Source organism: Trachemys scripta, chromosome 1, assembly GCF_013100865.1.
Source record: "Trachemys scripta elegans isolate TJP31775 chromosome 1, CAS_Tse_1.0, whole genome shotgun sequence".
In the NCBI taxonomy this organism is placed as follows: Eukaryota; Metazoa; Chordata; order Testudines; family Emydidae; genus Trachemys; species Trachemys scripta.
The window spans coordinates 118,315,504-118,387,592 of NC_048298.1; the positions used below are offsets into that span (position 1 = coordinate 118,315,504).

The following is a 72,089-nucleotide window of genomic DNA, read 5'->3' on the forward strand; positions in this document are numbered from 1 at the left end:
TGTGCTAATAACGTAGTTGTAGTGTGGTGATCAGCTTGTGCCTGTTAATTTCACACTCACAAATCAAATCAATCCCCCATGTGCTCAGGCAGCCCCTACCTAGACAATGGTTTCCTGCATATTAATGAAGTTCACACAAGCAGTGATTATGATTACATATGCACAGTTCTCATGTGCACAGCCAGCCCCAGCACAAGCAATCTGCTTCTGCATGTTGGCAGTTCACTACCCCCCTTGATTCCCCCTCTTCTCTGGGCTATATGTGGCATTTAGAAGCTCTGACAATCTGCTCCAAATGTTTTCCATATTTGTTCAGCCTCCTTGATTCAAATACCAGGAACAACTCAGCCAGCACAAAGCGAAGCTTCAGGGGCACACACACACACAAAAAAATCCCCACCTCAACACGCCCATCAGCCAGAAAAAAAAAAAGTTCATCAACATGAGAAAAGAGGAGAAGAAACCTCAGAACAACACGTCCCTTAAAAACCAGAACCAGGCAGGGAAGGCACCTGAAGGGGAGAAAAGCACCGATCCAGCCAAGCAGCAGGAGCCAGCAATGAAGAAGAAAGCCAAGGGGGATCCCAAAACGGGCCAGGAGGAGGAATCCCACACTTGTTGTGGCTGCCGTTTCCCGCTGCTGGTTGCTTTGTTGCAGCTGGTGTTAGGCATCTCTATAACAGTGCTGGGCTTCATTATGGCAGGCATCAGCTCTTCTTTACTAGTCAGAGACACTCCATATTGGGCTGGGATAATTGTAAGCATAAAGTCTGTTTCTACATAAAGTGCATTTGCCAACATTAATGCAATCTGCATGATGCTACACTTACGACTAACCAACTGCATGTCCTACACCATATATGAGCTAAACTAACTATAAATATTCCTGCAATTATATGTCTAATTTACTTTTCCAAGGAAACTGCTGTTGCAGTATAATATAATCCTTCATATTCTTCCCCAAAACACCCCAAAACCTTGAATAAAATACAGGGTTGCTGTGCACCAGATGTATATTATATTACCTATTAACCTGTTTGCTATTAAATGATGGTTAGTAATGCTGAAAAAAATGTTTACTATTTATGTTGATATCCCCCCCAAAAACCAGTCAGGTTTAAGAGGGTGAAAGTATAATTATAAAATTCTAATTCAATGTATTTATAATAGTGTCAGAGAAGAACTGGCTGTTCTTTTAGCTTCCACACTGTGATGAGTTAAAAAAAGACTGTAACTTAACCCCTTTCGTTCCCCCCCACCGCCACATCCCAAATTCTTTTCCATAAAACACACCACATGTGGCTCTTGGGACTAAAGGGTTACTATGAAATGCAAAACAAGTAAGTCTGTAAAGTCTGAAGGGTGTGACACAAGCCAGCTAAAGCAAGGAAATTCAAAGTTCCGAGTGACAGGCTAGCCTTGTCTAATGCAGTTCTGGCACAAAAAACACAGTGGCAGGAGTAAAGGGTGGGGTCCCTGATAAGTCTATTATGATCATGCACATACATGCAATCAGCTTAGAAATATAGCTCCTGTAGATGTCACTAGGAGCTGGGGGCACTCAGCAGCTCTCAGGATTTGGCCTTGTTTTATTTAATAATTTTTAGAGAGACAGTACATGTGGCTATGGTAACATTCCTGTGTTGGGGTGTATATTATATATGTTTTGCTATGCCTATTATTTCCCCCCCAAAGGACCATATTTCAAGTAGATGTACTCTTATGTGTTTGTACTAATTCTAAGCATTATTAAACCAATAGAACATAAAATCTTCCACCAAGTAAATACATATTTAGGCACTTTAACAAAGAAAAGATTCTTGATGAAGTAGACAGTGTATCATGTACCACATAAACATAAATCCTTATTATTTGAGGCTTATTTGACCTGAATTGTTATGGTTTATTGTATTAATCCAGCTGCTGCACAGAACAATTACATCTTTGTGTTAGAGATAATTTGATAAGGATTGCTGAGACCTAAAAGTCAAAGGCCCAATCCTGAAAAAGTTGGAATGATCAGGACCTGAGTTTCTAAACAGATAATGGGTCATTTTAATTAGCCCTTTCCCCTTCTCTTTCTCTTCTTCCAAAATATAGATCTAAAAGTTCAGTTATGTCTTGCAGGGTGCAATACTACCCCCACTTACAGAAGAGAAATTGCCAATAGGACTTGCTCCATTACAAAGGGAGGGTGGAAGGGGAACAACAAACTACAGCATGCAAAATTTCCACTTAATTTTTTTAAGTTAACATGTCCTAAAGTTTCTGCAAACACTGATGGTCAAATTCTCTTCTCAGCTCCACACTATGGATCTCCCAAATTTTGAACAACCTCTTCATTAGAAGGCCAGATAAACACCCACAAAGATTCAGGGCTTGATCTCCAGCTGGAGTAAATTGGCAATGCTCCATTGAAGTCAGTGAGGGCATGCAAGTTTACAGCTGCTGAGCATGCTTCTTGATTTTCCTGTAAGCAGCCAACATTTAAAAAAAAAAAAAAAAAAAAAAAAAGTGTAGATCCAAGAATCAGCACATAAAGCTGTGCTACCCTTCCAGAGGGAGTCCCCAGCCAGGCCAATGCTCACTGAACTTTTGCGACCAACCCGTAACTCAGGTAATATTTGCCACGATTGATGAACTGTTTGCAGGAATTTGGCCTGACATTTGGATGGGTGTGGGCTGGGTATAAATAATGCAAAGCTCAGTTGTTTTGCATGGCTTCAACCTGAAGCCAGGCAAAAATTGGTACATTTACACTTTTGAGTTAACCTAAAATTTCAAAGCAAAACTCAAGTCTGAACTAAAACTGTTGGGTTTCGCACACATCAACCTGTATGACCTTGTGATGGCAGAGCTCCCACAGACCCTGGGGACACAAGATTTTGGCTACATAATTCTTAGGATCTCTTTGATTTGAGCTTTACAATCATTTAACCTTTCCAGATATATAGAAGACCTAAAAATACTAAAGTAATGGGTGCCAATTTAAGAATCTAGCTCAAGTAATAAATAATAATGTGTTGGCTAGACTTGCATCTCTCAGTCTGTGGGTTGTTCCACCATGTTGGGTTACCAGCAGGTTTTGGTGTAGGCACATTCCTTACCAGCACAATTACATGTGCCACTGATTGGGTTTCTGCTCACACTGCCTGGTCTTGGAGTTGAATGGTGTGGTGACCATGAGAATGTTCTCCCTGATACATGTGTTTCAGGGAGAGTGAGAAGTGGAGAGACAAGTGTCTGAGAGCTACTGAGAAAAAACACACCAAATGTGGGGAGGAAAGATACACATGTTTTCCATTCCCAGCAGCCAGGCTCAGGTGGAGTGGGTTGGGGAATGGCACTGGAAGAGAGAGGTGAGATTGAGAAGTTGGATCTGTAACTCCCAGCAGCCAGGAAAGATGATGTTTAAGTGAAGTTCAAGTGATGTCAAGAGTGGTGTGGGAGCTGATGCAAAGGATTTCAAGATATTGGTTCATGAGAGTTTAAAAAATAAAGAGGTAGCTGAGAAGTTATGCCATTATTTGTTTATATATGGTTGCACTGTGATGGATATGCATGCTGCTTGTTGGGACACTGGCTGGGAAAGGTTGAGAACCCGTGAGCCAGAGCGAAGTTTGTCAGTGTAGCTCCCAGGGCCTTTGCCGGTAGTCTGTAGGACAGAATATCCTGAGAACTATGCACTGGAGCATTTGGAGATCCATTGTGTTAGAACACCCTGTGTGCAGATATCCTGCTCACAGTCTTTTTGGTTGGTATTAGGCCAGTGCAGAGATTGGAGATCATGCATATGGGCATGGGATGGAGTGTGTCTCACTCATAAAACAAATATGCTCCTATTCTGTAGCAGAAAGTGCATCTTTCTGGAACTCCTTTATTAACGCAGAAATGAGCAACATTGCCTTTCTTGGCAGCGCAGCAGAACGGAAAGTGGTGGTGTAAAATATCAATGTGTGCTTGTTTTAGTAACATCCCACTCAAGTGCTCTTTTCAAAGGATTTGATTAGTGTTCAGATTCACCAACTGTTTAAGAACTGTAAAATATATTATCAAGACCTTTTTAATGAAGTTAAAGACAGTGGGCTAAATTCACCCCCAGTGTAACTCCATCAGAATTACACCCGGAATGAATGTAACCCCCTAGCTGTTGTTGAAGTATGACAGAAAAATGAAGGAAAACTCCTAATGTGTTAAATAGATCCTGACTGATTTTTTGCTTTATTAGTGGCAAAAGTATTTTCAGTTACGAACAGTGTGACAAAGTGCTTTAGTCCATTAGCATGGATGAAAGGGAACTTGTCTAGTGAAGCAACTAGAGCAAAATGTTCCCAGTGAAAACCAAACCAGGCAAAACTAGTGTGGATTCAGGTTTCATTACAAATTCAAAACTTGGTCTTGGTTTGTTGTGACAAGACTCCAGAAATCTGTTGAATAAACTTGGGCTGTTTTTTTGGTTCTGCGGCTACTGTGACACTCCCCCTCCCATAGGCAATCAGTGTGGACGGAATCTGGGACCCATAGCACCGAAAGCACAGGCTTCTACTGCTGAGCAAAACAAGTAACACTATGGATTAGTAGCAGTAGTAGGCTCTTCCCTCTCTAGCAGCTAGTCCACACAGAAGGTAAGTGATGCACTTAGCCGCATCACACTAAAACTATTTCAACATGAAACCAGGTGAAACTTAGCAGTTTCAGCTAAGTTTCATTTGAAATACAATGGATGCTATTTAGAAACCAAAGGAAATGTTCATGGGAGAAACCACTGAGCTTAATGTAGTTCTAGGCACTATTGGGCTCTGTGCCCAGAGAGCAAAAGCAGAGTTACCAGTCTCAACCTATTCCCTTTAAAACCAGAATGTACCTGTTGTATCCATAGAGCCAGGTAAATCAATTCAGATAAAACAGAAGGTGACTGAAACCTCTGTTCAGAGCTTGGCTCTAACTCAAGCTGAACCCCTTTTTATGCAATTTTTAAAATATTCAGATAAATGTTCTGCCATTGGAAGCAGGGCTCTCAAAGAGAAATGGCACTGAGCCAGGAGTGCTGAATCCTTTGCTAGGTTCTGCCCTGATGTGCTATATTACTTTAGGCAAGTCACTTAGGCCCAGATTCTCAAATGTACATAGGCCTCTAACTCCTATTGAAATCAATGTGAATTAGGCATCTAAATACCTCTGAGGCTCTTGGCCTTAACTTCTCTGTTCTCTCCTCTATAAAATGGGAATAATAATTATCCATCCATCTTTTTGCTTTGATGAAAAAGCACTATAGAAGCACTATGTATTCTTGTTGTTGTTGTTCATTTTCATTTCCTTGTGGCCTCTCCAGTCAGTACTAGAAGCACAAATAGTGAATTTCTTCATGAAAGTCTATTCTCACAATATTTCCACCATAACCGGAAGTAGGGAGTATCAGAAATTTCACAAGCAAGCCTGTTCCCCTGAGATGTTCAGTCCAGTTAAGATATTTCTCCAAACCTCATTGGAACTATCTGGAGTCAGGGATGCTTATCAGAGCTGTCCAACAGTTTTTGAGGTGTCCCCATTTTAATTCTCTTTTAAAAAGCCTATTTTTTAATTATTTGGGGGTTTTAGGACACTTGAAAATCCCAGATACCTAACTACTTCCCAGACTACAGTTCTAGATGAATCTGTTTATAATACACTTTTATCATGTATTATGGTTCAATATTAAGATCTACTTTACAGCGGTCCATAAAAGAACATAGAACAGCTCTTTTCAGCTTCTGCTCTGAAAAACCTGATTTGGCTCTTGTTTATAGTTCCAGTTAATCTGTTTGGACACAGGAGAATTGTCATTAACATTGTTTTTGTTTCTAGCTTGTTAAAGCTCTTGGAATCAAGTCTCCTCTCATTCACACCGGTGTGAATCAGGACTGAATCCACTGGAGTAAATGGAGTTATGCCAGAGTAAAACTGGAGAAGGGTCAGGTCCATTGAGATTCCCAAGCACACTTTCTCATGTGCTGCAGATCTTAAAGGAACTGTAGTCTCATTAGTTCTCAAACCTCATATTAGCTGGCCTTGCCTATCTCCAGATGCTCTAGAGGAGAGAGAAAACTGTGGAATTCACAAAAAAATAAAAACCCTCTTCAGGACACACAAGAAACAGTATGTGTGTTCTGGATGTAAAGCATAAAACCTTCTCCTCTTACTCGCTTATGACCTTTTTTTAAAGTACTCAGCACTTTCAACTGGGGGGGAGATTTATTTTTCCCCCCAAATGGTTGAACTCCCATCTAGCATTTCGATAAGGATCAGATTTTCAAAAGTGCTCAGTGTCCTGAAGCTCCCATTGTGATACTTAATGGGACATATTTTAAGAGCTCAGAACCCAATGAGTTGATCTCTACTGAAAACCTGGCAACTTATTTTGGCCCCTATGTGAGAGCTGAACACTTCTTAAAGACTGGCTCTTAGGCATAATTTCCTTCCTTTCCTTCCCATCTCTGACCTCCAAGTCCACCCTCTCCTCCACCCTATTCTGTGAAAGTGAGGCCTATTCATCTGTAACCTCTCAAACCCAGATTCTCCTGCCCCTGCCTCTTTATTCTTTCATCTCCTCCCCTCCCTTATCTTTAACTTCTTTCTCTGCTCTGCTGACAAATGCACTCTTGTTGGCTGAAAATACTTACCATTGACAACACTCTTAAGCTGCTACCCTTTCTCCCCCATTCTTTTTTTCCTTCAAGATGGTTGACCTTTAACCTTAAACTACCTAAACCAGTCGTTCTTAACCTTTTCCATGGTCTTGTTCCACACCAGGACATGTTTCCCCCCCCCCCATCATCACAGAACTCCACCTCCTTCCCAGAATCTCCCTCATGTTTAGCAATATGGTGGCCATTGACTTATTGATTCCTGTTCATAGCAGCCTGTGAGGGGTCTGGCTTCCATCATCTGAGCTCTATTAATTTTAGGTTGCGGGCTAGTGGAGCAAGACTGATGCAGGTTTTTATGGTGCAAAAGCTAGACAGAGTTTTAATTTCAACGTTCTATGAATGTTATCCATCCTCATTTTTATAGTGCCAGAAATGTATATGGCACTTTATAAAACCTTCAATAGAATGAGACATGTTCTTTGCCTCAGGCAGTTCACAGTCTAGGAGAGACAAAACAAATAAAGACACATCAAAGCATGTGGCAAACAGTTCAGTAAAGGAGGAGTGTGGAAACTGGTTTTGAGATAGGATTTTCAGGAAAGAGAGAGAAGGCACCTTATGGAGAAGAATCAGAAGGCTGTGCAAGTCAAACTAGCCAATTATTGGGTTGGCTGAGGAGCTGGCTCCAGTCCCATTTATGAAAAGACTTTTAAAAAATATCTCCCAGCACTGCATATCCCTCTAAGACTCTGATAATTGGGATGTTTAATTTAATTTAAGTGGTTAAAGCAGGTGACTCTGTCTTTGGACTTGGGATTTTATTCTTGCCTCTGTCACTGATGCTTTCATTGGCCATTCATTGCCAAACTTAGCTGCCTAAATCAATATTTAAGCAACAAAATGGGTGTCCTGATTTGCAAAGGGGTTGAGCACCTGCTGGGCTCAATAGGAATTGAGGTGCTCTGCACCTCTGAAAATCAGGCCACTAACCCTTAATCTGTCTTCAGATTCTTAAAGTTCAATCCTCAGGTGTCCCAAAGAGGACCATGATTCACCTTTGAGCTGGAGGACATAGAGGTGGATGTAGAGTAGTGTCTGTTCCTTGACCCTTTCTAAGGTCACTGCACCACTCCAGCACCCACAGTGCCCAGTGAATGCCATGCAGCTCTAAGGTCAACTTGTGCTTCTGGTATAGGGCAAAGTTTCTTTACAAAGGGGATGAGGAGCAGACCCTCCAGCTTCAAAATTAGTACAATGATACACATTGAACTCGCAGGGGTGTTTTGTGGCTTAATTGTTGGTAAAGTGCTTTGAGATCTTTGGGCAAAAGGGGTCATAAAAGTATAAAATATTGTTGTACTGGAGTGTGCCAGTGAAAAGGATTTTACTGTGCTATAACGCAATGTAAGTTACAAAATGGCCTTAAAATTGTCATGTTGATTGGTTGAGGCTAGCTAGACAGGTGATGTTAATTGTACTACAGTAATATAGACTGGACAGGGCGTACTGCAACTTAACCTGATCATATAACATGAATAATTTCCATCATTCCTCTTATTTAAACTATTTATATCTAAATCATACATTACACCCTTAACAGTTCCCACAGAAGGATCATTATCTGTACAGTCTCACCAGTATAAGAAAATACAAATTCATATGAACAAACCACAGTCATCCCCTCCTGCCTTGGATTTTCCAGGCCACAACACAGGATCCTCCTCATTGCTGTGCATGAATCATCTGCATTGGCTTCTCAGTGATGGGCCTTCCAAATTTCAGGCCACAACTTTGTCCTCATAGAAAAGACAATAATTAAGAAGTACGAGCAGCTTGAGCAGGAAATATTTGATCTCATTCTATACCAATCTGGGGAATGTTGGGTTTGGCCATTTAAATCCACTGAAATTTCTTCCCTTCTCCAAGTATGAGAGAAGAGAGATACTTCCTAGTCAGCTCTGGACCCATGCTGGTTGTTGGGGATGGGTTGGTTGTTGCTGTGGACACCTATTCTATTAGCAGTTGTGGATGTGGCTTTCAGTCATGCTTTACCTACTGTACAACCTGGCTGGGTTTTTAACTTTCACTAGTTATTAGAGAAACCACTTTCAATCTTTAATAAAGGTGACAGTTAAAACTGGCACAGTCAAGGCAGCTAATGGATATCATAGCCATACAGGTATCCATTTTTCTCTTTATACAGGCCATCTTTAATTGGTCATGATGAACATCAAAGATTGGGGGGAAGGGGATTTGCTTCAGATGAATAGCCAGAAATTTGGCTGTTTAAATTAACCTTCTCCAAATCACCTGAACCTCTGGACTGTGCAAAATGGGGCACATTTTGTGAAAGAGGCTCTTTTGGGTTTTCTAGTACTTGCTTATAGTCTGGTCTGGAAATACCTCAAGTGCTGTATTCCTCATAGTACAGTGATGGCCCGACAATACTTACCAGCAGTTACCATGCACTGGTATCTGAGTAACCACGGCATCTGCTTGTATTGTAAATTGGAAATAGCTGCCATGTCTCAATAATAGAGCTGGGAGGGAAAGAAACATTGGGAATTTTTGGTGAAAATGTTACCCTAGTATAAAAATTGAAATTTGACAAAAGTTTCATTATAAAATTTGAATTGGTTTTGAGCATCTCTGCTCAGTACCTTTGTGTGGTAACTGAGAACAGTAAACAGTGACTTAGTGGTGACCACTATGTTTTGACACTCCTGGTCCAGCTGGAACCTGGAAGTGAAATAGAAAATTAAGCAATCTTTGCCAAATCACCCACAGAGTTTCTGATATGGGTTTTGTTTGTGCAAAAATTTCAGTTAGGTTTTTCTTTTATTCACTCTGGTTCACACATCCCTAGTATATACTTTGACAATCCTAGGTATGCTTGCCACACAGTCACAGACTTGGTGCACGTGTATCATGCCACCCCCTATTCGGTTAATTTTTTACATGGTCCTTGAGTGAGCCCCCAGTACGGTTAAAATTTATCACCTGGTGATTCAAGATAAATGTCTGCATCAACATTTATCTTTGTTGGGCAGTGTGAAAAGACTCCAAGCTGTCCCTCAAAACCAGCAACCACAAAGGTCTTCTATAGCAACTCACATTTAAGTTTCTACAGAAGACTTTTGTGGTTGCTGGTTTTAATAGCTACATAATGTTGTGAGCCTATACAATTGACTGTGGAAATTTAATCTTAAATTGGGAGAAATAACAACCTCATTGCTGGTTACAGACCTAATACAACAAAGATCATTACAGAAAAGTGCTCTATAATTTCAATAACTTTTCTCTAGGTGTGGTTTTTTTTTTTTTAACCATACGGTAGAATTTAATAGAAAATTTATATTCCTAGCATAGGGACCTGGATGATGGTGTTTTGTTTTGTTTTTAAACTAGGGCTATCAAATGATTTTAAAAATTAATCACGATTAATTGCAATTTTAATTGCACTGTTAAACAATAACAGAATACCATTTACTAAAATATGTTTTGGATGTTGTCTACATTTTCAGATATATTCATGTTAATTACAACACAGAGTACAAAGCGTACTGTGATCATTTTCTATTATTTTTTATTACAAATATTTGCACTGTAAAAAAGATAAAAGAAATACTATTTTTCAACTCACCTCCAAAAGTACTGTAATTCAATCTTTTTGTTGTGAAAGTGCAATTTTACAAATGTAGACTTTTTTTGTTTTGTTACATAACTGCATTCAAAAACAAAACAATGTAAAACTTTAGTGACTACAAGTCCACTCAGTCCTACTTCTTGTTTGTCTTAGCGATTGGCTGACCAAGTTTGTTTACATTTACGGGAGATAATGCTGCCCACTTCTTATTTACAATGTTACATAACGTGAGAACAGGCATTCGCATGGCACTGTTGTAGCCAGTGTTACAAGGTATTTACATGCCAGATATGCTAAACGTTTGTATGCCCCTTCATGCTTTGACCACCGTTCTAGAGGACATGCGTCCATGCTGATGACAGGGTCTGCTCAATAACAATCCAAAGCAGTGTGGACTGATGCACATTCATTTTCATCATCTGAGTCAGATGCCACCAACAGAAAGTTGATTTTATTTTTTGGTGATTTGGGTTCTGTAGTTTCTGAATCAGAGTGTTTGCTCTTCTAAGACTTCTGACAGCATGTTCCACACCTCGTCCTGCTCAGATTTTGGAAGGCACTTCAGATTCTTAAATCTTGGGTTGAGTGCTGTAGCTATCTTTAGAAATCTTTTATTGGTACCTTCTTTGCGTTTTGTCAAATTTGCAGTGAAAGTGTTCTTAAATTGAACAACAGACATTGGGTCGTCATCCGAGACTGCCATGGCATGAAGCTAAGTATCCCCTCTCTGATAGTGGCGAGTAACAGATACTTCAAAGAAAGATGTCCTATCTAAGATAGTGAGAGGTGACTTGTAGTGGGTAATTACAGAATAACTTGCTCAGAAGGAAAGTTTCTTCCTAACTTCATCTATTCGTGGTTGGCTTGTTCCCTGAAGCATGAGGGTTTTTATTCCTCTTTAAAAAGGTCATTCTATTTAATGTAACTCTGGATATTCTCATTATCCATAAAAATGTGTAATCCTCTTGGCCGCAGTGATATCCTGTGTCAATGAGTTCCACAGGTTACAAATGTGTTGCTTTTCACTCTGTTTGCTCTTTTGATTACAAGGGTTATTTTCTAAAATTCCTGCTACCCAGACCATATAATAAAGCAGATGAGTAAAATTAGTCACCTGCATAAGTGTTTCCAGATATGTCTTGGGTTAGGGCCCAATATGCTCATTTGAACCAGATTTTCCTCTTTCTCAATCTCTTTTCAGACATTTTCAGTTCTCCTGCCTCTCCCAAATCAGCACCATATGTTTTCCAAAATCTGTAGGAAATTCTTGGAAGGCAAATATACATCATTTGACTGAGAGGCCTACCTGTTTTTAGGGCCACCTTTTGGCTGAAATTGCAGCAGCAGCAACAACAACAACAACAACAAAAAAACCCTCATAATGTACTAGGTAGAAAAAAGAGCAGATTAGCGCAATCCATGGTTTGGACAGCTGTAGGAATAAAGCAAACCACGTTAATATATTAGTGTGACAATAACTAATGCAAACCACAACTGCAATTTATTTCTGACATGTTCATATTTCCCCCAATTAGGTATATTACATCAACATCTTAATCATTACCAGACTGTATTCTGCTATCTATCTATTCTCCATCTTTCTGTTGAGACCTTGTGTGATTAAAGTATGAGAAAGTTACAAGCAACTTAAAATAAGGGTGAGTGGATAGGGAGGGCAAATCTGGTGGGCCTTACTTGGGAAAAACTCCAATGAGTTCCATGGGAATTCGGTCAAAATAAAATCCTCTGGATTTGGCCGATAAGGAATAAGTGGATTGTGCATTAATTTTTTTTTTTTTTGCTTTTGCAGACCATATTTTTCTCACCCTTCGTTGCCATGGTTAGTTCAATGAGTGTAATAGGTCTGAGGGATGACAATTAGTCATGTAAAGCAGGAGGATGTTTGTGCTTCTATTGCCGCCAGCCTGGCTATGCTTTTTGGAAAACAATCAACCTTTGTCCTTTGAAGACCGGTGTGGATGTTCAGCCTGTGCCTTTATTTTGGCAGTGAGAAATGAAGTTGGTGTTGCTGGCTTTTTGCTGCAGCAGGTTGGAGGAAAGACTACTCTTTCACTGCTTTCGTTCCACTTTTTAGATGACTAAGCTACGTAAAGAGTGGCATCTTGCATACTTTGATGGAATCTACTCTGCATACAGAAAGTGGGTATTCGTAGTTTGTCAGTCACCATAGTATTATTATCACCACTTAATATTTGTTTTGTGGTATTGCCTGGAGTTCCCAATCAGGGACAAGTTCTCCAGTGCTAGGCACTGGGCACAATGAAAAGACAGTTTCTGTCCCAAATATCTTACAAGCTATGGGCTATCCTGGAAAGGAATCATTGCAAGTAATTGTATTTAGGTCCCAGTATAGGGGCTGGTTCTGTTCCCATTGAAATCAACAAGAATTAAGTTGTTCACTTCAATGACGACAGGATCTATCCCTGTTTTCGGTAAACAGACAATTTCAATAACCATTCTAATAGTAGTTTTGTTTTAAAACTTTGATTAAAAACACAATAAAAACAATTAAAATGGATCTATTTAGAAACCTGCTAGATGAAAAGAATGTTGATATTTTCCACAAATATTTTTTTTTTAATTTTTCAACCAGCTCTAATAAATATTTATTTTCAGTGGTGTGTGAAATGTTTTGGTATGTGAGAGGATGTAGTAACCAAAATTAAACCTGTAACCTTTGTAAGTACATCTGTATCGCATCCAAGTATTTTTCTAGGCAGTGCTTTTTGAAATTTAAACTCCTTCTGTTTTAAATTTTAAATTTAAATTCCTTTCAGGCAGCTATCTGTTCAATGAGGGGTGTGTTAGCTCACACGGAAAATTCTGAAATAGGAACTTGAAATAAACTCGGACTGAAATTTGCACAGGGTTGAAGTGCTTATTCCTAGTTAGTCAGATAATTAGATCAGCTCTTATAACTCCTAAATACTATTCCATAATTCTTACGGAATCTGTTTTATTTGTGTAACAAATGCATATTGATTGATGATAACCCAGTGCTAAGGCTAGTGCATCTTACATCATATATTTAGTCAATAAGGCATGGGACATCTGTTTCATGCTGGGATATTGCAATGGCTATTGAACCTTAGAATGTCGGATTTCCTTATGCTATTTTATAATCAACATTGGCAGCATCCATAACACACCCCTGCTAGAACATACTCACTTAAGGAGTCTTTAAGAATATTTACCAAAATACGTTTGTTCTATTGCACTTCATCGGCATAATTCAAAACTGATCTTTTAATAACACACAAAGAGAAACATGTAAACGGTTTTCTCTCTAACTGTTCCGTACTCAAGTTTGCTTCAAAGAGACAGTCTACCTTTTCAAAACTTAAATGTAAACTAGATATTTGTAGTAATCCCCAATAATCTAAGATTTGGGCAGGAGTTATTCTGTTTACCAATCAACATCAGGTCCTTGCCAGCTCCCTCTTCTTAATATCTTTGGTTAACAGAAAGAATGTACTATTGTTGTTTAAAAAAAAAAAAAAAAAAAAATAATAATAATAATAATAATACTTAAGCCTTCTAAAATATCCTGTTCAAACCTTGCCTGAATCCTGACTTGATGTAATCCTTTATAAATGCCCATTAACTGTGTTCTCCAACTATCCTTTAGTATATTATTTAGATCCCAGAGGAATCCTACAAAGTGTATGCAGGATGGAAATTCTTTTGAATGATACTTCTTCGTATTGAACGATTTCTGAAGATGGGCCAGATCCTGCTGCTGTTCAAGTCAGTAGGTGTTTTGCCACTGACCTAATGGGATTTGGATCAGCTCCTATTTCTTTAGGACTTGATTTACTGTAAAAGAATCCTAACTTATCATAGATATCATGTTAAATAGAACCAGAGCCTCGTTCTGCTCTCAGTTGCACTAGTTTCAAACTGATGTAATCCTATTGGCTTGTACTAAGCTGTGTCAAATTTACACTCGCATAAGTGAGCGCAGATCAGGACCATTGTGTCAAGAAAGGTTCTTCTCCCCCGCCCCCCGGACAACCCTGTTAATTACTGCTGTCAGCAATAAAAAGAAAACAAATAAATTGGAGACTGTGTGCAAGTCATAGGACCAGAACATAAATACGCATGACATGCAAAGGAGTAAATAACACTGATGCTTTCTTTAGAAATGTTCTCAGGCAATACTGCTTAACCATGTCTTACAGAAATGACATGAAATACAATTTTACGGGTAAGTCTGCTACTTCACATACGTTCTGGAGGGACACTGCTGTGTGTTCAGAGATACTGTCCTCCTAAAGGGAAATTGATGGAAGAACAGTTGGTAGTATTTGTTTTCCCATTAAAGCATAAACAGGAATGTTTTCATTCAAGACCATTTTACAAATTTTTGGATTTGTATTTTTTTCCAATTCAGATGACCCCCTGCAATGCTGGGAAGTCAAACACAATAGCATTGTGATAGTGTGTGGAAAATCAGGTTGTGAAACTACTAACGGAAGTCTGGCTCCACAGCTGGTGTAGGCCAATGCAGTTCCATTGACTTTCCTGGAGTGATGCCAACTTACATGAGCTGAGGATCTGGTCCAGAAGAAGCAAAACCCACCAGTCTAGTTTCACTGGGAAAGCAGAGAGAATTCCCCCCAAAATAAACACATAGGATTAAAGAGAAACAAGTACCTTAGAGCCAAATCGTGTTCCCATTATAGTCAATGAAGATTTTCCCATTGATTTTAGTGGGGGGAGGAGTAATGGTCCTGGTCTTGTATACCATCCATCCTACGGTCATACAGACCTGATGTAATATCATCCAAGGAGCTCTGGCTGTCCTACTGCTTGCTCACCAGTGACCTTGGCTTCTCTTCTCTCCCACCTCCCCATATGATTCTTGATCAAAACAAACAAAAACAAGGATACATAAAGAACTTGCAGTAGGCCCCATCAAACCAAATGAGACTTTGAATGAGAAGATTAAAGGAAGTCACAAGATGGGATCACAGATTCACATCTGACAAGGGCTAACCTAAGACGTGGGAATTTCATAAACAAACATAGAACACTGCCATTCAAAGGTTTCAGAATCAGATTATTTTAAACATTTATTTAGAAGTTAGGAGAAAAACTTGACCGGTTGAAATCATTCAGTCTGTTGGGACCTGATCCAAAGCCCATGGAAATCAATTAAAAGAATCCTATTTAGTTCAATAGACCTTGGGTCAGGCTCTTAAAAATATAATTACAAAAGATGTAGGTTCTCTAGAACTAAAAGGTGAGTTACTACAATTGAGATCATACTGAGTGTGTGAGGTGCTGCAGATATTACTTTTGGAGGACTTTTGTTGTTTTTAATTTAACAAACAAAAATGTTAATCCCACGGTTACGGGTGACTACTCCGTCCTCTGTGCCTAGGCCCAAAATCGTGGGATTTGAATGTTGCCATGCCAAAGAATGCCATTGTATTCTTCTTGAGTACAGAGGCTGCAACGAACATCAGAGGTAAAAGGGTTAACTTTGGGACATCAAAACTCCAATAAGCATGTACCAAGAACACGCGGCAGCATCGGGAGTGCATTTTTCATGGTGTGTTTAGTCTGTTAGGCAGCAGTAAAGTTTTTAAAAATGTCTTATCTTTCCCCCTGCTTTCATTTACTGATATGATGAAAGTGTGAGTATTGTGGTTCTCAACCAGGGGTACGTGTATCCCTGGGGGTTCTTAGAGGTCTTCCAGGCGGTACATCAGCTCATTTAGATATTTGCCTAGTTCTACAACAGGTGATATAAAGCACTAGTGAAGTCAGTACAAACTAAAATTTCATACAGACAATGACTTGTTTGTACTGCTCTATATACTATACACTGAAATGTAAGTATAATATTTATATTCCAATTTACTTATTTTATAATTATATGGTAAAAATGAGAAAGTAAGCAATTTTTCGGTAATAGTGTGCTGGGACACTTTGTATTTATATGTCTGACTTTTTTTTTTTTTAATAAGCAAGTGATTTTTAGGTGAAGTGAAAATTGGGGGTACGCAAGACAAATCGAACTCTTGAAAGGGGCACAGTAGTCTGGAAAGTCTGAAAGCCACTGCTATAGGTTCTATAGCGTACAAGCTGGAGGTCCATGGAGAGCTGGTCACAGGGTTCTAGCTTTCCATCCTGCAGGATTAGGGTTAGGTGAGCTTTCTGGTGAGGTGCTAAGTTCTCTCACTGAAGTAACATTGAAGTTGAGGATTTTAATCACCTCACAGGAATGCTGAATAACTCATAGGGCTGAGCCCACCCTGAAGAGCAAAAGCAGACAGTGTAATTAATTTCATTTAAAAAAAAGAATACTTGTTGCACTAGATTCTGAGTTCAGAGCAGGTACTGTCCTTTGTAAATGACTGAAAAGTGCCTAGCATGTAGTAAGTGCTACTGCAAATAAATAATACTGCTAATAAGGACCGTGACAGTACATAAATACTTTCCTATTACTGTTCTGCATAAGCAATTACCGTCCTTGCCACTGGGCTGAAATGCAATCACAAACAGATAGAGGTGTGCTGTTTGTTAAGATGTAGTCCGCAGTATGAAAAGTTTGAAAGCCTCTGCTCTTAACCCATGCTATTCAGGCATACAGGAAATGTTGCCGACTACTGTTAAACTCTGCAGCCTTTGCTAATGACATAAAAAAACCAGCCGACGTCTTGTAACATAGAGGATAGGTGGTATTTAGATTCAGGATCCTATCCCTACAAGCCTAAACCATCCTTTTTGAGAGACGACAGTGGTTACTTACGATATAAATAGAAACTCACCTTGAGATCACTGATCAAATTCTATCCGCACTTGGGGCCCACTGAAATCAGTTGGAATTGCAGGTGGTCAACACATCTCAGGATCTGGCCTGCAAATATTGTCCAAGATTCTTAAAATTAGTTTTCTCCAGTATTGTTAGAAACCCAAACACAACACAATGGCTCATGCAGGAGAAACAGAAAATAAAATGCTATCACAAATCAGAGGGGAGGCTTAGAGGTTACACCTCTACCCCAAGATAATGCTGTCCTCAGGATCCAAAAAATCTAACTGCGTTATATTGAACTTGCTTTGATCCACCGGAGCGTGCAGCCCCACTCCCCCGGAGCGCTCCTTTACTGTGTTATATCCAAATTCATGTTCTATTGGGCCGCGTTATATCGGGGTAGAGGTGTATTTATATGCAAAGCAACACTGACTTAACTAAAGTTAGTTAAAGTGGTGCAAACTAAAGAATTGTCATGTTCATGTCAAGGTGGTTTTGAGGATGAGCTCTCACTCCCTAGGAAATGCCTCACGTGGCCAGTGTGGTATATTTGCCTTCTCATGGTGGAGATGTTCTTAACTGAAGACGTGGGTTGAAAGGCTGGTGTCTGGCGCCTTATAACTAGGTTGCTCCAAACAGATGGAGCTCATTAGCTGTAGTAGGCATTCCACCTATGAGAAGGGAGTCCAATTTCAAAGTGAGAACATCGGGCCCAGCCAGCTAGTTTGTAGAAGTTGTGCCACGCACACATGCTCTATGGTCTTCATCTTCAGGGAGTATATCGGTACAATGCTAGAGCATCCTCCAGAAGTGATATGAGACTGCTCTGCTCGACAGCTGTGGAAAATGGGAAAAGATTACCATGTTCTGGATGCATGTGGCTAAAGAAATGAGCTAAAGAACTATGTGTGGTTCTCCTGAATGTGGGAACAGTGACTGGCAAATCTAGAGAAGTTGCTGAGATCTTGAAAAGAAAGAGTGCATATTGTCTGTATACAAGAGACCAAATGGAAGGGGTTGGAATCCATGAACATCAGGAGGGTTACAACATATGGCTCAGAATCATGGCTCAATAGCAAGTAGGAATAATCAAAGCAGAAATATTACAGGATAAGGCAGTGCAAAGAAAGAGTGACCGGCTAATGAAAGTTAGAATGGCATTGAACAGAAAACAAATATTTCATGTTACATGCAGATACGTACGCAAGTCGTACAATTGAAGAAAAGGAGGAATTCCAGATAGCGCTGGACCAAGTGACAAATGAAGTACCACAAGCTGAGTACTTGATTATCAGAGCAGATCTCAACGGACATGTGGGAGAACACAGTGAGGGCTATGACGATTGTCACAGACGATAAGGCTTTGGAACCAGAAATGAAGTTGGTAGAAAATCTTAAGAGTTAGCTAGAGCCCATGGCCTGTTTGTTGCCAATACATGCTTTGTAAAGAAGGGGAAGCACTTAATTATGTACAAGAGCTGTTCCAATAGGTCCCAGATCAATTTCTTCCTGACAAGAGGAAGAGATCTCAAACACACGAGAGGCTGTATAGTGATCCCAGGACAGCAGATTGGGGAGCAACATAGATTTCCTTCTAATGGACTTCTGAGTGAAAAGGTTAGTGGGAGACAAAAGACGAGTTGTGGAAGAAAGAATAAAGTGGTGGAGGCTCACAGATAGGGAAGTTAGAGATGTAAGGATGAGGTTCTACAGAGATTGGACATGACCAAACTGATGAGGTCCAAACATATCACAGAACGTTCACAAGCTGCCCATGGCCAGATGAAAAAAGGGAAACTTCTTGGCAAGGAGCTGTGGTAGTGGTCCAACAATGTGCAGATATAAGTGATGGCAGAAAATAAGAATGGTGAAAGGTTCTGAGAAATACAAGCTGGTAAAGAAAATGCCAAAAACAGCAGCTGGAGAAGCTAAAGGCCAGGCATTTAAAGTGTTATACGCACGACTACTAATGAAGGAAGGGGAAAAAAGGAATATATATAGATTAGCCAAGATCAGGCAAAGAAGAGCAGAGAACTTGGGAGCTGTGAAGTCTGCCAGAGATTAAAATGAAAGAGTGCTGGTGGAAGATAAGTACCACAACATGTAAAAACCTTTGAGGGAAGTATGCTCAAGCAACAACCTCATAAGATCTATCCCCAGGGTGGAGACTCAGACAGTGCTAATGATGATGAAAGTGGGGAAGACAGTGGGATCAGACAGTGTACCAGTTGAGGCATTTAAAGCATTAGGCCATGAGGGAGTGATGGTGAACTTTTTCTGCTTAATTCTCCATCTTGGAAAAATGCCTGATGAATGGAGGAAGAGCACATTGGTCCCTATCTTCAAGCGTAAAGGAGATGTGCCAGAATGTAGTAATTACTGACTCATCAAGTTAATGAGTCACATGATGAAATGGCTGGAGAGAATCATTGAGAAAAGACATCAGGAGGAGCTGGAGCATCAAGTAATCAACAACAATTTCAGGTTTATGCCAGGAAGGTCAACAATGTATGCAAGCTTTGTAGCCTGAATATGGCAGGAGAAACTCAAGGAATTGAGTGTTGTGGATTTGAAGGTTTATGACTGAGTTCCTAGGCAATTGTTATGGTGGTACCTTCTGTCACGCAATCTGCCAGAGACATATGTTCAGACTATCATGGACACGTACAAGGATAGCACAACAGTAGTGAGAAGCAGCTGTGTCTACAGTAAGCCTTTCACTGTAAGGATAAGTCTACATCAAGTAACAACCTTTACCCCATTCCTATTTGTGATTGTAATGGACCCCTTGATGCAGAAGGCTAGGGGAGAGATTCCATGCACCGTGCTTTTTGCCAATGATAGTTTTATGCCATGAAGATAAATACAAACTGAAAAAGGGCCTCAAACTATGGAGGGCTGCATTAGAAGACAATGGCTTATGAATCAGGTGACAAGACTGAATACATACATTTCAATAAGGGGGACAACAAGAAGCCAATTAACTCTATATCATCTAGCTTTAAGTCTGTGCAACAATTTAAATACCTCAGTTCAGTGTTGTGTCATGATGGGAATTTGGTTGTGGATGTTAGAAGCCATCTGAAGTACATTTTGGTATAAATGGAGGGAATTCTCTGTGATAAGAATATGCCAAGTAAACTAAAGAACAAAGTGTATAAGATCATGATTAAGCCAGCCATGATATACAGTCTGAACGTTGGCCCATGAGGAAGAGAGAAGAACAATTACTTCACACTGCCAAAATGAGTGCTCCGGTGGAATCTGGATAAGACGAGAACTGATAGGTTACACAACTGAACAGTACTAGCCATGATGCACATAGTCCCTATTGCTGAAAAGCTGAGAGAGTATCAGCTGAGATGGCTGGGTCATGTGAGACTACAGGATGTAGGATATGTTGGCCAGAGAGTACATGAGATATAGTCTCAGGACAAAGATCACAAGGAGAACCTAGAGAAAGGTGGTTTGAGATACTGAAGGAGGGCAAGAAGAAGGCTGGTTTGGAAAATACACTTGGAGATGAAGACTTGATGGGACAAGGTGAAGAAGAAGAAGAGTTTAACTTTTGCAAATCCATCTTAAATCCATCTACACTGGGCTTATATCAAATTAAGTTTACATTGATTAGGACAGGTTTTAAGCTAAGCCAAAATAAGCTTCTTTTAAACTAAAATAAGTGAGTCCAAACAAGGTTGTTGGGTGTGGTTTTTTTTTTTTTTTGGTTTAACCAAATTTGGTTTAAAAAAATGGAAACCTGGTGAAACTTCTGTGCATAGACAAGCCCCTAAACAAAAGATTACATTCTGGTATGTCTCCTGGGAAGAGTGCTGGAAAAGGGAGTGGAGCAGAGCAACTAGCTGAAGGTTTTTCTGAACCTTTCTGCCTGTGAAGGGCAAATAAGGCATAGTGGCCCATGGGACGTCAGGGAGCGCACTAAGCAATGGATGCTTCAAAAACAAGCTGCTTCTGCTCATCTGCACCTGCTAGTAGCAGATGTTCAAGGAGCATGGCAAGTTGGCTATGCCCCAACTTTCCTGTCTACCCCAGATATATCTGTGGAATGTCATTGGACACACTAGCTGGCTGACATGGAATTTTAGGAGTAATAGGGGCAAAATTTTGCCTGGATCCTGTGTGTTCTCTACCTACACAGGACTATCCAGAATTCGATCCCAAAAGTTAGTATCCCTCTATCTGAGCACTTTCCATGTAAAACCAATAGCCAAGCCCATGGTAGGCTTGATGAAATCTCTGGCATTTCTCCCTTTTTGAGTTATAACTGTTGTGTTGAGTTAAATTTTTGACAAATAAATAAACTGTCTAGTTTTGCTACATTAGCTGAATGAAGTCCAAAATGTAAACAACAAGCATAAATGGAGCCATGTAAACTAAGGCCAAGGTTTCCAAATCTGAGCGCCTAAAGTTAGGCCCTAAATGTTTAGCCCTGACTAAATAAGAATCCTGACTTTCAAAAATGGTGAGCCAAGCAGCTTCCATTGACTCCAGTTGGAGTGGTGAGTGCTCAACACCTCTGACAACCAGGCCATTAATTTAGATGCCTTAATATGGATTGAGGGAGACTAACTTTAAGATTTCAAATTTGAAAGCTTTCAGCTAAATTTGAAGAAGACGTATGTCCCAGTAGTTAGAGTTCTAACCTTGGACTTGTGAGACCTGCTCATTCACAGACTTCCTCTGTGATCTTAAGTAAGTCACTTAGCCTATCTGTGCCTCAGTTCCCATATGTAAAATGGACATAACAGCACTGCCCTACCTCACAGGAGTGTAGTGAGGATAAACATTCCTCAGAGGGGTGTTGTAGGATTGTGAGGCACTCAGGTGCTATGGGGCCATATAAGTACCACAATGAGGTTATTACATTTTAAAACTTATTTTATTTTAAGGTGCTGCTAATACAGACAGGACATTTTTGTTTGGAAAAATAAGATCTTTATCTTGACATTGTCCCTTTAAATCTACACCTTTGCAGGTCTGTGTGGTGGCCTTAGTGGGAATGGTGATGCTTTGTGTTTCATATCAGCCTGAGGAGAAGACATGTTTCCAGTTTGCCATAAAGGTACAGTATAATTTTTTTTAATCTTGATATATATAAAATCACAAGCTGCTGTACTGGATAATTTCCCCATATAAAAGAAAGCCAGATTGTGCTTGAAATTTGCAAAAATGTAACCCTTAGACTGGCAGTCTAGAAAATGCCAACAATCAAACAAATGCTTAGGAGGATTTATACTATACCCTGCATATCTGCAGCCTGTGTAAAAGAGGAATTCTAGGTCAAGATGATAAATACTTTATTTTCAGGTAAGAGCCTATTTTATCTGCAACATTTTGGGGAATATCAAGGACACTTGGATAAATGGGCTCAAGGGTTCAAAAACTGAGGGGGTTACTGGGTAAGGGGAAACATCACAGTTATCAGGATAAGCGAGAATTTCATATTAAAGGCATTCAGATAAATAGGGATTTACTGTATCTATTTCTGACATTTTATGATGGATTTCAAGTCCCGCCTGGTGTGCAGTTTCCCTCTTACCATAAAATTAGATGCTGACTGCACGTGCATGCGTAAGTTAAAAGGCTTGGGGGAAGACCCCTACTTGCCCACCCACATACCAAAGATATATAGTAAACCCATCTAAACTATGTAGCCGTTCTTCATATTGTGTCAGGTATCACAGATATTTAATCAGTGTTCCAAGGATGAAATCCACCCCTATGCATAGGAGCAACACAAGGACTATGCACCACTGATGTCCCATTTAAGTTCTCAAAACAGCACTTGCGTGGTATTTATGGCATCCATTGGCCTCATATTGACCCTCTGCATGAAGATGAATTTCACTCTGAGGCACACCAAATTTTTTCTTCCAGTGGGAGTGTTGTAGCAGCTTTTCTCCAGATTACTTTTATTTCGAAGGCTCTTGTTATTGTGCTGGTGTGAAATAATAAGTGGAAAGAATTAAATGGAAAAGGAAAAGGAATAAAAGTCCAAGGGGAAGATTTGAAAAGACACAGGAGGCAGAGCTACCTGCACCAGATAGCACGTACACGGGTATAAAGTGCGGCTCTGATATCCTTTAGCCCTTCTTCATGGGCTTATAGTTCAAGCTGCTCTAACTCTTAGAAAGGGCTCTCTATTAACTTCTGCAGGGGTTTGGAGTACTTTCTATGGAATCTGACTGGTTTAATCCTTAAGAGTACAGGACTTTCCCATGCAGGACACAATGCATCTTAACTGAGTTGTCGTTTATTTCCCTGACGTGTAACAAAAATATAATTTTCTTATCAGTAAATATTCTAAAACCTTTCCTTCTTTGGGTTCATCATATAGGAAAATGTATGTGACCTACCATTCACTGTACCTAATCACGGTATGTCACTTCCCCCATTCCTTCCTTTCTCCTTCTATTTAGATAGCAATCAGAGGGCCTGTATATCTCTCAAGCGGTGAAAAACATTTTTCCGGGGACAAATTCCAGCTCCTTGGCAGAACTCCCTAAGCAGTTGTATTTGTTGTTTTGGAGTTGCCTCTGGGTCTGTCATGTGATTAGCCTGCTGATGGGATCTGTGCACTCACTGCCTTGTGCTCCTTCCCAGGCAGCACTTTCTTTAGACTCACCTTTGATATTTAGAAATGTGTTCATTTTCATCTGTTTGCGAAGGAAATTCCTCTGCAAACACCACGTGAGGATAATAGCTATTTGTCAATTGCCTAATGCCCCCATATGACTCTGTGCATCTTAGCTGATTGCTACAGGGGCTGCCTGGAGATTTTTGCATTTGAAAGGAAACCTCAGATTTCTTTCATGTATGGCATCATTTTAATTAATGTATTTATTTTGGTGCATAACATACAAATACATGTGACCATACCAGAAGTACTGTCTAGATTATTTATTGATTTGATGCCATTTTCCATTCACTTTTTGTAGGTATTGATATCTGCGTGCAGTGCAAATCAATGCAGAATCAGAGCTGTGGTACAGACAGGCTTAAAAATTCATGTAATGAGGTCATATTCTACTCTCCATTCCATTCAGTGGGGTTGCCACAGATTTACATCAGGATAATCGATCAAAATTGGTTCCCTCATGAATATCAACATTACTGCAATTATCTGTTGCCAGCATGCTTTTCCCTTTAAAAATGTTTACGTCATCTTTTGAAATATTATCACATGCTCATAAATTACCATATATCTTCGTGTAGAGACTGCCCTCAATTAATAGCTGCCCCCTTTACCATGCAGTTTTTAATAGGAGCTGTCCTCATTTTGTAAATTCACTTTTACTGTGGGCCTTTTACCATGAAAGCTTCAGGGGGAATGTAATTAAATTTAATAAAAGCCACCTTCATTTAGAAATTGCCCTAAGTTTAAGGCTGCAGGGAGAGTCATTAAACTTAATAGAAGCCATGGCGTCTAAATGAAGATCTAAATATCTTGAATTCAGTTATTTTGGGGACAGAAGGAATATATTGCTTTGATATCTCCTATAGCCCTACTATATTTTCCCCCAAACTGACACATGTATGGGAAGATAGATCTACAGGGTGAATCAAAGACAAATATACCCAGAGAGTGGATTTTATCAAAACATACATCCCTAGAGCTTCACGGCAATAAAAAATGCTTATGTATTGATAGTTTGCTTATGGTGCAGAGGTTTAATAAAAATAAAAAATAAAAAAAAAGCCTCTTTATTTAAAATAACAAATTCCCAACCAGGCCATGTTGCTGACAGATAGGTAAGAAGTCAAGAAAAATAAATGTCTCCATCCTGCTCAGCAGAACCAGAAATGATATTGGCACCATGCACAGTTATATTTGAATATATATATTCCCAAAAAGTAGTGTGAGGGCAATACAAAAATTGCCAGATCCAGAACTCAAATGTCAGGGAATTCCATACCATATAATAATCAAAGCTCCACTCCTGCAACCTGAAGTGATTGGGGCTCTGAATGATCTCACAGTGATATCAGAATTCCATCCACATGGAGCAGATTTCAGGACCAGGCCCCAAATAATTACATTTCCCTCTGGGACTAAAGAAGGACTCTATCCTTGTTATTCCATGCAAGTGGCAGCCTTAGAGAGTAATGGCAACTTAACTTCCTTCCGTGCCTTTGAAATCTTCTCTTTTACCTTCCTGGGCCAGAATTCCAAAGGGGCCTCTGTGTGAGGCACAAATTTACTCTTATAAGTTTGTGTACCTGTTTTGTAGTAATCATTATTTTCCGCATGGAACCTCAGATGAGTTCAAGCAAAGTGCCCTTGCAGTCCCCACTCAGGTTATTAGACACCTAGCTACCCAATATGCCTGCACGAGTCCGATTCTTTTCTGTGTGCAAAACATAGCCATGAGTAGATGTATGCACAAAGTCGTTCCTGTAATTTTAAGAGACCCTTTATGTCAGTGGCATAATGACAGCACTTTTGTAAGCACCACCGCTTGCCATTAAATATTTGAGGCTAGCGCCTCAGCTGGTGTAAATCGCTGGGGCTCCATTGACTTCAGCAGAGCAACACCAAGTTACCTTACCTGAATATGTGGCTGTTGCAACTCTAGTCAAAGCGGCATGAACAATACCATAAAAGTGCACCCTGCTCCATTAAGCATGCAGCTTTGTAAAAAGTTAGACTCCTTGATATTATTTTTAACAGGTCTGTTCTAAAAATTATATTCCAACCCTCATATGAAGTAAGTAAAATATGCCTTTGGAGGGCTGATGTACTTGCAACTGCTTTTAGCACCCACAGGTCGGCATCAACCCAGAATTACATATTTATTGCAACTAATGAGCTTGAAATGTATAAACCGTCCGTCAAATGCACACTTTCACTGGAAAGATCGGTGCATGTGTTGGTTATATGCCCCGTTCTCTGTGTAGCTGGAAAAGAATGTTTTTCTTTTTTGCTTTATTTCAGCTGATGTACTTTCTACTGAGCACCCTGAGTCTGATTACCTGTGTTCTGGCAGTGGCTTTTGTTGCACATCATCATTCACAGATTACACAGTTTACCTGTGATGCCGTCCTCGACTCTTGCCAGTGCAAACTGGACACTTCAGATCCCCTCAGTAGGACCTTCGTTTACCAGGATGTATCTGATTGTACCAGTGTCACTAGCACTTTCAATCTGTATCTGCTACTGCAGATGGTTCTTAATCTGATCACAGCCATTGTGTGTTTGTTGGCATGCTTTGTGATGTGGAAACACAGATATCAGGTCTTTTTTGTGGGCGTTCGGTTACACTCATTAACTGGTACTGAAATCCAACAACAGAAAGTATAGGGGGGTGGTTTTGGTTTGTTTTATAGAGAGTGAATAACAAATGTCAGGCTATTACCACCGTAGAAACTGCAAATAGATCAGTGTTTAAAGATTTTTTGACAAAGACGACCATTCACACATTTTTAATGAATATATTTATATTTTTCAGTCATTTGAAGAGCAATTTTTACGGCCGCTATTGCCAAGGGCCCTTGTGGGAAGAGCTAGATGTATCACAAAAATTCTAAAGATGTGGCTGTACAAATAGTCTCCGAAAAGCATCTTTAATAGGCATAGACAAAAGCAGTTTTGATCATTACTGGGATTCCTCTGCTGAGCTATATATGGTAACAAACCATGAGCCAGATTCTTGGTTGGTGTCAATCTGTCTGTTCCATTGACTTCAATGGCGCTATGCTGATTTACACCAGCTGAGGATGGATCTGGTCCAGACTGTTTAAGTGAAATTATTCCAGTCATGCTTAGGGAGTTGTGCTCTTGGATATCCCACATTATCATTACTGGGATTTACTGTATATGTGTGAGCAGCGAGGGAAGGTTGAGACCCTTCCAAATGCAAACTAAGACCAGCAACAAATGAGAATCTATTGCTGGTAACAGTATAAACTCTAGTCAAGGTTTTCAAAAGGGCCTAATGAGATCCCTTAAATGGGCCTGATTTTCCAGGAGTGATGCTCAGCATTTTCTGAAAATCAAACCAATGTAAGGTCCCTCAAGCTGGACACCTAACACTGAAGCTCCCGAATAGTTAGTGGCTTTTGGAAAGCCTGTATCAACATGATTGTAATAGCACTGCATACAAAAAGGATGTTTACCTATTACTCCAGTTCTACTTTCCTCCAAGTGCAGCAGGCCAAATACCTTCTTGGCGTACTTCCTGTGAAGACAATAGAGTTGCACCAGGGATGGATTTGGCCCAAAAACTCTGAAAGAGATATCACTGCATAAATAGAAAGCCCTCCCTTCTTTCCCCCCCCCCCCCCCCGAGAAGGTATTGCCAGTGTCCTACGAGTACAAGAGCACAATGATTTCCTAATGAGTGGTGGTGAAGATAATCAATCATTCATTGCAAACTGCATTTAAATAGTGGTTTGTATCCCAAAGGTTAGGATCCAAAAGTGCTTTACAGTTTATGGGCCTGATTCTCTACTGTTTGGCTCCTTGTATAGTCATTTGCGCCTCTGTAAAGTGGATACAAAACTTCTGAGAGTGAACAAAGACTTCTGATTTGGTAGTACTTTGCACACATTCATTTGCACAGATGCACAAAGGGCAAGGGCCAAGGCAATGGACAATCTTGCCCTGTATATCTAGAGATCCCTCATCCCGACTGAAGTGACTCCACCATTTGCGTGCAATAAAGCCATCATTGTGTATCAGCAAAACTGTATAACAGCTTCTGTAGGAAGGGGAGGGAGAATAACTTAAGAGGTAGCATTTTCAAAAGTGCCTACATGACTTATGTGCTTCAGTCCCAATTTCAAAAGTGATTTAGGCTCTTAGGAGCATAAGTCCCCTTGACTTGCAACGAGACTTAAGCTTCCTAGGTGCTTATGTCACTTTTGAAAATGTGACTAAGGCTCCTAAGTCACATAGGCTGAGACCTGCAAAGGTATTTGGACACTTACCACCCATTGAAGTCAGTGGGAATTAGGTGCCTAAATGCCTTTGGGCATCTGGGTCTTAACCACTTATGAAAAATGTTAACTCCAAAAGTGTAATTTTTTTGAGACCAGCCTCAACCTGGCCTCCCTTTTTGTGCCCACAAACCTACAGGCACAAGTTCTTGGGGGTACAATTTTGCATCAGCATTAACTGTGCAGGTAAACTGGTGCACTCTAAACAGCAAATCTGACTCCCAAACGGTCTTCAATAAAGCTGTGGTAATGCCAACCTTGGGAAGAAGCCAAGTACAGTGGAATTCAATCAAAAGAATTGATTCGGGGTCCACCATCACCACCATTTGGGGACTGATCCATCTCTCCTTGATGTTAGTGGAAAGTATCTTATTGATGTCAGTGGGAGTTGCTTGATCCATACATCTGAATAGCCATTGCATGTGGCTCCATGGAATATTTAGCATCCCAAAGGAGATGCGTATGTGGAAGTAACCTTTCCTCTTTTCCAGCACAGTCCAGAGACAGAAAAGAGGGCAGGGTTCACCCCTCAAAATGGGGGGCCCCTGGAGATCCAGAGGATGGGGTCCCACAGCAGTCCTGACAGCTCGCTCTCAGGGCTGCTCCGTTCCAGCTGTGGGGTAACATTTTTCAAAAGGGACTTAGGCACTCAGGAATCTCAGTCTTGTTCATTTGGGCACTTTTGAAAATGCTACCTACAATTTTTGGTGGGAAATACAAGCATTTTACTCCCATTGTTCAAAAGATGCCTTTATCCAGGCTGGTGTCTTACCAAATGTCCATGGGATTTTATTGGCCAGGGAAGAAGTAGTGGGGGTGAGAATAACTGAATTATTTTAGTTTTGTGAAAAGGGTTTTGTTAAACTGTTTTAAAGGGGATCGCTCAAAGAGTGAGAGCTGCTACCACTAAAGCCAGCACCCTTTGGTATCTCTAGCACTCTCAGTGGCAAGGCCAAGGACTGAATAGACATGGAGACTGACCAACCCTCTCACTTCACACGAGGCTGAGTGGGAAGGATGGGAAGTTTGATCTGCTGCTGCCTGTGCCGTATTTCCACTATGGCTAAATGGTCATTCTCCAACTCTGTCAGTTTTAATCCTTTGACCTTCATCCCAATCCCTTGTTTTCATTTTTTGTTCACTGCAATCTCTTAGGTCCTGCGCCTCCTCCCTTATGTGAAGGGCGGAGGGGGAGGCGACCTGCTGCATAGAGGGCTCCAGCCACAATCCAATGATTTAAATAGGTTGGCACCCTTCAGCACCACTGAATCCATCAGAATGATGAGGGACAACACACATTTGCTGTGAAAGATCTGAGGGTGGCTACAGAAAATACAATGAATGTATTGGAAAAAATGCCTGTTCCCTAGAACTCTGTGTATTCTAATAGCAGCCCACCTATATTTTTAAACTCCATAGTAAAATTCAGTATGTTAAACAGTGCATTGCAGCTTAACCCTTTGCTCTAAAAGGGGGGAAAAAACAATATTGATCATGTATATTATTAAAATATTTACTGCTTAATAGCTATTTTGAACTAGCAAATTATAACTTCTATCTATCAAACATCCAGAACATAGAGGTCATACCAGGAAACAGCCACAGGAGCTATTTTGAACCAGCTGTCTCCTGGCCGTGGTTTTACAATATGCATTTTGTTCCAGACATGAAATCCTGAGAACTTTGATAGAGCAAAAATAAGAAGTTCTTTATCTAGAGTCTTCTGCAAGTGGCAGATCCTGCTCCAGTGAAAGCGAATAGGAAGCAAAAATTCACCTGGACTTCGATGGGGGGATGATTGGGACCTAAAGCTCTTGCAAACTATCAAAGAGGTGTGAAGGGAAAAAAAAATCAGTCCTGGTAATGAATCCTCTGGAAAAGCCCACTAAAACTGGATAGTGATTAAATCAATATGTATCAGAGGAGTAGCCGTGTTAGTCTGAATCTGTAAAAAGCAACAGAGTGTCCTGTGGCACCTTTGAGACTGAGTTTGATCTGCTGCATAGAGATCAAAGGTGCCATAGGACCCTCTGTTGCTTTAAACCAATATGATTGCACAGGAATTGAGAGAGGTTTATATAGTCTACTCTCAAAATGTAGACCTGATTCTCATTTATACTATCACCACTTTCCATTGTTCTGTCAGTATAAACGGGCCTTAAAGAGAGCATAAATTATGTTTGTGGTTACTTTATGGCCCCTTTATACTGCTAATGGGCCCTTACTGTACATGAAAATTTCATGGAGAATGAGATCTTTCTATAGCCTGTTTCAGACCATTTTACAGAACTATAGCAGTGGGGTATAATTCTCCATTGCATTCTATTGCCAAACTTAAGATCTTCATTCTCTATTAAATTCAGTTGGACTTTTCCATAAGGCTGGGGCCTGGTTCTTTAATCCCTTAGTCATGCAAGCAGTCCCCAGAACACATGTAAGCAGAGATGTTGCATGCATAACATATAAAAAAGCATCAGCTTTGCTCTGGGTTTGAGGTATTTTGATGTTGTATTATGCAAATACTGGAGTTATAATAAGGACAACAAAAAAGGAACTGAGATACATAGCATAATACTTAGCAAAATGTCACATTCTAAAACTGACCATGAACCAAGGCAGTGACTGTTTCTTATAAGCCATAAAACGCTGAGATTTGCACAATCCTCCTCCACTAGTACTAAAATGAAACTAGACTTTGGAGGAAGGGGAACTGCCACGATTTGGCTTTACGTGACAGATGAGGAACATAGCAGCCGAAACATACAGACATTGTAAGCAAGCCCACTATCTGACTGTGCCTTCACGTGATCACCATCTGAGCCTTGCCAGCTCCATTTAGCTCTGTGAGGGCAGCTTCTTGGAGCTTTGCCTAAAACAGAGAGCTACACAAGAGCTCTGGAAACTGTAGTTAAGTACTAGGACTAACTTTTTCACCTACTGTGTCTGCTAAATTGTATAATGTTGCCTTGGGGCTTCTAAAATCAGAAACCATTATGTTTGTGTGTTAGAAGCCGCTATGCATATATTCTATATTTAAGCCTGGGATGTCAGGTCCCCTTGAAATTTTCATACACTCCCTCCATACACCCACACATGCTTATGTCTGGAAAATGTTTTTAGATATTAGTAAAGTGTGTGGGTAGGGGGGTATTCAAGGGAGACACTGAGGAACAACAGTAATGCGCTATGTACATTGTGGCTTTCTATAATACTTTATATATATATATATATATATATATATATAATCTATGAGAGAGAGAGAGAAATCTAATGTGTGGACCAGATCATCAATTAGGGTAAATCAGCATAACTCTGGTGAACTCAACAATCTGGCCCTGCATCTTCCTGTATCATAAATCATGAAAGAACTCCATGTTTTTACTCTGCTAATCAAAGATCTCTGACCAGTTATAACAGGTTGGAACTGTATCTTTAGCTAACTTTTGCTGACATTTTTACAAAGCTGTATCTGTTACTAACATGTGCTTACCTTAGCTTGCTACAGGTGCTATAGTTATCTGGAATTATTAATTGTGATGCCTTCTTATGTCAAGTCTACAGTTATTACCATAGCATTTTTCCCCCCTACAATACCCAGTGATCACTAATGTTTATCCACTTGTACAATTCAAATCTGTAGTTTGAAAGTTCAGTCTATACAAATATATACAAATATAAACAAAGCTTTGTATTGATTGGGGGGGTATTGGTGTGTGTAATGTTATGCCTTTGTCTGAAGAAACAGTTAAAAGATTCATTTAAATGTATTTTGGGTTGGTTTTATTTAAAAGGAGATATGTATAATGCATATTTCATGTGTTAACATAATGCTTCCATATTCCGTGAAGCTGTCTACATTTGAGCACAGCTATTAAAGTGTGCTTAAAGTGACTGACTGTAGATGCATCAAAACTCACAAATTAGTGTCTACTTCAAAAACTGGATTCTCAGCTGACAGGAGTTAATGCTCATTTGCGCTCCGATATTCCTGCCACTGTCTCCAGGTTAGCACATTGCATAAATGTTAGAAGGTTGGGTTGCTAATGTGCAGACAAATGGGAACAGAAAGTGAGCTGGGGGAATAATCTGCAGAAGGTGACTTGAATACACACACATCCTTCAGTCAGATCTATTATGAATGACAAGCACTGTGCTGACCTCAAGTTACTGGATGTATGGAGAATGACACGGATTAAGGCAGAGCTCAGCAGCATTGAGGGCCCTGGTTATATTAGAAATGGAATATTTTAGCAAGCCAGTTTTCATCTGAGCTTCACTCAGTTGTGCAAAGAGAATCTTCTCTGAAAAATTCCAAAGTTAATAGAATATGGATATAACACAGGATTTCTCCTTTGCCAAAACTGTACCTAAAAGAAATATATACTGAATATTTTCCCTATACTCAGCTGCTCCTGGTGGATACAGCTAGAATGGGCTCAGTAGTGAGCTCTCCCTTAAAGAAGCCTGTCAGTTTGGGATCCAGTTTTGCCTGGCATGCATCTGCATGGCTCCCATAGATTTCACTGGGAGCTTTGAGGGGAAGAGAGTTTCCATCTCTTCCTTCCTGGTCATGTAAGTGATGATGCTCTGCAGCGTGCTGCAAATCCTCATAGAAAAATAGCCCTGATTCTAACACAGGGCCGTCGTCAGCCCATAAAGATGTGTATGCAACTCGTGTGGACTTAAATTGGAGTTACACATATGTATAGAAAGGATCTCCAGGTGTTTTCTGGCACGTTATGTTAAACTCAACAGAAGGCAAAATTAAAAGGGCAGTGCCATGTACTTTTTACCCCAGATTTAGACTGTGTTAAACAATTGGGGATGGGGAAGGTTGAATGGGGGGAAGAGTTACAAAACTTGATGAGCCTTCAGTGAGCGTTGCAGATGCTTAACACTTCTTGCGTATATGGCCCAATGATTGTGTAAAGGCCAGATCCTCAACTGGTGTGACTCAGTCTAGCTCCATTGACTTCAACAGAGCAACACGTTTACTCCAGCTGAGGATCTGGCCCTAATGAAATGTTTCTAAAAATGCTGCAATGAAAATATTTTTTAAATAATTTGAACATTCTGCGCCCCCCGCCCCAGTGATGTGAATCCAAATGCAAGAGCACTGGGCCAGCATAAAAGAACCAGCAACTGAAACAGACTGGAGAGTGAAACTGTCCGGTCTACTTTCACTGTCCAAGTCTAGTTGTTTAAAAAAAAAAAAAAAAAAAAAAAAAACAAAAAACATGGTAAAAAGAAGAATTAGTTTTTAAAATAACTCATCCAGTTTCATTTACCTAAAGTGTTACTAATAGCAGGGGGTCAGGAATTTTAACAAACTTACACTGGGCCAGATTCTCAGCTGGGTAACTCTGTGCAGCGCTGGTAAAGCTACACCAGCCGAGGAGCTGGCCGATCCATTTTATTTAGCAATATCCTTTGATATTTTAACTGAAATTAAGCTTTATAATCTAATTTTGGTTGTTTGTGTCACATTCATATGTATTCTATTTGTTAAGATAGCTGTTTCCAGATTTAGGTTCTTGTGTGCAAAAAATAAATACAAAATTATGACTTCTGATAGTAAAAAGCTATGCCTCTGATTTAAAAAGACTTTTATCTTTACTGCATTTCTAATAAAATCTTTTCATTTGCTCCAATTTGGCTTCTGCATTTTTTTTCCTTTATCTGTTTCCCAAGGCAAGTGGACTTTTCTTTTGCATAACACCCCGTGGTCTATTTCAACAAATTCTGCAATAAGTTTTAAAGAAAATTAGGAGACTATTGACTTTGTATGGGCAGCTACACTTATAGCTGGAAGAGTTGCAGGATAGTAAAATCTCCCAAGAGAATCCCCTATCCTAAGAATCTGCTTAAATTTATGATTACACTATTGTTTATAGTGAATTGTCAAACAGAAGAGGAAACCAGCGCTTGAAGATTACACTGGCCTGTAGGCTAATTATACAGTATGAGTGCATTTCATTTATTGAAGCAGAATGTGAAGCTCTGTGTGTGTATATATACCTCGAAGAACAAGAAGGACCTGAACTGCAATCCTGACTCAGACAACCCTCCCATTAAAGTCAGTGGAAGTTTTACCTGGAGTAAGAAGGAATGTAGACCTAAGCCTGGAATATTTAGGGAGTGTTGCCGCAGAAGTGATGGTGTTATTGAACTCCTTTGGCAAAGGTCGTGAGGCACCATGTTAGGTAGGTATGTTACAGTGAGTTCAGGAAGGAAGAATTCATGCAGAATGCACACTCCCACCACTGCCAGGTCCCATGAGCGTTACTGGTGACCAATCACTATGGCATCAAGGCTGACTAAGTTCTGCAAGACCTCATGGCTTCTGCATTCATTACACACAAAGTAACCACGGATACTTGCTTTGCTCTCTGGTCATGTTAGTCAATATGTCGGCAAATAAGAATGAAAAAAAACCCAAACTGTTTACATTGAAATCATCAAAATGTTGACATAGTGAGGTGATAACAAGCATTTCCTTTATTTTTTTTTTAAAAAGATTTACCCAGCGTACCTCAGCATTAGTAGTTTTCACCGAGCTCCTGCTGTTCCACCCCCCTGCCCCAAAAATGACAAATGTGGTAGCAAGTGTCATGCGCAGGGTCACGCACTGAAGTTTGGCTCCATTGGGGATTAGAAACTAGCAGCTTCCTAGCGCACAGTCTTAAATAACACAGACTAACCTGTTGGCATCAATATGTGTTAACTGAATCAGAAGCACGGGGCTGATCCAAAGCCGATTGAAATCATTGGAAAGACTCTCAGTGATTTCAACGGAGTTTGGGTGGGGCCCCACTGGAAATGGCATGAGTTAAAAGAGAGACGTTTCAGTTAAATACACTGCCCTGGCTGGTATTTGTTTTGGGAAAATGAACGGTTCTGAGGAAAGACATTAGCAGCGGCAAACACGTGTTGGGCTGCATATAAACTATCTTGGTTGCAGCGAATAAGCATGATTTAAAATAAAAATAAATTGGCTCAAGGAATATCTACTGGTCAGGAGGAAGCTGTGCAGTTTCCCAGGGAACTTGCTTAACCTCTGTCGGTTTTAGAGAATACACTTTAGGGAATGATTTCAAGAGGAATGAAGAGGATGACATCAAGAACCAGAAGCCTCATTTTTAACAGGCCTCAAACATATTAATAAAAAATGTGAGAGAAAATAGTGTGTGGCTTGAGGTCCAGGCGAGAAGCACTTGGTGCAAGTCAGGAGGTGGGAGGGTGCAGTGTAATGGGGAAGGTTGGTTTTAAGCCATGTTTGTGCTGCCTTCTCCTCGCCCCATGCTTGAGTTCTCTGGGCACTGGTCTGGGCCACAGCTTACATTACAGCAGCCAGAATGTGTATAGAAAAGTTTTCATAATCCAAAAAGCAAATAAACGAAATAAGATGGGTGGTTGTTGTTTTTTTCCTGGAGGAGAGGGAGGAGGAAAGTGAAATTTAAATATTTCCCTATTGCGTAGGAATCCCATCTTGACTAGAAACAGAGGGCCAGCTGCTCGGCTGGTGCAAACTGGCAGAGCTCCTTTGACAACAATGGAATCATACCGTTCCACACCAGCTGAGAGCTTCCCCAGAGAGTTCAAGCAGCCATCTTATTTCCAGAGCCCGAGAAGTAAGAAACATTAGTGATGGGGAAATGCAAGTTCGAGATTGTGGTGTGGTTATCGGATTCCTGGTCCTTCACAATTACCGGACAGGACCAGGATGTGTTGTAAAGAGAGTTTAATAAAAAGAGGGATTTCTTGCTCAAGGCAGTTCTAGATACTGCTTAAGGCATGGCTCGATCCTACAGTCTGATGGACGGAACCAGTGAAGGAGAATTAGGTTTCAAGAGCAGGAGCGGTGCCAGGGTTTTTGGCGCCCTACGTGGGGGTCCTTCCGCGCTCCCGGTCTTCGGGGCACTTCGGCGGTGGGTCCCGGAGCGAGTGAAGGACCCGCCTCAGAATTGCTGCCGAAGACCCAGAGCGCGGAAGGACCCCCGCTGCCGAATTGCCGCCCCCCCAAATCCTGGTGCCCTAGGCGACCACCTAGGTCGCCTAAATGGAAGCGCTGGCCCTGTTCAAGAGGGACCTAGACTGGCCAGGGACCAAAGGCTTGAAATTCAAGTGTGGGACTGGCTGCTCCTAGACAAACAATGGAACCTCAGTATATAACACTGGCCTCTCTGAGCTCTGTCTCCTACAGTTGCATGCTTGCAGCATCACTTACTGCTTTACTCATAGGAGTAGCCTCATTGGAGTCAACAGGATTACGCACGTGAGAAAAGTTGTGTACATGTGTAAGTGTTTGCAGGCTCAAAGTCCTGGTGTGGCTGCAGAGGAACTCTTGTGAGAGCAACCATTTTACAAAAGAAATGAAATGAAATAAACAGGAATGATCAGCCAGTTAAAATCAAAGCACAGGCAGCCAAGCGACTAGCGTAACATAGAAAACAAGGTGTCTGAGACATTAACATTCTGCTGCTCTGGTTTTGTCATAGCTATTATGTAACAGCATGAGAAAACTGCCCCTGACTGGCCCATTCTCTTTGTAATCCCCCAACTGGAACTGTTATGTGGTTTTTCTTGGGCAGGCTGCTTGGCACTGGGAGGCTGCCACTTCACTTGAGCTGGCACATCTAGCTAGCAGCTCCCACCTAGCGCAGCTGAGCAAGAGATAACATCACAGGCATGTGGGAGTTTATTATTACTAGCAGTGCCTGGCAACGAGGTGAAGAATGAGCTGTTCAGTAGCACCAGCTGGGCAGTGATTCCCTCAGAGACCGCACCCTCTTAGTAAGTTCCTAGTGGGCCTGTTCCCTATTGATAGGGCTTGTAGCTGGGGGTGGGGGAGGCGTAACTTCATTCCTGGCAGCAGGGGATTCCTGGGAAGTTTTCAGTCTCGTTTTGAAGCAGCAGCTGCAGAGCTCCTCCTTATGTAATGTTGAGGTTTGCAGCCCACGCCGGGGTGTGGTGGCCTTCAGATGGTGAGCTGAATAATTAGTCACTGCCAGACTTGGCCCATTGAAATAGCACGTTCAGCCCTGCGAAGATTCTCACTGAAGAAGCCATGAGTGAAAGCAGAAATAAAGGGTCTGTCTACACAGCATTTGGGAGCCAGCCTCCCAGATGGGGTTGGCAGGCGGCCGCTAGCCCTCTCAACATAACCGTGTAAATAGTCAGGGTTGGCCTGGAGCCTGGGCTCTGAAGCCGGGGAGCTGGGTGGGCTTCAGAGCCTGAGCCCCAGCTCCAAAGCACTGTCTATGCAGCAAATTTTTTTGAGCACTAGCATGAGCCCCAGTAGCCCAAGTCTATCAAGCGGGGCTGGGCAGCTCTCTCCTGCTTGCTCCAAAATGCTGCGTAGACATACCCAAATCGGTCCTATCTATGAAAATTTTCAAAAAAATTTGCACTGAGGTAAGAAGTATTGTCCACTCTGAGCATTCAAAAAATCATGACTCGGCCCTCCCCAAAAAAACCATGAAATTGGCTTCAAAATCATAAGATTTTAAAAAGAATTATTATTTGGGGGATTTGCCTTCTGTTTTTTGTTTTTGTTTTTAAATCGCTAGGGTTCATTTTCTCAAGCTTTTCTATATAACCATGAAAGCTAGCTCCTTTTTATTATTATTATTTTCAAGGAAAGCTGAGATTTTCCTGCAATCCCATGACTCCGGGAGCTTGGGCTTTAAGAAAACATCAAATATTGCAAGACTTGATAGTCAGTTAAACTATGTAAGCCCTACTTTCCACCAGTGCAACATATCTTCAGTTTTCACCAGTGCACGTTTCACTAATGTAGACAGGGCCTTAGAAACAAAACCCCAGATCTAAGCACCTTATTGTTTGAAATCCAGACCTTGATCTGGGCCTGAATTTCATAGCTTCTGTTTCTACAATGGCCTGAATGAAACCCATGGATCCTAACACTCCTGAACTTTGGGGCATTTGAAATCCAAATTCAAATGTGCACTGCAGGCCCATTTCTGAAAAAAAGGGGTGTTTATTAGAGCTGTGCTATATGTGTGTGCAATGAAGGATATGGTACCAGCCTTTACCTTTTTTCTAAACATACCAAATTGAAATTGACACCTCTTCCCTCTAGCTGTCCCTGGTAGGGTGACCAGACAGCAAATGTGAAAAATCAGGATGGGGGTGGGAGGCATATAGGCTCCTATTAAGAAAAAGACCCAAAAATTGGAACTGTCCCTATAAAATTGGGACATCTGGACACCCGAGTCCCTGGTTGGCATTACAGCAGGTTAGTACTGAGACTTCCTCTGAACTGTGTTTCATATAAGAAACCAAACAATTTAGGAACAATTACAAACATTCCATTCTTCTTTATGAAGTTCTATAGACTCGATGGTCTAATATGGTCCCTTCTGGCCTTAAAGTCTATGAATCTATGTACAGTCTCCATCAACTACAAAAATGGAAGCTGCCTAACCAGGTAGGTAGGGATTAGGGATAGATGGATAGATTTGGCTTCTAATGTTTTTGTTTCTGTATATAAGGAGCATGTAATGTGTAGTCAGTGCCCAGGAAACAGAATCATAGCTACCTGTACACACCTAAAGGAGAGATGCACCTGAACCAAATACTCAGCTCCAAACAATGCCCCAGATTTGGATCCAGCTCTTGATCTGAATTTCATGTCTCAGGTTCACCACTCTTGTGAAGCCTTTTCAAAATTGATGTCACATAAGGGTGGCTGGGCGGTCCCATGGATCTCAGGCACCAGTGATCTGAGAGTCAGTAGACCTGGGGTACATCTACACTGCAAAAAAAGACCCACAGCAGTGAATTTTCAAGCCTCGGTCAATTGACTTAATCTTGTGGGGCTCACACTACAGGGCTAAAAAAAGAGCAGTGGGGCAGGAGACCAGCCTCTGAAGCCCACCTGTGGTGGGAATATCTATGCCACTATTTTTAGCCCTGTAGTGTGAGCCTCGCAAACTCGAATCAGTTGATCTGGGCTCTGAGACTTGCTGCCGGATTTTTTTTGTTTTTTTGCAGTGTAAGTGTATAGGGCTCTGTTCCCAGCTCTGTCCTGCTGGCCTTGGCCAAGGTTCTTCACCTTCGAGTGCTTTTGTTTCTCCTCCCATCAGTTGTCTAGTTAGACAGTAAACTCTTTGGAGCAGGGACTCATGTGTTTGTACAGTGCAATGGGTTCCCAGCCCTGACTGGCGCCTTTGGAACACTATTTTAATTCAAATAATAAATAATACTAATAACTAAATATTCTGGTCTGTTTCAACCACAAGAGTGTATTTTTTAATCTATTTCATGGGCCAGAAACTCAGCTGGTGTAAATTGACAAAGCTCCACTCAAAAGAGCTTTGCTGATTTACGCCAGCTGAGGATTTGCCCTGGGTTTGAAAAGAAAAAGTTATGTTGTATAGCACCCCAAGCAACTTGGCAAAGAGGGAAGCAGGGCGCATACTTTATTCATACAGTTGCTATGATTGATTAGCTGTTAGCTAACATGCAAAACACAGGAGAGAGCTATTGAGCAACTGCTCTACCCATCTTATCCAAGATTTAAGTTTAGCATACAAGAAGAAAAGGAGTATGATTTGTGGTTCATTTGGTGTAACTGCCTGTCCCTTTCAGACACATGAAATATTAGACATTCTGCAAAGAAAGACCCCGATCCTGCAGGTGGAGCTATTCGGACAGACCCCAATGAAGCTCCATATGGGTGGAGGGTTCCACCGATACAAACCCAGTTGAAGGATTGGGACCATAGAAAAATAGTGGTTACACTGGGTTGGACGGGGAGACAAGAAAAAACGGTGATGATCGCTTACACTGTAACTGCAGACAAACAGAAAGCTTAAAAGAAACATTAAGAATAGAATTCATCTCTATACAGAAGGCCTGCACAAGGCCCTTTGCACCAGTTAAGTCCCATTCAGGCCCTGTATTTAAGGCTGAAATTATATGCAGGGCCTTACACAGATGTGCATTTCCCCTTAAAAGTAAGAAAAAATCTCTCCTATATTCCAGAGGGTTATTTTCACCCCTACGCCTGTCGAATCCCATGCCAGTGAAGTGAATGCTCCTGAGCAAGGTGCATTTCTCAGTGTTTACCTTGCGTATTCTGGGAGGAATCCATCCTTCTGCAGAGGGTGGGTGCAATACCCTCCAGATCACTTCCACTTTGCATTAAGAGCTTCAGTGGGGCTTATCTCGGGGTTGAGGAGGGTCTGCTGCAAACTCACTGAACTAGCGTGGGATTTCCCAACCATTAACGATTGCTATTTAGTGACCCCCTTGAAATGAATTGCTGCTCTCAGCTCTGTTCCTAGTGTTCAGGCAGTTACATTACCAAAATTGCTGTTAAAACTGAATCTTTTGTGGGGGGCCTCAGTGGAAAGACCTTGGCCTGATTGACCCTGGGGACTGAACTATCCTCTCAGCTAATTTATTATTAACTACTTGTGTGACATTAGACGTGTGGGATCCCAGTTCAGGATCGTGGCCCCACTGCTCTGGATGCTGTACAAATGGGTGAGAAGATGGTGGTCCCTGAGTAAAGCAGAGCTCACAGTGTAGAGTTATGGCAGAATGCAACAGATGGAGGGAACAGATGGAAGGGAGATAGGACAGGTTACCAGTAAAATGAGCACATTTGTTATACAAGGTATTCATCTAGTGTTGCATAGGAGAAAAACCAGGGCTGCTAATGTGGGCTGAGAAAGAGAGAGATCTCTGTAGGGCTGGACACATCAGGGAGAGGTCAGGTGTGGCAAACCAGCAGGTAGAAATGGATTTTAAGGAGTGATGTGAAGGTGGAGAGGGAGGGTGCTTTGTGGGACAGAGGGGGTTTCAGACAGCATGAAGAGAAGACACAAGGGAGCAAATGTTAGGACAGAAAGGAAGCATCAACGTGAGAAGAGTTGGTGAAGTCTGGGATGCAGGTAGAAACAAAGACCAAGGTGTGGCAGCTCTGATGTGGAGACTGCACTCAATGCTGACATTTAAAGTGAGCCAGTGAAGGCCTTTGAGCGTGGATGACAGGACCAAAGCAGGAGTGTTGCCAGCACAGAGTGCCCGAGGCAAAGCAACAGCGGGGTTCGTTGCCCGGTGTGCTTCGCGCCAATAAACACACCAGGGGGAGAAGCAAACAAAGTTTATTTGGGATCCCAAAGCGGTGCAAGGAGACTGGCAAGTCTCAAATCAAGCACATTAACAGGAACAGTTTTTCTTCTTTTATACATTTTGCAGTTAAGCCTCACCCCCCACTTTCCGCTCTAGCCCTCCCTTTCTCCCCTCCATTCCTACCTCTACCCCTCCCGTCCCTGGTAATAGTTAAGTCATGCTTGGCAGCTATAAGCCTAGCTTGTTAGTAACTTCTTTAAACCGTTATCTTGTCCTTCTTCCCTTCAGCCAGAAACATGCAGGCCTCATTATTACTGCTTGAGCAGGGGGTTGCACACAGATAACTGGTTGCTTACATATTCCAATTGCACCTGGCTTTTGAGGTTGATTAGAGTTTAAACATGGAAGGATAGAGTTTGGTTCACTAAGGCCTAGTGCAGGAAGGCTTCATTGACACTTAGTGGCCTTCCACCTTCCTGAGTTACCTAGGGTTATGCCTAGTGACGTCAACAGGAGGAAAAGAAAATAATCACCATGGGAGGTGGTCACTGAAGCCCAGGACTTGTGGGGCGGTGTGGAGGAGTCAGGCTGTGAATAGATAACTCTTTGGTTTCTGGCCACTATCGATCTACTACTTCTCATTGTCATTTAATTCACTGAAAACATTTTTTTTTAAATAAAGCAAAAGACTCTTTTTTGTTAATCACCTCCAAGTGATGTATAAGTGCTCCGACAGATAATTATCTGCAATATTGATTCTAACTAGGGCAGAAAACCAACAGGTAAGTGTGAAATAGAAAGTTATTTATAAAGATGAAATTGAAATCTATCCCCAAATCTTGAAAGTGTAAAGAAAAAATAGCAACATCATCATGTCTTTGCTGATAACGGGCAGCTGCCTTAAGGACTGGAAAGACAGATTTATTTAAAGGTCTCATATTCCAGGGATTGAAATGGTCCAAGAATCAGTGGCTCTGAGTGGTTCTTACAGTCTCTACTCCTGCGGATTCATCCCTTACAGTACCCTCCCTGGTTAAGCTCCTGGCTGCCCATATTTTAGAAACTGCACTAGAGGGAAAACATTTAGTGTGTATACTCCAGGATAGATCTCATTCTCTGTGCAATTGGCCAGACCATGTTTCAGGCTAGTACCTCATGTGAGTTGTCAGGATTGAGGACTTGCAGCTGTGCCTGCCCAGTCTCCAGGCAACCTATGAGCACACCTGAGCCGCAGCAGGGCTGCCTGATTGACTACTCTGCCTGATTCACTGAAGAAGTCAGCAAGCCTGTCCTGAAGCCCAACAGCAACAACTGAGGGCTGGCTGCTCAAGGTTTATACCTGAAGTTATAATGGTCCCAGCTCTAGTCCTGCTTCCCTACTAGATTGGGTTCCTGACTGTGGCCCTGATCCCTTAGCTCTGGTTATTGGCTCCCTGATTCTAACCCCTGGCTTCAGTTCCTGGCTCTGGTTCCGGCTCCAACCCCTTGGCTCTGGTAACTGGCTTCCTGGCTCCTGCTCTGACCACTACACCTGGCTGCCCACATCTCAGTGTGTGATGTGAGTAGTCCCGTTGGCTTCCGTGGGGTTACTTGTGTGTGTAAAATTAAGCATGTAAGTGTTTGCAGAACTGGTGCCATAACTTGTATTAGATCTCCAGTATAAAGGTAGCTACTTTCACGTTCTGATCTTCTTTCAAAAGGGGTATTTACTGATTTAACTTCCACCCTTATTTTCTAAATGTTCCTGGTGGAATATGTTGAATGTCATGCTAATCTCTCATCAAAGTTCTCCTTATAGTCTCCTTCCTCAGTTAATAACAATTTCCACTGCTTGTTCTTTATCCAGGCCCCATTTGTGCTTGGTGCTGTACAGACATAGAATACAAAATGAGAGTCCTCTATAATCTACATTGCAACAGGTGGACAAAACACACAAACGGGGTGAGGCTGGCTTGGGGGACTGAAATAATGGTAAAATTAACAGCGTTTAGTAGAAAAAAGTTACAGACATGATCCTTTTTAAGGATGGACCTGATTGATTTTTTTTTTTTTTTAATGGATTCATGGGCAGAGATTCCTGATTTTTAGTTTTAAAAGACTGTCCCTTTGGGGCTGACCTAGGCTGAAATAAAGTGTGGTGTTTGGGGAGAACTGAATGTGGGTATGAAAAGCGGACAGATGGCAGCATCTTCAGGGCCAGGTCACAGCAGCCGCTCGCTAGTAAAACACTCTTTAAAATGGAAACAAAGTTCTTATTATTTTACATGTGGCTAGTGGAATTTCTTGTGGTAGCTGTGACATAGGTGGTCCCACAGGAAACTGCCAAACCAGCAGTTCATCCCAGGAGACAAGAAATTCAGGCACAACTTGCCCTTTCCCAAGGAAAGGACAGAGGCTTTCAGGCTCCAACCTCCGCAGTGATTTGGAAAAGGAACATAACCATCCATGTTGAGACCCTTGGTAAAGACCCTGGAGGCCCCTGCCTTTCTCCTTGGCCGCTTCATTTGTCCCACACAAGCAGGAACACAGCCATGAGAAAAGCATGTGGGTGGCTATGGTGTTTCTGGGGGATAGTAATTATGCACTAAACTATTTTAGTGGGTAGCTTAGGGAATTGGGCAATGGATATAAAGCCCTTTTGTCTTTAACCCGCTGGTTTAAATCCAATTAAGGCAATAGAATCTGAAACTTGTTACGGCTGTTGGTATGTGAAATGAGTCAGGGGTCTCAATTCTGTTCCCAGTGGGTAGATATTGGCATAGAAACTACTATCATTAGCTCCTAGTAGCAAGTCTTAAAGATGCCAAGACTGGAGGGGAACAGAGATCCTCTCATCTCCCACCCCATTTCCCCGCGTGCAGTGGCAATGTAAATGCATGCTCTTCCCCTGCCTGTGTTGTAGCTGTCCTGGGACTAAAGAACACTCTGGCCACCTCTGGGGATCTGTTTTTCATGAGCATTTAAAAATAAAACAAGAATGTGGTTTCTGTGTCATTCTGCCTGTGTTCTGCTGTGCAGACACCAGCTTGGGAGGAATTTTTTTTTTTTTTAAACTATAGCCTTGCTACAGTGCAGTTTTCCCTTGTAAGTAAGCATTTTCCAAAACAATGGGCAGGCATGTATAGCTTCTGTACGAGAGCTCTTTCAGATGAGAGTGGTTGGTTTTCTCTCTCTCTCCATGTTCTCTACTTGAAACACCATCACTTTGTCATGTTTTTGTGGCTTTTATGTGGAACAACATTAGCTCATCCAAGTTTGTGGTTTATTTGAAAACGAAATTCCGGTAAGCTTTTGTACCATCTGGCAGTGTCCAGTTGGACCAGATTCAGAAACAAACCACTGCACACATGCACCCAACAAAGAACCCTGTGATCAGAAATCGCAGTGAATCTAACACCTTCCGAATCCGGGAGGGAAAAGTAAATGCCAAAATGAGACCTAAGCCATCGCTTTTCTGTGGTGCTTTGGCTTCTTCAGCAGAGGGCAGTTTTCAAGCCTCCACCTATTCTGTTTCTATCCTCTCTGTGCAAACGCATTGGAGACAAATTTCCAAACACATCCAGATGCAATTCAAGAAGAACAAGAAGAGCCAGATTCTCAGCTGGTGCCAACTGGCATAACTCCATTGGCTTCGAAGGAGCTCTGCTCACTTACAGCAGCTGAGGCTCTGACCTGTATTTGTTTAAACGAGTGACTGAAATATTCAGGATAATTTCATGGGCTAAACTGTGGCTCTCTGGTCACCGCTTGGCACTGTGGATGAGGAGGAAAGTCTTTCCCACTCAGTGGGGAAATCTTGGTGCAGTGTTTCTGAGAGTATATATCTGGGAAGCATGGGTCACAGCAATTTCTGCTACATCCTTTAAAATAATACTACAGGTGCTCACCTATTTCCCTATTCCCACCCTCTTCCTCTTAGAGTCTAATGCCACCCTTCTGTTCTACTCAATATGGGTTCTTATGCTGCACACATCACCATCATATCAGAGTGCCTTCTAGTAATGCATTAAGCAACTGACTAACATCTGTCACGTGTGGTTTGTTCTCTATCTCTCTCATCCTCTCCTGAGTAGAAATAGCTTTGAGCAATGCTTGCTGTTTGAGGGGCTCTCTCTCTCTCTCTGGCATGCTTGACTAGTCACAAACTTATTTTAAATGTAGTTAATGAATAGAGCTGAGGGCAAATAATGAAATGGAATCATTTGCCAGCAGTTTATTTGAATCATATGACAAATATGTGCATGGGGCAGAATCCAAAGCCTATATGAGTCCGGGAAAAGATTTCCATTGACTTCAATGGTCAATGGGCTCATATACTTGAAATAACCATCCAGCCTTATAAATTTGGGCAAATAATCAGAAAAAGCTTATCTTTGCTTATAATTTATGCTACAAATATATTTTGAAATTGATTTTGATTGTTATAACTTGACTGTCTCTATGCATGAGCTAGTTCCACCTGAATACTTCAGTCAATGAAACCTTTCCATGACTTTTTAGGAGTGATGGTATAGATAGTATATTCTGAAGTGGGTTTGGAGCTAGGCTCTACAATCATATGGATTGGGCTTTTGGGTAAAATTAGCTAGGAAAAACTGAAAGATGATCTGAAGGTTCAAAGAAATCAATTATTCCTTCACTTGGGTGAAGCCCTGCATGTTAAACTCTGTCAAACACATTTAAATCCAGCAGATGCTGCATAAACATAGAAGTGATCTTCCCATGATAGAATTAAGAGAACATTATTTAAAAATACATGATCCCAGAGATAGCGGGAGGCCAGAACCTAGTAAAGGAAGCCAGGAAGTCTTCATCAATAATCCTAGTTCTGAAAACAATCTCTTCTGTGGCTTTTGGCAAATGGGTTAACCCCTGCCTCAGTTTCCCTATCTGTACAACAAAGAGTCTGACCCATTAAAGTCAGTGAAAAGACTTCCATTCATTTTTAGTGGACACTAGATCAGGCCCTTAAGTACCTCACAGAGGTTCCTGAGGATTAATTGATAGTTGCAGTGTGCTTTGAAGATGAAATTAAGTATTCCTTTACACCAGGACTTTGGTTCCATGTTTAATTACCACTATGCTGCTGGTTTTGGGGGAAAATATACCAGGCTCTCTCCATTCCAAAGTGTTTCACCAGAGACTTTACAGACAAGGTGGATTCAATAAATTTGCTTTAACTAATTAGTTTGTGAGAGAGAAGCTTACAACTAGGTGATAAACCTGCTCTGGTTCTTTGCTTTACATGGATGTATTTTAGTTTTGCCTTTGGCACATGCTGTACTAGCACACCAATTCATAAAGTACTGGGTCTCTCGCATATATAGATGAGTGCCAGCACCTAGGAGCTGCATCTGTTATATAAACATGATTGATAGTCCTTTGGTGGTTACCACATGCCTCCTACAAATATTGCTACTGCATCCAAAGTTGTAATTCTCGCTATAACAAAAAGTATTTGAAAGGAATATTTAAACTCCATGCTTCAGGGCACCAGTCACGCTCTAGCTAATGGAGGTTAGGAAGTTTACCCTGTGGGTAGATTAATGCACATCTGCCTACTACTGGCTTCCTACACCTTTTTCTGAAGCAGCATATGCTGGCCACTGGCAAAGGCATGGTACCAGATTAGATGGACGATGTTGCCATTCAGTACAGCACTTCCTATGCCGACCTGTGTGAGGTGCTGAAGTAGAAGAAGGGAGTTAGTCTGCATTAAACTAAAAACATCATTAGAAATTAATATCCTAGGTGAAACAGAGCATGCAGCCCAGTCCCACACTCATTGATGACAAAGACTAAACTCTCATTGACTTCAGTGGAGGCAGGATCAAGCCCTAAATCTTCACTCTGGTGAAGCGCTGATTGAAATGAATGGGAACTTTGCATAAGTACAAAGACCGGGTCTGCATGGTGCTGAGTGCCTCCTGTGAGATATTGATCTCCTCAACTGCCAGTGATTTTAATGGGAGAGGAAGTTGCTCAGCATCTTGCAAGATCGGACCCCGACAAAGGCACAGGTTTTGGCCTAAAAAATATGGTAGACAGGATGGTCTTATGTTTATGGCAAGGGACTGTGACTCCTAGGACTATGGGATTAATTCTTGGCTCTGCCATAGACTTCCTACGTGACCTTGAGCAAGTCACGTAAGTCCAGAACCTCAAAAGTATTCAGGTGCCTAACTCCTATTGTCCTATTGATTTAAGTGGGAATTAGGCACCTAACTACCTTTAAGGCTCTCTTCCATAATCTCTCTGGGCCTCAGCTCCCCATTTGTAACATGGGAGAAAGAAATACTTCGATCTCCACCCTCTGTTTGCTTTGGCTTGTTAGGGGTGTAAACAGTGCTTAGCACAACGGGGCCTTGGTCTAGTCTGGGGTCCAGGTGCTACTGTAATACTTGTAAGCAAGAACAATATGACAAACTGTAAAGTGTAGGCTTAATGGCATTTCACAAGGGTTTAGACTCTATTGTATATAAAAACAAAGGATAAAAATTGTTTCATAATGATGTATATTATAATGAGCAGCTTAATTATTTCCCTTAGCAAGAAATGGCCAATTATGTATTAGGAAGCTAAACCTGGCATTGTGCTAACCTTGATATTAAGACTCAAAAATCCCCTGCACTTTACAGGGAATATCTCCTCTGCATGCAAATGCTTTTGAATAACTTAGGTTTTCGTAAACCTAAAATATACCATAGGAAAAGATTACTATTCAACAGACATCCTTTATCTAAATAAACACATAGTTTCTAAAGCTATATTAAGAGTTCTTATTAATCCCCTTAATGGGACAGCCTCCATCCCTGCTTTTGTGCATCAGGCTTGTTTCTTTCTTTTTATTTATTTGCCAAGAAAGCTTTGCATGTATAGAGCTTAAAATATTTGAACATAGGAAGGAAATTAGTGGATGTTCCCATAACAATTACTCTCAAAAAGGCTACATTTTTAGCAATCTGGGAAACGACTTCACATGTAGACATCAGTGCATGAATTTAATTAAAGTCAGTTTAATACACACAAAGGGGAAGGGCAAGAGAAAACAAAAATTTGATTTTACATGAATGCAATCTGGAAGCAGCTGTTGTATCAGACTTTAATGATCCACATAGGAAACTCTTGCATTAATTTGTGGATCCATTGAAATATAAAAGAGCTGAACCCCAATTTCAGACCCAAGTATTAGAAAGATATATTTCCATCTTTGTATCTACCTATAATGAAATGGATACCAACAATGGTTAGATACAGATTTTTAAAGTCAGCTCTGATGTTGCTGACCCTAACCTCAGGCAAGCGTCTGATTATGGGAAACTGGAAGCAACCAGCGCAAACTAGGAGTGAATAAGGGTGGGCCTGAACCACCACCTTTGGATCCAGGTTCAAACTTTTCCAACCTCTGGGAGTGTTTGGATCAGGGTTGGTTTGTCCAGCTCATTATATAGACGTCTTCAATGCGAAAGCTGAGACTGTGCAAAGCAAAAGGCAACAATTTTCACATGAATTTCTACAGATTTTGTTTTTTAAATGTGTACAACTCCAGTAGTGACCGGCTTCCCAGATGCTCAGTGGCCTATGTGAAATTAGTGCCACTAATAGGGATGAATGGTGTTTAAATACCTAGATAGTTGCAGGCCACTCACCAGTCCCACTTAAGTGTAAGGTTTTAAGACCTTAGGGTCAAGGTGAGTAAATGACCGATCTTGGTCTCTTGCTTGCATTTATTTTTAACATTAATTTTGGACCATTAAAGAGTCACTAATTGACCCACTTCCTTTTAATTAAGATAGGTAAGTCCAAAGCTGATAGTGAAGACTTACAAAGAGTCACTAAAATGGGTGACTGGGCAAGAAAATGGCAGATAAAATTCAGTGTTAAGTGCAAAATAATGCACATTGGAAGAAATAATCCCAACTATACATATAAAATGATAGGGTCTAAATTAGCTGCCCGCTCAAGAAAGATCTTGGAATCATCTTGTTTTTGGTTTGGTGTGTTTTCCTCCCAAAAACAAAACAAAACAAAAAAACCACCTGCTTAATGTGCGGCAGCAGTCAAAAAATGCTAACAATATTAAGAACCATTAGGAGAGGGATAAATAACATTTTCCCCCCCACACACTACATAAATCCATGGTACACTCACATCTTGAATACTGCATGCAGTTCTGGTTGCTGCCTCTCAAAAAAGGTATCAGAGTTAGAAAAGGTAGAGAGAAGGGAAACAAAAATGATTAAGGGTATGGAACAGCTTCCATATGAGGCGAGAGAGTAATAAGACTGGGGCTGGTAATCTTAGAAAAGAGATGACAAAGGGGATTATGATAGAGGCTTATAAAATCATGAATGATGTGGAGAAAATGAATAAGGAAGTGTCATCATATACCCCTTCACCTAACACAAGACCTAGGGGCCACCCAATAAAATTAATAGGCATCAGGTTTAAAACAGTCAACCTTTTTAACTCATTGCCATTAGATGTTATGAATGTCGAAAGTACAACGAAAAAAAAAATAGAGGAGTTCATGGAGGATAGGTGCATCAAGGCTATTAGCCCACATGGTGAAGGATACAACCCCATGCTTCGAGCGTTCCTAGTCTCCAACTGCCAGAAGCTGGATGATCTGCCTGAATTGATTTTGATGGTCTCAGTCCAGTTCTCTGAAGGCATCACTAAAACCCACCACAAATAACAACTTTCTTGGCAGTTTCAGCAGAGAGACCCATGCCCTGCTTCAGCTTGGGGGTGAGAGGGTAGCTCTGTTCCCTGGAGATGGTAAGAATGGCCCCTGTAGATCAAGGTTGAGACATGGGCAAAGCCTAGGGCCTTCATTATATGAGGATGGGTGGCAGGAGATATTAATCACAAATGTCTGAAGTCTCGGCACTGCTATGTGTGGAGGAAAGGTATGAGTACAGAGTGCAGCTTTTTGCTAAACATACTTTGAAGAAGGCCAGACCTCAGATAATTGTAGCTGTTTGTTTACTTGGACTCTCTCTTTTTTTCAGTCTGTCTCTTATGTTCTTGTGGATAAACCTTTTAGAAGCAAGAGTATTAAGATGGACGAGGCGATGGTGGTCAGACACCCCTGAATGGATTTTACCTCAGCTAGGTAAAATCTAGGACGCTTGCACACTCATCCACCTCAGGACTGCAGGGGCTGTAGCTTCCTCACTGGGGCTCAAACTTGGCTCTTGTATCAAACACATGCTGGCTGGCATACTTTGATCCAGAGAATCCAATTATCGTCAAGGATTCTTACGTCCCTCACAACCACCTTTGCAGTATGAGGCTATATCCTGAAAACCTGCTCCCCTGATTTTTGGGATAATTTCTCCCTTCAGAGAGGTGTGTGCGCAGGAAGCTATCACTGGCTTCAATAGGAGCTGTGCCTGTGTTTCTGAGAGGAGACTCTGGACCTTGATTAGTAGCTATGTTATGAGCTGCAACTCAGCTGCCGCTGCCTTTATAACTGGGATACTCTGGTTTAGCACATCCCATTAGAGAGAGCAACAAATCTCTGCCTCCTTAAAGACCATAATATCTTTATTCAAGGAACAGACTCTCCAGGTAAGAGCTGTAAACTGTACTAGCCAGCTGCTTCAAGTTCTGAATAAGCAGACTAGTTCTTGTTTTCTTTTCTTTGTGGTACCATCACTTATGATCCAGGCCTGGTTGCCTCTTCATGCAATAACAATACTACTCACCATCATCTGAGAATCTCCATGCAGTGACAAAGGTGGGGCAATATAATTTTCCCTGTTTCATAGAGGGGGGAGGTGAAGTGACTGTCTCAAGGTCACACAGCCAGTAGTTGAGTAGGGAATGGGACTTGTGCCGTGCTCTAACCATTAGGAAATGTCTATGTATCTAGATCCTTATGAGCCAAATTACTGCAATATCTGATTGTGTAGGCCATATATTGTAAATATGGAAGACATTTTATTCCTCCCCATCACAATTTATGTAACTTGGAGATAAGTCTCCAAAATCAAACTCATTGGAAAGGACACAGGAGCTCTGCCAGGTGATCTGTTGAATTGAGAGGCTCTGGTTCTGAACCTTTAGTTAAAAGCGAGTTCTCAATCCGATAAAAATGTGCAGAGTGCCAGGGATCTCGATATGTGGTGGTTTGCCACACCATAATGCTTAAGTAGGTACAGCACCTGGACTGGAACTTTGTTTGAACCAAACCTGAATTTAGCTAGGGATGTGGTAGATTCTTTATCACTCAGTCTTTAAATCAACCCTGGATGTCTTTGGAAACCTAGGCTATAACTCAAACAAATGTTATGGACTTGATGCAGAAATAACCAGGTGAAGTTCTTTGGCCTCTGATATATAGGAGATCAGACTAAATAATCATAATGGTCCCTATTGAATCTATTTATTTATTTCAAGTTTAAAACAAGTTTGATTAGGTTTTGCTTTAGTTTCTCTTTTTCCATTCTCAGGCATTCCTCCACCTCCTGCTTTGAGCTAAGCCCGGAAGCAGAAGTATCATATTAACATGAGAGGCTAGTCTTGTCATATTTCCAACCCATCCTGAGCCAGGAACCACAGACAATTTTGCAAGATCACTTGTACTCTGTAAATTTCCAGATCAGTTTGTAGTTTTCCTTATTTAGATTGGCTGTCACTACATAAAAGAGCACTCATCCCAAATGAGGCACCCTGGACAAACTTTTAAAAATACAGTTAATAGATTTTGAGACCATGATAACCATCTAGTCTGACCTCCTGCATAATGCAGGCCATAGAACTTCTCCCAGTAACTTCTGCACCAAGCCCAAGCTTCTGGTTGCTGTAGATCCTCTTTTCTAGAAAGACGTCCATAAATAGTCCATTGGCTACTGATAACACTACATAAAAATGTATTAAACTCCACCAATGCAACCACTATCTGAGTTGCTCATCTCACCATCTTCCAACTCTGGGGGGTGGGGGGGGGAGAAGAAGAGAAGATGGGCTTTGCCCTAAAGATAAGAATCCCACTGTCCATTCTTTCCCTCCTTGCAGTATTTCCTCATTCTTAATAATAATTTCTACTTCTATAGCACCTTGCATCTAAGCTCTCAAAGCTCTTGACAAATATTCATCAATTAAGCTCTTGTAAACCCTTGGTAAGAAGCATTGTTATCCCTACCCCAGGGTAGCTAACCCCTGCAAGCAGAAGTGATCCACTTCTGCTGTGTCAGAGCAGTTGTGGCCAGTGAAGCTGATCAAAGGGGATGGAACTGCAAAGGCCTGTCAGAGCAGGGCTGGCTCCAGGCACCAGCTGAGCAAGCTGGTGCTTGGGGCGGCAGATTGTTCGAGGCGGCATTCCGCCCAATCCTAGGGCAGCACGGCCGCTTTTTTTTGTTGTTGTTCCACTCCAGCCACCCTGTAGGGGGCGGCGGCGTGGAGAACCAGAGCGCCCTGCAGGGCAGTCCTCTTCCTTCCCTCCCCGCCGACTGGAGCGGAGCCCTGGCGGCGGAGGCGGCGCAGTGGGAGGGGCCGCGTGGCAGGGCCCCTGTTGTAGCCCTGGCCGCCCCCTTCTCTCTCTCCTGCCCCTCCCCCCCAAGCCAGTCCCCCTGCACCCGTGCTCTGACTGTGTCGCAGGTGGTTTTTGTTTTTTTGCTTGGGGTGGCCAAAAAGCCAGAGCCGGCCCTGTGTCAGAGGACAGGAAGAAAGGGAGTTATTGGGACAAGCTCTGCCTGGGACCATTGAAGAATGGAACTAACACACGACAGGTCCCTGGAGCAAGGGACCAGATGCTTAGGAAGGTTGCCCTGGAGCAGCTGTTCCAGAAGAGTGACAGAGCTGGCTGAATAAGGATTGGCTGGGATTGCAAGGCTGACAGAAGCAGGATCACCAGAGACCCTTGGGAGAGGAGGCCGTGAAACCCTAGGATTAAGGGTGAGCTGAGGGACGGTCTTTTTTTTGTCTGTTTGCTTATTTATGGATAACAAACCTACTTAAAGGAGACTGGGTGTGGCAGTGTATGATTGGAGGCTGGGAAGAAGTCCTTTTATGTCACATGATGGAGAATGTGAGCAACTGAATCAGCCCCTGATACTAGAGGGAGTGAGGTGGACCTTTGCTGCCCAGTGAAAAGAAAGTTGAACTCGTAATAGTGCCTGACCCGCACCACATTTGGGTGGCTAAGGGGGAAATGGAGGAAGTGATCTGCCTGTTAGTAACAAGATAGCAATAGACAATACAGTGGCAACAAGAACAGGAGCAGCAGACCAAGGCTTTGATCATGCAATTGATGAAGATCCTGAAGAAACAGTAGGAGGCACAAATTGCTGCTCAGCAGAGGTGGCAAGAGGCCCACTTCCAACAAGGGTGGTTACAAAAGCAGTTGGGCCAAGGGATGTCGGGCAACTTTCTTTATAATGGGACCTTGGGCCAGCTGATCCCAGGCCTGGTGAAATTGGGAGGACAACCCCAAACCTTTCTCTGGACATCGGAGAGTGGCAAGTGCTGTGGGATGGGAAGAATTGACCTGGGTAGACTGCATAGCACCGTTCCTGACAGGCGAGGCTCAAAACACTTACCAACAGTAAGCAATGAACAGACGAGCTCCTAGCCAGTGGTGAAGGCGGTCATGCTGGACTGACTGGGACTGATTCTAGAGGCATATAGACACTGACTGTGTGAAATGGTTTCTGTGAGGGGTTCTCAGACATTACAGTACTTGTGGATTGGTGGCTCTGCCCCAAGGCCAGCTTTCTGGATAGTATCCAGGGCCAAACTGTCCTGGAGTAGTTCCTAAAGATTCTACTCCTGGGAACCCAAAGCTGGGTCAGGCACTTTCAGGCAGCCTCAGTAGGGGAAGCTGTTGAATGGGCAGAGGCCTTTTTGGATGCTGGAGGAAGACAAGCAGCCTACACGACATGGTAAATTTACAGCGGCTCAACGGGGGGTGGCCCAGAGAAGCTCTCAAGAGGGATACACCAGAATCTGGGGGGATACACGAGCTACTGCGGGCCTAGGTAGTCCTCTAATCTAGTGGCAACACTTGTGGGGATGGTCAGGGGAGCCCACAGGTGTGCCTCAGGAGTAGCCAGCCTGAGCATATTAGATCAGGATGTCCAGTCACGGTGCATGATTATCTAGCCTATTACCACAGCCGCAAAAGGGTCTGGGAATCCACTTGGAAAGTTATGGGGTCTCAGCTGTACGTGGAACCAGTTAGGTTGGGAGAAGCGATGGTCAAGGGACTGGTGAAGTCAGGTTATGGGTACACCCTTGTCTGGGAAGTTGGGGCAAGGGTGAACAAAGTAAACCAAAATCTTCTGGTATGTGCAAGAGTCACATCTACCCCATGGAAGAAGTTGGAGCTGGGGTTCCAGGGCTGGGGAGGTCAGGTATGCACCAGGGTGGTCAACTACACCTCTATCCCCATATAATGTGACCTGATATAACATGAATTTGGATATAACACGGTAAAGCAGTCCTCGGGGGGGGGGGGGGGGGGGGGCGGGCGGCTGCACGCTCCAGCTGATCAAAGCAAGTTCAATATAACGCGGTTTCACCTATAACACGGTAAGATTTTTTTGGCTCCCGAGGATAGCGTTATATCTGGGTACAGGTGTCTCTGCCCTGGCCAATAATTCTGGAGTGAGACTGGGTGGTTTTCACTCCTCATGCAGCAGAAAATAGAACAGCCCAGGACAGGGAGATCACGTGGGAAAGGAATTAAGGGCTGGAAGCTTGAGTAACGAGAGCGGAGGAGGGCAGAGAGAAAGTTCTTGACCAGCCCCAAAGCTGATGGGAGCAGCTTGAAAAGTGCCAACAAGAATTGCAGGAGGTCAGCACCTCATGGAAGAAAAATATTTATCAGTTGATTGGGCTGCAGCAAGAACTGGCCTGGCTCCAGGTAGAGAGACGAGCCAGGGAATGGAGGCTAATGATGATCCAAATAGATCTTTAAGCTCAGCAGGTTGCTGAGGAGAAAGGAAGCTCTGGAGGAAGGGGAACTCCCAGCAAGCCTGAATTAGGCAGAAGTGGCATCCCTAAGGCAGAGAGAGAGAGAGAGAAGGGATTACAGAACTTCCTAGGCAAGGAGGCCTCGGAGAGACCCTGCGCTTACATGGGAAAGACTGTAGGGCTCTCCAGGCAGCAGAGAAGCCTGAGACGTTACAGCAGAAGGAGCTGCTGGAATCTAGAGACACTTGTGTTGGGACTTTTCCATTTTATCTGTGCTCCAAAGTAAGAGTCTTTAAACGATCCTATAAGTGCTCCTTTCGGGAGGCTTTACTAAAGGGAGAGATACTGCTGTAGAGTGTTTGGCTTCTCCTTGACTGGGCTGTTAAAATTGCCTCACTGAGGGGATAAGTGAGGCCAGGTCACTGCAGAGACACATTCCACTGCTTGGGAGGCAGTGGTGCCCCTTTTCCTATCCCCATTTCACAGCTGAGTGACCCGAGGCAGGGAGAGATGACTTGCCTAAAGTCACACAGTTCAGAAATAGAACCTGAATCTCATGCTTCCTCTCCATCTGTTTAGGTCTGACCTGTATGACCTGTGGGGTGTCAGAATTTGGAATACCGAAGGCTGCCCTCCTTCATAATCACCACCTCTAAATCTGTGCTTTCAGTTCTGTATGTGAATGTTCTAGAATGTGCATACAGAGTGCAATCGTTTGTGCCGATCAAGTAAAATCACCAAAATCTGATTCTCTCAATTTTTATTTTATTATTATTATTTTTTTTAGAGACACCAAGAAATTGGACCCCTCTAGCAGATCGTGAGTAAAAGTTTAGAAGTCAAGTTCAGGCCACTTCTTTAAAACTTGTCCTTTTAGGGTATGTTGTCTAACTAAACAAATAACTATATCAGGACCTGAACCAAATCCCAATATCCTCAAATATGAAAATACAAACCAGAAGCCAAATGTTGTGGTTTGAGCCCAGATTAGGATTGAAAATACTTCATTTAAGAGTTGCTCTGGATTCAGTGTCCTGAACCTCTCAGTGTAGCTGTAGGTCACTGTAACTTTGCCCAAATGAACAAAATTAAGGGCTACTTGATGCCATGGCACTTATCTTTAAACCTTTTGTAATTGACTGGAATTTCATAATCTCCATTTTAAGAGCATTCAATGTACAGCTATTTAAATCAATTACACACAGGGCCGGTGCAACCCATTAGGCGACCTAGGCAGTCGCCCAGGGCACTAGCATTTGTGGGGCGGTATTTCGGGTCCTTCCGCGGCGGCCGGATCTTCGGCCACCCTGGTCGGCGGGGGCATTTAGGCAGAGGGAGCTGGGGCAGGGGGGCGCGGGGAGGGCCGCCTGCAGCAAGTAAGGGGGGGGGGGCGGCACGCAGGGGAACTCCCCACTCTGCCGCCGCCCCGCTCTGCTTCTCTCCCTCCCAGGCTTGCGGCGCCAAACAGCTGATTGGCGCCGCTAGCCTGGGAGGCGGCAGAAGTGGAGCGGCGATAGCGTGCTCGGGGAGGAGGTGGAGCAGAGGTGAGCTGGGGTGGGGCGCTGCCGCACGACTCCCTGGGCCGGGGGGAGCTTCCGCGGAGGTGGGTGCCTCAGGGCGGAGGGGGGGAGCTGCTGCAGGGGGGGGCACCTCGGGGTGGGGAGCGGCCGTGGGGGGGATCTCTGGGGGGGGGGGGGGCTGCCACTGGGCTCAGGGAGGGGGGGGACGCAAGGTGGAAGTTTCACCTAGGGTGCAAAACATCCTTGCACCCGCCCTGATTACACAAAGTTATGACAGCCTGCCTGAGACCACAGTTTTCCTCTGCGAATCTAGCCCCAAGTGTAATGTAGGTGTGGGGACACTGAGCATTGCCACACTTAACCCCCAGGTGCCTAGAAAACCACTAGGATTCACAAAGCCTGAGTTTGGCACCTTTTGTCTAGGAAGGAATGGAGGGAGATGGGTGACTTAGGGGTCACAAAAGCCAACAGGCGAGGTGGCTCCCTGCGTAAGCTCGCCAAGGAGAGGGCTGTGTCCTAAGCTTTGCTGCTTTTGTGGCAATAGATGCTTAAATCTGAGCTGCAGAGGGACACCTCCCTCTGCTTGGGATTCTCTGCTGCAAACCCTCCCTTGGAGTTAGGTTGTTTGTTTTTGTTTTGCAAGGGGCAGGGAGGACAATCTCCCTCAGTCCCCCAACTCAGGGTATAGGAGACTCACTTGTGGGAGACTCCCAGTTTAGATCCTTTTTTTTCCTCAGGGGGGATTTGAACAGAGATATGCACTTCTCAGATGAGTATCCTCATCACTGAGCTATGGGATAGTCTCATGTGGGGCTCAGTCAGTCTCTTCTGTTGAAGCTGTTCTGCTGTGGCTACATAAAGTATCGCTGGAGCAGGTGAACTCAATTCTGGGTCACCCACCTCCTGGCTGAGTGCTCTAACCACCAGACTACAGAGTCATTCTCAGGCTCTCTTTCTGACCCAATGACTCTGGAGGATGGACTTGAACTGGGGGGGGGGAGAAATCCTCCTCCTCATCTCCTATATCCCAGCTGAGTACCTGAACCACTGGGCTAGAAGTAATGAGAGAGGTTATCCTCTTCACAACCCTAAGCTGTCTTGTATGAGCCCTCGTGCATGGCCTGGTCTGGTAAGTGGCCTCTGAAAATGCCTATTGGATTGGGCCTGCAAGCGAGTTAGACAGAGGGATGACTATCTTATGCATGGCTCTGGGGCTTAGGTGTCCAGCTATCTAAAGGGAGGTGGCAGTGCACATGCTCAGAGTTAGAAACATAGGCATCTTTTGGAACTCCAGCACCGAGTGAGTTTAGGTGCCTAAAGGGTTTGGTGGCAGCTGAGTGGGATTCACAAAGTCCCAATGGGACCTGATTCTGGGATTTAAGTGCCTAAAATGACAGGGCTGGATTCACAAGGGGATTTTTGAGCCTTCATATCAAATGTTATTGGGCGCTAATGCATAACACACAGTTTGGGGGCCAGAAGGGAAAAAAAATACTGGCTGGTGACTTGGGCCCTAATCTTACAACTGAATCCACCTGGATGAAACCCACCCCCTCCCCCAATCTGCAAGCAAAATCAATCCAATTCCAATGGTGCTTCATGTAAGCACAGCACTACCCTCACAGATCCAATTGCAGGATCAAGGACTGGGTTTGTCGGTCTGCTTCTCTTCCCAGTTTGAGTTTCTTCACAATTTGTTTGTTTAACAGATCTTACTGAGATTTAAAATCAAGCCAAGTCTGAAAATTGTTTGTAATGTGCTATGACATGCTGTATGTTGTGCTTAAGAAATTCCTGTTTGTTATATATTGTATTAACTGACAAATGGTTTATAATTGTAAATAAAGGCATTTTATGGTGCAAATGCAACCCAGGTGCTTGCATTGCAGCATTTAGTGGTGTCAATAAGTGGAAAAACAGTGGGGGTGGATATGTAATGTTTGCCTTTGTTTTTGGGGAGTTGTTGGAGCTGGGTAGAGTGATTGCAGGATGGGCCAGAATAATACAGAAATTGGGTGTGGAAGGCACTAGGTGTGCTTGTTAGCTGTTTGAAGCCACTTAGGTGACTTCCATATGCCTGGCAGGACACACTCAGAGTTGCTGTCTGAGAATGGAACCAAGGGGAGAGGGAGGAGTTGATGAAGAGGAGGAATCAGACTTAAAGAATCAGGTATGGCACAGCACAAGGCTTAGAAGGGTCTGTTGTATGGACTGTGGTCCTAGACTGTACTCCTTTCTTGAATTTAGAGTGCAGGCTCCCTCTTTCAACTGCAGCAGCAGACTAGAACTTGCTGTGGGCTGTGCAAATTGCAGGCTGTCATTGCAAGGACTTGGAGGATGTTTGAAGGCAGCTGTGGGACTATCGCTTGTTCCCCAGACTTTAAGGAGCCTGCATGCCACACAGAAAGCTTGGAAACTCTTCTACAGAGCCTGAAATGGGTAAAACACTCCCTTGGGGCTTTTCTCCAGGAGGAATCTATATACATGCACATAATTATATTTTGGCGTTTGAACTAGTGATAATAACAAGTACAGAACCTGGGGGGGAGGAAGTATCCCCAAAAGTGTTGTGAAAATTGACAATAATTCTAACAGTTGTTTCAAGGGTTATAAGTACAGTTATGTATTCCTATATAGATTTAGTAAATATTTTCCTTTAGAGACTGTTTGCTCTCCTATCAGACTTTAAATCTGTATTATATATGTCCTCAAAAGACACTGCTGTGGTCTGTATAACAGCAGAAAGATAAGCTGAGATAAAGGAAGGGGAAAGAAATACTATACCTGATATTAGCATCTTGCCTTCCACAAACCTCTTGCTAGAATTCTTTGACAGTGTCAACAAGCATGTAGATACGGGTCAGTGGAATATAGTGTCAGTGGATTTTGACAAGCCCCTCTCCCAGCCCCTCCCCCAAAGGCTCTTAAGCAAACAGTCATGGGATAAGAGGGAAGGCCCTCTCATGGTCAGTAGCTGGTTAAAAGGAAACAAAGGGTAGGAATAAGTGGTCGGTTTTCAGAGTGGAGAGAGGTAAATAGTAGGGTCAGCCAAGGATTTGTACTGGAACCATTGCTGTTCAACATATTCTTAAATGATCTGGAAAAGAGGGTAAACACTGGGGTGGCAAAGTTTGCAGACTAACAAAATTATTCGAGATAGTTAAGTCCAAAGCTGACTCTGAAGACTTGCAAAGGGATCTTGCAAAACTGGGTGACTGGGCAACAAAATGGCAGATTAAATTCCGAGTAAGGCACATTGGAAAACATACTTAGCTGCTGCCACTCAAAGAGATCGTGACGTTATCGTGGATAGCTCGATGTGCAGCAGCTGTCAAAAAAGCTAAAAGAATGTTAGGAACCATTAGGAGAGGGATAGATAAGACCGAAAATATCATAATGCCACTATATAAATCCATGTTATGCCCACACCTTGAATACTTCATGCAGTTCTAGTCGCCCCATCTCAAAAAAGATATTAGAATTGGCAAAAGCATTGAAAAGGGCAATAAAAATTACCAGGGGTATGAAACAGCTTCCACATGAGGAGGAATTAAAAAGACTGGGATTGGTCAGCTTAGAAAAGATGTCTATGGGACATATAAAATCATGAATGTTGTGCAGAAAGTGAATAAGGAAGTATTCTTTACCCCTTCGCGTAACAAGAACCGGGGTGACCTGACTGAAATGAATTGGCAGCAAGTTTAAAACATAAGGAAGTACTTCTTTACACAGTACACAGTCAGCCCTGTGGAACACATCGCCAAGGGATTTGTGAAGGCCAAAAGTATAACTGGGTTCCAAAAAAGAATCAGATCCATCAATGGCCAATAGCCAAGTGGTCAGGAATGCAACCCTATGCTCTGGGTGTCCCTAAACCCCCTGTCAGAAGCTGGGACTGGTTGACAGGCCAGATCACTCAATAATTATTCTGTTCATTACCTCTGAGACATCTGGCATTGGCCACTGTTGGAAGACAGGATACTGGGCTAGATCGACCATTAGCCTGACCCAGTCTGGCCATTATTATGTTTAAGCACGTGATAGTGAGTGTTCTACCTTAATGATAACGTTCTAAGTGAGAGATCCTGGACAAATAATCTCAATGTTGTGTTCTATACGTTCTGAGTGGTTGCTGAGAAAGATGATAGAGTATTCTTCTGTGTAAAGAAAAAGGTAATAGTTGTCTGTTTGTAGCAACTTTGACATTGCAAGGTTATAAAGACAAGACAAATTTCAACTTTCTGCTTGAAGCCAGAAAAGTACAGAGTACAGATAGAATAGGCAAGTATGAATGATAACAGCATGCTTCTAATTTAAAATTCCTTGAGCTTGAATTTATTTAGTTGCTCATACCTATTTCAGTAAATTTCATGAAGGAAGTATACAGAATGCTCAGTCTATGATTGTATGAAATAGGAATCACATGGTCAGTGGTTCTTATAGGCTTTCTGGGAGAAAGAAAAGGTCAGTAGATCTAAGAATCTGTTTTCTTTACTTAAAAATAAAATTGGTTGCAGTCTGTAGAGGACAGACAGGCTGTTCCAAAGATGATATTCCACCCTTTATCACAGCAATGATAACTGTAGAAGACAAGGAGCCTAACTCCTCCTTAAACCACACCTGGGCAAACGCACTGAAGTCAGCGTGGCTGAAGTTGAGGAACTAATCTGCCCACAGTTGTGGATAGTGAACGAAATGGAGATCTTTTTAGGATCAACATTTCTCAGAAATAGAAACCTAAAGCTAATCTCTTAAACCTATATCATCTACCTAATTATTTTTTTTTCCAGAAGCCTTGAGTACCTAATGGCGCCTGTATGGGCTTAGCCTAAAATTAATCTAATTTTTTTTTTTAATCTTGGTCTAGTTTAGTCCTTAAATTGAAGCAACACAGTTACTCTTACGACATCATGTATGAAAAATCCCCATAAAACAGTATATCCTTTCTACTGCATTTTAAAATCATCCTTTAGACTAACAGAGTTCTACACATGCTTAAGAATTATACAGGGTATTTTCAAAATTATACAGAAACCATCCTGTTTATTAAATTTAAACTGGATTCATCCATATGTTGTCTCACTTTTCTGAGAGTGACTTTCTAAAACCAAGTCTGAAGCAAAATTGGTATTTTCCTCACTATGCTCCAATACATCATCTCTTAACCCTTGACCACAGCTTCCATTTATACCAGTTCCTCCAACTCACAGAGGTAACTTCTTTGGCTGTTTTTTCTGGCCTACTTTCTTTGATGGGGGGAAACGATCTACTATTTTTCAATATGTTTCTTCAAACATTTATATATAAAACATCTCAAACTGAAGAATCTCTATGGTGTGTCTCTTTCAGGTAGATCAGATTAGATTCCTTCCACCAATCATTACTCTGAAGGGACCTTTAAACCATCTCATGTGCTCTGATTGTTTGATGGATGAATCTCCACAATAGAAGTCTCAGGCAAGAAGAAGAGATGTCTGACCATGAATCTTCCTATGCATAACGAGGAAGTTCAGTTTGGAAATGCAATATATCTTCTAAAAATTTCAATTGTTTTTCAGTGCTTATGAAAGATGTCAGATTGATAACCCTGGAGCGTGATGTCCTCTGTATGTCTGATCCTGTGAGGTGCTGAGCATTTTCAATTCCTATTGACCTCAGTAAGTGTTTGTGATGGTGCTCAAGTTCTTGAATAGTTAAGCTCTGTATCCACAGGACAAGTATAGCAGACAGGGCAGTGAAAGCTTTTCCCTTCTGCTGAGCTAACGTGCCTTTATGCCAGAAGTGGGCAAACTACAGCCTGTGGGCCACATCCGGCCCACGGGACCCTCCTGCCCAGCCCCTGGCCTGGGAGGCTAGCCCCCGGCCCCTCCCTTGCTGTTCACCCTCCCCTGCAGCCTCAGCTTGCCCCGCTGCTGCCGGCACAATGCTCTGGGCAGCGGGACTGTGAGCTCCTGGGGCAACACAGCTGCAGAGCCCGGCCTGACCCGGTGCTTGGTGCTGTGCGGTGGCGAGGGCGTGGCTGGCTCCAGCCGGGCCAGCCACCGGTACTCCAGGCAGGACGGTAAGGGGGCACGGAGCGAGGGGGTTGGATAGAGGGCACGGGAATTCGAGGTGGTGGTCAGGGGGTTGGGGTGTGGATAGGGGTCGGGGTGGTCAGAGGGAGGGGAACAGGGGGGTTGAATGGGGGCAGGGGTCCTGGGGGGGGGCAGTCAGGAATGAAAGGAGGGGTTGGATGGGATGGCGGCGGGGGGGCAGCCAGGGGACAGGGAGAAGGGGTGGTTGGATGGGGCAGGGGTCCTGGGGGGGGGCCGACAGGAATGAAAGGAGGGGTGGGTGGGGCGGCAGGGGGCGGTCAGGGGACAGGGAGCAGGGGGCACAGTGGGGGAAGGGGGGGTGGGGGGGGGCAGGAGCCCTGGGGTGGGGGGGAGGGCTGGGCCACAACCCCGTCCCCTAAGTGGCTCTCAGACCGAAAAGTTTGCCCACCCCTGCTTTATGCTCTAGAGGAACCACTGCTAGGAATGACGGTCAGTTTCATGGTCCATTCAGTCCCTGGCTTCTATTGAAATTCCGAACAAAAGTGACAATGTATGCTAATGTCATAGGGTAAAGTTGTATGTGTGATGTGGGGATCTGAGTCTTGAGCCAGCAGGGCCCTTTAAGATGTGCTTAGATTTAGGCACATAGAGTAGTCACATTGGGCTGGATTTGCAAATGTACTTAGGTGCCTAAAGATGCTGACAGGTGACTATTAGGATTTTCAAAACCACCTAAGCAAGCATCTCTCTGCAACTTTAGGCACCTAAATACCTTTGATAATCTAGCCCTTTAACTCTAATGGAAAGACTCGTACTTAAGTATGCATTTAATTGCTTTGCTGGGTTTGGGCCTTATCCCTGAGGAATTAGGGTGAAGCCACCCAATCCATGACTTGGAATAAACATATTTTTACATACAGCACATTTATTGCATAAGTGAGTACACCAGGGGTTGGCAACCTTCAGTACGTGACACATCAGGGTAATCTGCTGGGGATTACCCTGATGGGCTGCGTGCTAAAGGTTGCTGACTCCTGGACTACACCATTACAGTACAAACACCCCAACTCTTCTAAAAAGATTTTAATTCAGCAACACGCATTTGCACACGGCTCCGCAATGGAATATACAGAAACGAACACGTATAAAATGACAACTTTTAATAAAAAAGTTAGTCAGCAGCAATGGACATACATAGATTTTAATTGTCAAATAGTTTAGTTATTCCCTCTAAGGCATTGAAAGTTCATAGATGTTTATAGTTTCAATCATTTTGTATAAATAGGTTATTGATACTTGCATAGGAATAGGACATCTTGGCTTCATTAAACAAAGATATACATACAAATGTGTATAAAAGTGATTTCCCCCCCACCTCATTATCTTCCATGAATTCATCAATGGGAGGTGGTTGGTGTGTTTTTTTTTTTTTTTTTTTTTTTTTTTAACCCTTAAAGACTTGGAAATTGGTCCTGCAATTGTTAATCCTGTAAGTGTCCCCTGTTGAAGTTAATGGGACTACTTGCCTGTGTAAGGATTACTCATGTGAGTAAGGGCTGCAGTGACCTTCCAGCAGAAGTAGCAAGCATGTCAAACACAAGTGAAAGATATTTACAATCTGTGCAAGTAGCATTTTCTACGCTTATTGATTAAGGAGGTCTGTCTCGGAAGCAATAAACATCAGAAAGGCACTGGGGCAAACATTAGCTGGTGTCTATTACAACTTTTTTTTTCTTCCAGTTTTAGATCTCCTCTAAACAGCGGTGCTGTAATAGAGGAGTTCTTGTGAGGAAGGGAAATGTTAGTGGGGATTGAGGGTAGAGAGAGCGCTTGCAGCTTGGAACTGCAATCAGGAATTTAGTGCACAAATAAGTCTGTTCTCAAGTTTTCCAGCTCATACAGCAAAAACCTCCCTTCTTGTGCAATCATTTGGTTGGTTTTCTAACTGTAAACAAGTGCCAGCTACTTCCAGTATTATCCCCCACAAATAACAATCATAAACGTGTTTTAGTTCCAATAAATGTTACTTTATATGGCTGAGTGTAAGAGGGAATTGATATTGAAGTGGAGTTGACTACTTTACACAGTTTATCAAATCTAAAGTGAATTAAAAATGATATGGTGGGATTCTCTAATTTATACCAGTCTTACAACTAGAACTCCATTGACTTCATTATTTACACCAGGGAAAATGAGAAGAGGAAAATCTGGCCTGACCTAACTTTTGGTTTCAGCCACTGATGTAGCTGCATCAGTGTAGCTGAAGTGATACTCTAAGGCCATGTCTACACTACAGACCTTACAGCGGCACAGCTGTACTGATGCAGCTGTGTTGCTGTAAGACCTCCCGTGTAGCTGCTCTATGCCGACGGGAGAGATAATTTAAACCACCCCCAACGAGCAGTGGTAGCTATGTTAGCAGGAAAGCGTCTCCCACTGACATAGCGCTGTCCACTGGCACTTCTGTCGGTTGGGAAGGTGTTTTGTTTTTTTCCTCCACACCACTGAGCGACACATGTTTCACCAACAAAAGTGCTAGTGTAGACATAGCCCAAGAGATTGTATGTCTACACTTAAAATGCTACAGCGGCGCTGCTGCAGCACTGCAGTGTAGGCATTCCCTATGCTGACAGGAGAGGTTCTCCTGTCGGGGTAGGTAATCTACCTCCCTGAGAGGCGGTAGCTAGCTCAATGGAAGAATTCTTCCATCAACCTAGTGCTGTCTAGACAGGGACTGAGGTTGGCTTGACAATGCTGCCCAGGGGTGTGGATCTTTCCCATCCCTGACTGTGGTAGTTAAACAGACCTAATTTTCTAGTGTATACCAGGCCTCGGTACGAATGCAATCCAGTGGTGTAAACCACAACTGACCCTGGTGCAGCTTATCTTGGTTTCAAGCAAGTCATGGTTTACACTGGTCCATTGCATCTACACTAGTTGTTTGCACCATGACAGCCATATTGGAGGCTACAAACCCCAGTGTAGGGCTCCAGCATATTACTTGTACAAGCTAAGGATAGGGGTTCATGAGTTTTAATCAGTGAAGCCCAAATCATACTATTCCATGTTTTGAAGCCTCTCAGGAGGGAAAAGAGGCTCCCCTCATGGAGCTTCTATTGCACTCTTCTCAGGGTGAACGGTTTGTGGCCTTATGGACTGATCATAAGGTGCAACTCCTAGATGTATAATCTGAGGATCTCCGAAGAAGGTAAACTTCACCCTTGTAGATCCTGCTCATTCATGTAGAGTGGCACACAATGTGTACCATTGTGTGCCACTCTAACACACACACGTGGATGCCACTAGGCTCAAGTTGGGATGTGCATTTCTGATAGGGAAATACACAACTCGATCCTGGAAGTATTTAGTGCCTCTCAGAATTAAGCCCATGTCAGGACCCGTAGAGTGTCAGTGCTGAAGACACATACAGAGCTCCCTTTTTGTAAGCGAGGCCCTAAAATTTCCCTTTATCCCATGTGAAAGATATGGCTTCCTGGAACAGCCATAAAAGGGTGGGGTGGGTGGGTGGAGGAGAGAAAAGTTCCATCTGTTTTTCCAGTCCAGCCAGTTCTCACCTGACTTGCTTTTATAACAGTAACATTTACCCATTTTTTAAAAAATGAATATTGGAGCTAGTTAAAAGCTGATCAAACTTTTTGAACAAAAAAAAAAAGCTTTTTAATAAAAACTGGAAAAATCCATTTCTGCTTTAAAAATGAACTGGCTTGTCAGTGATTGAAAACCGTAAGTCTTTTCACATTCATTTTTGTTTAATTTTCCTTTTTTGCCCCTGAAATTTTTCAGGGGGGCAGAGAAATGATTTCCCAAGCAGCTCCAATGAATGCCTCTTTAAATCCCTTACTGATGCCTGTTAAATACCCTGCTCTTAAAAATTAAAGGGGAGACTTTTCAAAGGCACAAAGGGCAGTTAGATCCTAACACCTATTGATTTTTCAAAGGGATTTAAGTCACCCACTCCCATTTGTACCTTGAAAACCTCCCCCTAAGGCTAAAAGTCTCTTGGAGTTTAACAAACCTTGTAACTTTCAAACCGCTAGAATAATATAGCTGAAAAGTGCACTCTTGCAGCTGGACACTACAGTCATGTCTTGAGGGCCCAATCCAACAAGATCATCTTCCACCAGGGTGACCAGACAGCAAGTGTGAAAAATCGGGACGGGAGTGGGGGGGGGGGAGGTAATAGGAGCCTATATAAGAAAAAGACCCCAAAATCGGGACTGTCCCTATAAAATCGGGACATCTGGTCACCCTATCTTCCACTGACATCAATGGGAGTTCCATGCACGAAGGGCAAGCAGGAACAGATCTATAATCCAGGCAACATTCCCACTGAAACTAGGACTGAGTAAAGATAGCAGGATATGGCCCTAATTTACTTATGTCAAATAGTGCCTACGGTGTGTTTATGGAAGGTAATGACACCATTACAATTCCTTCTAGGTAGTCATTTTTAAGCTTCTTACCAAAAAAAAGTCACCTCAATATAAATTTTAAAATACATTTTGTTCTAAATCCTTTTTCAAGCTTGAATTTAAAACATGATTTAACATCATAATACGTGAAATCTCCACTTGCAGCTACATTAATAGAGAACATCTGACTCCAGGAGAAAAATCACTTCTAGTTATGTTGTCACTGTTCTGTGCATTAATTCCAAGTTCCCACAGCTGTAAATCCATTGTGCTCCATGTCATAAATAAGAAATTGCATGATGACAGTTAAAATTCAAAAGCACTAATGTTTCTCTTTGCCACTTCTTCTTCTTCTTCTTCTTCTTCTTTTTTTTTTTTTTTTTTGTCTAAGCGTAGAGTTTTTTGCCTCTAACAGAAGTTAACGTGCAGTGATGTTATAACTGCTCCTGCTGATGTATTTATGGTAATATTAAAAAAAAAAAAAAAGTAAATACAAGCAAATATAACAGATGTTGCTATTTGGTAAATAAAACAAGAAATAACTTCGATTGATTCTGAAAAAGGCTGCTGCATTTGTGGTGTTAAACTATTCCTCCTCCCCTGCACCTTGGTTATTCCATTACTTTGAGAAGAAATCTTAAATTAACTTTAAGAACACAGCCAAACACTGCCCTGATTTGCATTGTATACAGTCCCAATTGAAGCCAATTGACTTGCAGAGTGTAAACCCAGCAGAGTTTAGCCCATAGAATAAATACAGAAGAACTCCCTTGTATTTCTTGCGTTCTAGGTTTTGGTCCCTTTCAACCATAAAAAACAGTTACAGATTGTTCCCAGAGCTAAACCACTTAACATCTTGGCACTTGGTTGTTTTTAACTTTGCAACAATAGGCACTGTTCACTCCTCTCAATCTCAGCTTTTTATTCTGTAATCAAGCAGGAATACCGATGAAAGGCTAGTCACAGCTTCTCCCCATGGTATCAGTGTGGTGGCATGTGATGATTCACAAGGGGTGTGTTTGATCCAAGAAAGCCCAGCCTCTGCTTATTTTTTCTTTGTTCTGTCATCTAAGGTGGAAAGGGAGATAAAGATGAGAGGTTTTTGACTATTATTTAGCAGCAGCACATGCAATTACAGTGCAACAGCATTAGAAGGGCATTTTTGCAAAGTACATGTAAGCAAAATAACTGCAATTTTTTCATCATTAAAAACTGAGTACAGGATTTCTTTGACGCATGAGATTGTGTCATGCAAAGAATGGACTTGCGTGTGCGTGAAGGGGGTGGGAGAACAGGTATAGGCTGTAACTTCAGAGAGCTGAGCTAAAACAATTTCAACTAATTTGCAGCTATTTCCTATACAAAGCTCAACAAAAAAAATGTGACTGCAATAGTGTGTGTATGTGTGTGTGTGTGTATATATATATATATATATATAACATTATAATTTTGCAGTCATATTATCTAGTAACTGGAATCCCCCTACCTGGCTGTTAGGGTTTCAAAATTCAATTTCTTGCTTACCTGTTCTCTAGTTGTGTTAATGGAATAAAAACTCTTTCCAGAACCATATCTGTGCACCTACCGTAAGCTTTATTGAGTCAGGAATAAAACCTTTCTGAGACAAAAGTCTCTTATACAAAAGGGTCCTGACCATGACCCAAGACAAAATTGAGTTCTCTAAGCATGTGTTCATATGTCCATTTTCTAGCCAGCTCAAAAACACTTACCTGTTCCTTGAGCTCAGCAAGCTGACTAGACAGTTGTTTTACAAGACTCATGGTTGACTCCAACTTTTCTTGCAGGTTTCTAATTTCATTTTGCTCATTGTCACCTTCACTGCTAACCAGGGACATGGCTCGCATTCGAGGGAACCAGTCCAAATTCTTCTCCTACATGTGAATATATTTAAAAAAAAAATTAATCTGGGTTTATCTAATGCTATTAGTCTGAAGTTCTAGAAAGAGAATCATTCGGTTTCTGCTGCGTTTGATGCACAGCACGAGCGATTAAGAAACATTAAAACAGGAAATTACAATATTTTACACTATTAAATGTTTTCTGTCTGCAAAGAAAACAGGTAGGGAAAAATCCTGGCTGCACTGAGGTCACTGACTAAATTCTCCTTGACTTCAATGAGGCCAGTTTTTTCATCCCAAGAAAGAAACAGATATTGCCGCCTTATCCTTGAAATCCAACCTTTATGTATACTCACAGTCTATAAATATAGACCAGTGCTCACCCTTAGGGTGGCACAGAGGAATGCTGCGGGTGTGGGGAGTGCCGCGTGGCAGGGCCAGGGCCAGCCCCCATGGGGGGCAGGGAGGGCGCACCATGCTTCTAGCCCCGCTCCACCCCCACCCATACTCCTCCCCTAGCCCAGTTTAGCCCTAAGTCTTGCTCCGCCTCCAGGCCCAGATCTGCCCACTCCCTCTCCACTGCCAGGCCAGTTCCAAACCCAGATGTGGCTCCAATCTGCCCTCAGCCAGGCTTTGCCCTCATTCCTTCTCTGTCCCCAGACCAGCTTCTCCCCCGTCCCCAGTTCTGCCCCCAGCTCTGCCATCAGCCCAAACTTCTCTGCTGAGGAAGCCTTGACTGTGCAGTAATGGAGGGGGAAGGGTGCAGACAGATTCATTTACTGGTAAGTGGGGGGGGGGGGGGTGTGACTGAAAAAGTTGGAGCACCACTGATCTAGACACAGTAAAAAATGTAATGAGTGGGATATGGAAGATGGGGTGGAGTATCATAAAGGGTATTTTTGAGCATTCATTTGGGATGGCTGCACTGTTCTTGAGTATGCATGCAGGATATAATGGAGGGGGGGGAGAATAATGCCCTGTGTGGGGAATGGGAAGAGGAGCCCAAGAAGTCCTGCAGTTTTAGAGCAGGATTACAGTCTAGTGTTCCTTAAATGGGAAACTGGTTCTCGTGTCTGGTGGCATGTCACATCACAGGGGCTCTGTCTTCCACACACAAGTAGGTTAGATCAAAGCCGTACCATCTGGCAGCAGGTAAGTGTAGTGGTGTGCATGTGGCACCTTTTTAAAGGACAAGATGTGCAGTAGCAGGATGCCTTAGGGACCCTCCACTCAGCTAGATCTATTTCCCCAGACAGATGAGGGCTGCTTACTCTGGAACCTAAACCAACCCAAGATGCTCTGGAGCCCAGAGCTGTCCTGCTTATATTGTTAGGTTTTGCTCTTTGAAGAACATGCAGGTGAAGGGGAACGTAGCCACAGACTCTGCTAGTCTACTTTTATTTTGATTGCACCATGAAAATCTAAAAGTAAACTTGAAACCCTCAGGGTTTTTTTTCCTCTGCTTAATCTGTGGTTTCTACTAAAGTTCTGTCCAGCTGTTCCTGGTCCTGTCACACTAAAACTACAAAATACAAAGGGAATAAGACTGTGCAGCTTCATTACATTTTGTAATACATAGCTGTCAGTCACATATGCTTGTGAAATGTAGCCTTCCCTGGTTCTGTGCTTTGTAAACGTAGGGTTCTTATGATGATTTATTGTGCATGTACAATTCACTTTTCTGTGGATGGTAATTCATTCAAATCACAATCTTATTTCACCAGCTTTGTTGGTGAATTTTTTAATTGAACACAGATTGCATGGTATTTTCAGTTCCATGATTCTGGTGTATACACTTACGATTACAAGATTAGAATATTCATGGAAAATTAATGTTAGTATTCAAAGAACTTCAGCATATGCTTTAACTGAAAGGACAGTCTTGTACTTAAAATCAAGCTCATGTGAAAGTGCACTGCTGGACTGGTGCCTATCTTTGCGAATACATCTGTCCATAAACTTGTCTGACAGAATATTTGCAGAACGCAAATTCAAAAGTGGGGCAGCAAACACCACTGAAGCTACTTCCGTTTCGATTGGAATATTCCTGGAAAACTGTCATATTTATCTGTTCGTGTCTCTCACTTGAAGAATCTGAGATTACGAAACACAATACTGCATTATCGTAGAAGACAGCAAATAGATGTGGTACCTACTCCCTTTTGCTAAGGCTGAGCATCAAGGTAAACTTTCTTGACCAAGGTTGGCAAGATGGGAGTCATTTCAGACTTGTTGCTCTTGTACTGCTGAGCATTGATGTCAGTGTTGTGACATGCCCATTGTTCTTCCTATTCTCTGCTTCTCCAAAATACAATCCTTTGTTTGGTTTGTCTTTTTTTTTTAAGTGGCTATTGGGTTTGTTTTAGGGCAGTTTTTTTCATGGTTTTTAACCTATGGAGCACTGCAATAGTCACAGGAACATGATATATATTTGAAATAATTTTTGGTGCTGGAAATGCTAGGGTATAATTTCAGTCTGCCTGTTCTATGCCCCCATGCCAACTTGCTCCCCTACCCTCTAAAAAGAGAACTTGTTTTTTTTTTTTGGGGGGGGGGAGGGGGCTGAAGTACATGGCACTCTGCAGTAGCTGAAGATTGAGCAGTGGTCCCTACGGGTCATTTACTGCTGGCATAATTTAGAGCAGCTCTAAATCACTTCAGCCTCAGGATCAGTGAAAGTGGGCTAAGAGCCCCTCCTCTCCGGAGTTTTGCTTCTACCGTGTGCCAGCCCTGGCCAGTAAAGCTATGGAAAAACTCTTAACAAAACCTATTTCAGCTGGCTGTAGCTTTAATTACAAACTAGGAGACTTGGACAAAGTCAAGCCAAAAAGTCGGTTGAGGACCAAGAGCTTGGACTGTTGTGAGAGGACCTGAGCCAGCTGATGCATTTGCATGGAAAAGTGACCCTGTGAAGTGAAGCTGTTGACTTTTTTGCACAGCACTTCCTGGCAGTCCAAGAAGTGATGAGTCAAACAACTGAACACAGGTCTCTCATTTGGCAGTTCAGAGCTCTATCTACAGAGCAGGCAGAATATTGCTCTTTGGCTGCTGACCACACTCAGAGGCTAATGTTACCCCATCCACAGTACAGTCAAACTGTGCATTTTTGTATCACCAAACTTTAAGTGGATTTGGAATTCATCCGAATAGTAGGAAATACATTCTATTCCACCAGTCACTTATTCATAAATATATGCTTT

At 42.3% G+C, this 72,089-nt stretch overlaps 2 protein-coding genes across 6 annotated transcripts in view; one reads left to right on the top strand and one right to left on the bottom strand.

Moving 5' to 3' along the window:
• The first annotated feature begins 276 nt into the window (after nt 1–276).
• SSPN (sarcospan) lies at nt 277–27,336 on the top strand. 2 transcript variants are annotated; one of them, XM_034782897.1, is made up of 3 exons: nt 277–757; nt 22,053–22,139; nt 26,013–27,336. In XM_034782897.1, the coding sequence occupies exons 1-3, from the start codon at nt 443–445 to the stop codon at nt 26,376–26,378; spliced, it is 768 nt and encodes a 255-aa protein (XP_034638788.1). In that variant the 5' UTR covers nt 277–442; the 3' UTR covers nt 26,379–27,336. The 2 variants fall into 2 exon arrangements, with proteins under 2 accessions (XP_034638788.1, XP_034638794.1); XM_034782903.1 differs by lacking the exon at nt 277–757 and adding an exon at nt 12,210–12,432.
• Nucleotides 27,337–67,386: 40,050 nt separating this feature from the next.
• Nucleotides 67,387–72,089, bottom strand: part of ITPR2 (inositol 1,4,5-trisphosphate receptor type 2) — a 341,154-nt gene continuing 336,451 nt past the window's right edge. For all 4 annotated transcript variants that reach the window (XM_034782924.1, XM_034782916.1, XM_034782942.1 and 1 more), the window contains exons 56-57: nt 68,761–68,922; nt 67,387–68,098 (exon numbers count right to left, since the gene is read on the bottom strand). In XM_034782924.1, the coding sequence (XP_034638815.1) occupies nt 68,012–68,098; nt 68,761–68,922 (249 nt within the window). In that variant the 3' untranslated portion in view covers nt 67,387–68,011. The remainder of the gene's footprint in view (nt 68,099–68,760; nt 68,923–72,089) is intronic.

Coding starts and splice junctions, on each gene's coding strand:
- SSPN (XM_034782897.1), top strand. CDS start 443: ATGAGAAAAGAGGAGAAGAAACCTCAGAACAACACGTCCCTTAAAAAC. Junction 758..22,052: donor CATATTGGGCTGGGATAATT/GTAAGCATAAAG, acceptor ACACCTTTGCAG/GTCTGTGTGGTGGCCTTAGT. Junction 22,140..26,012: donor GTTTCCAGTTTGCCATAAAG/GTACAGTATAAT, acceptor GCTTTATTTCAG/CTGATGTACTTTCTACTGAG.